General features: G+C 44.4%; 1 protein-coding gene across 1 annotated transcript; it reads left to right on the top strand.

Moving 5' to 3' along the window:
• The first annotated feature begins 12,958 nt into the window (after positions 1 to 12,958).
• On the top strand, positions 12,959 to 52,141 carry LOC144146718 (beta-1,4-N-acetylgalactosaminyltransferase bre-4-like). Its single transcript, XM_077678645.1, has 7 exons — positions 12,959 to 12,984; positions 15,595 to 15,815; positions 27,690 to 27,922; positions 35,133 to 35,317; positions 46,029 to 46,157; positions 48,889 to 48,984; positions 51,901 to 52,141. The coding sequence occupies exons 1-7, from the start codon at positions 12,959 to 12,961 to the stop codon at positions 52,070 to 52,072; spliced, it is 1,062 nt and encodes a 353-aa protein (XP_077534771.1). The 3' UTR covers positions 52,073 to 52,141.
• The last annotated feature ends 19,948 nt before the right edge of the window (positions 52,142 to 72,089 follow it).

Below are 72,089 nucleotides of genomic sequence, written 5' to 3'. Positions count from 1 at the left end.
CCCGCGGCCGACTTCACCGACGAGTACGTGTAACTAATGGTTGAAAGAGACGATGCTCCTTTAGTAAAAGCAGGAGAAAATAGGGAAGCATGGAGACGGAAGCAAGTAACTGTCGTAGGTGCATGCACAGAAAATGGCGGTTTCAGGCGAGAGCCGGTCAGGGATCGTTGGAAGAACAGGCAAAAAAGTGGCTCGGAGGAGCTTCCCAAAAAAAACCTTTTCGGCGATCGAAAACCTCCTACTTTATTCGAACGCAAGGACGTGGGCCACATGGTCATAGGCTGTCGCAGGCCCATTACAGCTCTTTTGTGCACCTATGACTCCTCTTTATCGGTTGATCTAAACGGTAAACGCAAAACCATGCCGCCTCTTAAGAGACAGAGGGGCAACGAATGTCCTGGCGCAGCTGGCCTATGTCGCTTCAACCAGCTACACGGGCAAGTGCGGATGGACCAAACCGGTCTTCGAGGATGGATCCCTGCAGACCGAGAACACCATTCATGAAATAGTCGTCATTATTTTTTTGTGTGGGTTTGTGTCCCCGTTGTAAAATAGTCATCCCGCTCCGTTCGGAGAAGGGGGGAGGGAAACGGTGGTGCCGGACAAACTGTTATCGCAATACCCCTACTTGTTTTTTTTAATCGGGCCATCCGTCTTTGTGAAGGGAACGGTTCAGGCATTAACGAGCGAAAGCACGGGCGTTAGCACCCGAACTATACCTGCAAGAACTGAGTTACGCAGAAAGCCACACAGCCACGCCAGCGCCCACCGCCTTACGGAATCGTTACCTACCCGACGGATATATCTACGTGTTTGAGGTAAAGCTTATCGCGGAAGTAGGTATCCTAGAGTCGGAAGATGCGCTGCTGTTTTTTCGCTGTCGTAATCACCAGTGAATGTGCGCGGCAAAGTGCCGAGAAGTAGGCTCACTCAGCGGCAAAAGAGCGACGTCAGATTAACGAATATTTGGGACAGCGCGAGAGAAGGGGATGCGAGAGGGAGTGTTAGTTTTCCTGTTAATCATGGTGTCTTGTACCGCCATTACCGGAAAGCAAAAGGACGCATGTTTCAGGAAATTGTGGTACCAGTGCAGTATAGACCGGATATTCTCAATATGTATCATGGAGTTGTTTATTCAGGGTATTGGGATTCCGAAAGACAAAGGACAGGCTTCTAACAGAGTTTTACTGGCCAGGGTGTTTCAAAGACGTTACAAACTACGTGACAGCATGTAACACCTGTCGGAGGGTGGGAAAGCAGCACGAGAAGGTAGAGGCACCGCTAAAGCTTTCTCTGCTTATTTCAGAACGCTTTTGTAGCCTTGGAGCCGACGTGGTGGGAGCACTCACAGTGACAAAGTTACGTTACCGTTACGTGTCCACCAACAAAATTTCTGGAGACGATTCTCATGAAGGCACAAATCTCAGTTTACGTATTAAACGAACTCTTGTTCATCTTTTCGAGAGTGGGCTTTTCTAAGGAGATTCCATGCGATCAGGGTTTAGTGTTCACTACGGGCTTCCCGGAGAACGGCGGCATAAAAATAATTCAGAGCTCAGTTTATCATCCAGAGTCCCTATCGTCAATATTGTCATTCGGTGATGAAGCGAATTTTCAGAGCACTCATCTTTCAGAAGAATTGTCAGCGAGAGGTCTCTGTCCCGGCAATACTGCTTGTCTTGCGTTCTGTAAATCACGAAGCGACGGGTTTCAGTGACGTGAAGCTGGTTTACGGAAGCACTATCAGGTGTGCACTACGTTTGTTGCGAGAAACCTGGGAATCGAAGCGTACTTATACCCAGCAGTGCACTACATCCTTGAGTTTCTGAAAAGGCTGCGCGTTGCTCGCGCCATTGACGAGGCAAAGGGGAGAGAGGCGCAGAGCAGCGCCAATATCTACTCTGACCGAAATGCAAAAATGCCTAGTGTACCATGATGGTCATGGAATGATGATCTGCCGCCCTTCGCTCACGAACAGCAGGAAGTTCATTGCAAATGGGGTTTTCAGGTTGTGAAGAAGCTTTTGAAGAGATATTATGCTCTGGAACGATAAGGAAGGCGTCGGGCTGAAGTAATTTATCATCACAATCTAATGAAGCGTTATGTTGGAGAGGTGAAGAACGTGAACTTGGTTCTGAATAGTACAATAGAGGTTACGCCTGAGATTTCAGGCCCGATTTACACGAGTAGGTGCAATGTGGAGGATGTTGTTATGAAAGCAGCGGGGCCTACGGAAGGTTTAACTAAGACGGCAACAGCCGATTTGCATAACAAGCTGTCAGAAAACATCGCCGTGTTCTAAGAAAGGCCCCGCCGTACAGCCCTTATCACTCATGACCTAGTGCTACCTCTGAAACCACTGTGATGATAAAAACCACTGTCATGTAGGTTAGCCACGCGGCAGCAACAGATGCTAACAAGGGAAGTAGATCTAATGCTGCATATAACGGTAACTAAACCCAGGGAAAGCACCTGCACGCTCACAATGATTGTAGAAGCACCCGGTACAGATCCATGACCTTGTGCGAATAACTCTAAACTAAACTCCACAAGGAATAACCAGAGCTATCCAATACCGAATGTCGAAGAGCTAGTTAAAAAAGTCAGTGTTGCTTAACACGTCTCGACGTTGGTTTTGGTGAGAGGCTACTGGCAGGTTCCAATGATGAAACGAGGTAATCAGTATGCCGCCTTTCTGTGAGCGACGGGCACATTCAGGCCCATAGATTGGAGTTTCGGCCTTTATATTGTCCCGTTTTGTTTCTAAAGCTTGATGACAACAAAGTTTCGCTTGGGGCTGAGAGGTACGCTGTCTCCTAAGTAGATGACATTGACTTCACCTGGTGGTAAGATCATATGTCCCCCGTTAGTGATGTCTTAAACGTTTCAAGGACGCCGGAGTGAAGGTGAAGCTGGCTAAGTGCTAGCTTGCTCGCTCAGAAGTACGTTATCAAGGTGAAGTGGCAGGCAGGGTCAAAGGTGGCCGAAGGAGTTGAATGTTCAGTCAGTTCCCATGACCTGAAACTAAACTGCGATCCGTTTCTTTTGGAAACTCATGGTGTATAACCAGCGCAGTACTCGCAGTATTTTTCCATAGAACTCACAAGTGGCCGCTCCGTTAACGGAAACATTGCGCAAGAAAACTCAGAAAAGGTAGTTTGGATTCCAGAAATAAGAAATGCCTTTCAGGGCCTCAAAGCGGCTCTTGTTAATTAGATGGTACTTCGTGCACCCAACTAAAATGGTCAGTGTATTGTGCAGAGCGGTGCAAGCAGCAGAGAATTTGGGGTAATACTGTGCCATAAAAATAAAGCGGAACGAGCCCCTTGTGCTGTACGAACACAGCAAACTCACGGCTTAGGAAGTGGCATTATTATTTATTTTTTATATGATACCTACATCGCCACGAGGGCATTTTTGTAGGGGGACATGCAACATGTACAGAACGGAGTATAGAAATACGACTATACATCCATACAGTTTTTCAAAAGCACTCATTTATATTGATTAAAAAAAACGAACACACACTGAACATAAACGGGAGAAAAAAAGATCATTATTTTGTAGGCTAACCAATTCCTCTGACAACATATTCCAGTCCCTTATAATTCTAGGGAAAAAAGAATTTGCAAGAATATTTGTTCTGTGGAATACTCTAGCACTTTTTGTGGATTATCATGACGAAGTGATATGCAGTTTGGCTCGAAGAGATACTCTTTTTTGTCGATACCTGTACGATTGTAGTAAAAGCAGTGGAGAAATTCTAACCTTAACTTTTTACGTCTCGACTGCAGTGGTTGCAAGTTCAGGGTAGCCGTAATCGCCGAGATGCTAACAAAAGCGTCGTACTTGTTGGTAACAAAACGGGCTGCCTGGTTTTGCAGCTTTTCTAATCTTTCTATAAGGTACTCTTCATGTGGGTCCCACACTACACACGCATATTCAAGTGTAGATCGGACATGCAAAAAATACAGTGTTTCTTTCATTTCTCTGGATGCATCCTTAAGGTTTCTACGGATAAAATATAACATTATACTGGCCTTTGTAATTATGTTCTCTACATGTTTAATCCACTTGAGTGACTGAGTTAAGTATATACCTAAGTATTTGTATTCTGTAACGCTGGTGATTATTGTATCTGTTATTTTATAACTTGCTTGGGTTATAGCTGATTGTTGTGTAAACCGGAGGTAATTACATTTCTTGATATTTAGGTTCATGCCCCATCCATCACACCACCGAGATACCGTTTCTAGGTCTTTTTCGAGCGCGTATGTGTCGCTTAGTGAATTTATCTGCCTATAAATAACACAGTCGTCAGCAAATAATTTAATTTCGGACGTTTTCTGTTACATCAATTATATAAATTAAGAACAATATTGGTCCTAGTACGCTACTTTGTGGTACGCCAGAACTCACCGCAATACAGCTGGATTTATGACTACTAAAACCACACATTGCTCGCGGCCGTGCAGGTAGTAACGTATCAAAGAATGAATATTTTAGGTAATATCCAGGGATGCAAGCTTATTGTCCAGAAGGTTATGAGGAACGGTATCAAAAGCCTTCCTAAAATCTAGAAACATTGCATCTACTGGCGTATTATTATCGAGGGCCTGTGATATGTAATGCTAAAATTCTAATAGTTGAGTATCGCATGAAACTCCACTGCGAAAGGCATGCTGAGAAGGTGTCAGGTAGTAGATGTAGTTGAGGTATTGAAATATTGAACTATATATAATATGTTCTAAGAGTTTACTGCAAATTGAAGTAAAAAAATCGGTCAATAATTTTTCACATGTTTTCTATCCCCGGACTTAAAAACAGGCGTTACATTTCCACAAATTTCCAGTCCTTGGGAACAATGCCTGACTGAAGTGACATTTTTAAAATATTAGTTAATGCCTTGCAATAACGTCATGGCAGTCCTTCAGTACACATGGCGATAGCCCATCTGGGCCACATGCCTTACAATTGTCCAGTTCGCGTAAGAGGCGATCTATACTATAAACACCTATAATGATGTCATCCATAGAGTGGGTTACATCACTAACACATGACGGCAAAGGAGCAGTTGACGTTTTTTGTGAAAAAACATACTGGAAAAATGCATTGACTGCTTCCGCCATTTCAGCATTACCTTGCACAGTGATACCGTCCACTGATAATAACTGAATAGAAATGTCATCTTTCCTGGTTTTTTTACGTATTTCCAAAACTGTTTCGGGTTTTGCTTAAGATCAATGTTCAACCGGCCATAAAATTGTCTTTTCGCATTTTTTATTGCAATATTAACCTTATTGTTAGAGTCTTTCAAAGCCTGTTCATTAAATTCGCTGCTATTACAGCAGAAACGTCTATAGGCTCACCGGGCTTTCCTTATTACCTCGCGAATTTCCGCGCTGAACCAAGGTTTTTGTTGTTTTTTTGCCGCTAGGTACTTCGATGGTATAAACGTTTCGGTTAGATGTTTTACTTTATCGCGAAAGATACACCAAAGTTCTTCCAACCCTAGGGATTCAGACAGCCGAATAAAAAAAATTGGCGCCAATCCACTTTGTGGATGTGGTTGGAAAGCAAAGCTGTAAGCGGCACCCACAACGTTTACCCATGCGACATCACTTAAAATCACTCATGTCGCTCTACAATTCGTGAAACCAGATAGAAGTGAAATGCACTTAACCACACCCTCTATTACTTCAAAGCGATATTTTTGCTCAGGGCAAATTAATGCATGTTGCATGAATGGTGGTTGGTTGAGTGGTATTGGTGTAGTACATGAGTGGAAACTTTTTTTGTAAAGTTATAGCTCAAACGCGGTGTCCGACGATCTCACTTCTCCGTTTTTGCCGTCGCGGACGGAGGCGGCGAGCTCGGCGGCAGAGACGGAGCAGCAGCGGGAGGAGGAGCAAGAGGTTGCAAAAGAAGGAAATACTTCTATTGAGATTTCTGAACGGCCCAATTTCGGCCCAGGGGAGTGGTTCCTTCCTGAGTGTAGCCCATATTCACTCCGCGCCGCCTGTGTTCTGTCCACCGGCTGAACCTGGGTAGGCAGAGAGGGTCAGGACAGCAGAATCTCCCATTGCTTTTGTTCGGTAGTTTATGGAAAGAGAGGAGGGGGCTTTGGGCTAAAGTCGCACACCCCGATTATGTGGCAGAGTGTTCCTACTATGAGCAAAATGTATATTCAGCATCGTAGTGATTCGGGTGCATTAAGTGAATACGCGTCTGGTGTGGGAAGGAGCCGGATTGTATGAGCCATATGGTAGTTTGTTGTTGCATGGAGGGGTCAAGGTAAGGCGAAGGTAGGGTCTGCCTCAGAAGGCCATAAGCTGGGTTATGTCTCTTAACGAGACATGCGGGGGACTGTCCTCGTAGAGCCCCGTGCCCTCCATGAAAGCTGAAAGCGTGAGCGGGTGTCCAGATGAGCTCAATGGAACCATTGGGGCAGTGGGTGACACGCATTCAAGGTAGGGACACCACACCCGACAAGTAATTCCGGTAGGCTTGTTGGGAATAGGTGACTTTACGAACCCCTGGTTAAGAGCCAAGGCAATGGCTGTTTCTTTTGCTGCCATCATGTCTTCGGTCTTGAGTGAGGCACACGCAAGAAAGTTGGTTCAGGGGGTAGCCACGATGATGGCGTACTGCTGCCCTCAATGTTGGGAGGCGTCTGTGTAGATGACTGCATGATCCCCACCGAGGGTGGTGTTGAGCGCTTGAGCCCGTGCTTGCCGGCGACCCTCGTCTTCTGAGGGGTTCATACTTCTAAGCAAACGGAGTATATTTATTTCTTGTTTCCAAAAGCCCAGGAGTACATCAAGTGGAGTGACCGTCCGTGCTGCCCCGCCAATCTGGTGAAAGATGCGGCGACCCACCGCAGTTCCGCTCGTTCAGAGCTTCTGGATATAAAGATGACCCTCTATCAGCTCATCCACCGTGGTGTAGAGCCCCGTGCTAACAGCCTCTCGGTGGACGCACTCATGGGAAGACCAGTGAACAGCCTTGCTAATCATTATATAAAGCATCTTTATGTCCTCCTTGCCGAGAGAAAGGCAGGGAGTTGACGTAAGTAATTCTCTAGAGGACGAAAGCTTGAACTAATCGAAAGGTATCAGATTCCTTGAGGCCTTGCTTTTTGGAGGGAACTCGCCTCATCATCTGTATAATTTATTGATGCTGTGTTTGAGGCACTGCATGGATACCTAACCCTTGGTGTTGGCCTGAAGATGTAGGCCCACGAATTTGATGCTGGGGCTTCGGGTGATGACCTGGCCATCAATGATCATTTGAATGTGTTCCTTGATGTATCGTCTGGCGCGAGGGCAGATGACAAGAGCAGATATTTTTCACGCGAACACTGGAAGCCACAGGCCCATTGGCGTACAAGAAGTGAGATGCCATGGGTTGGTGTGAGCTTGCCTTAATCTCTATTGCGTGGCATTTAGCAAGAATGCGGGGGTCAAACCCGTAGATGTGCTTGGTCAGTGCATTATTTGTCTTCTCCGTCTCCCCGTGGGCTCGTAGCTAAATCGGTAAGACTACGGGCTCTTGCTTTGTTACTCGGTTAGTTCCAGGTTCGAATCTTGGCGGTGCAGTAAATACTTTTATTTGTTTGCAGGAGTTTTCTGGTGACACAACGGTCGCGAAGAAACCCTTCGGGGGTAGAGGTAGAAAGCTTCGCTTTAAAATTTCGAGGTAGGATTCTAATTCTGCAGAAAAAGCCTCATAGTTTCCTTTATGAATCATGAAAACTTGGCGAGGATGTTGCATTTGATTCGAAGCATTAAGTAGCGACAATTCTGCTACAACTGCTTTGTGGTAGCTTATGCCAGGAAAAACAGATATTTTAGATATAATATTTGTGTAGTTACACAACATCAAATACAAGATTGTGTTATTCCTGGTAGGTTTTAAACGTACTGGTTGAAGCCAAACGTAGACACCAATTCTTTAAACTTACGATAAAGCTGAGAAGCATTATTTGTCGGAAAAAGAATGTGCCTGGTTCAGTGGGCCACAAAAAATTAGCCTGCTACCTCTACGGGAATTCTTTCTTTGTCACTGACCACTGACCAAGTATATCAAGTGCACAGCAAACGCCAATGGGAACACCTTAAGCCTTGCCTTTCAGCTTTCATTTCGATATAACTTGTAACTTTTTGTTTGACGTCTTTAGTTATGTTTGGAGAGAGGCCTATGGGTATGTTTTTGAGTACTTCAGTCGAAGTTCCTGCCCATATTTCCCAGAATACGTGTGGTTGCTGTTCGCAGACAAAACACGTAACGACACTATAGCACATTCATTATCGGCCTGGTTGCCGGAAACTCATTGCCTGTGCTTGCTGGTCCCACTGTGTTGGTTTTTGGGATTTCAATTGTGTAGGACTGGTGCTTCCAGTGTAATCCCTCCAGTCGAGCAGCTAAAACTTTACGACGTCCGAGATCTTCCTCTCAACAGAGGAACTGTTACGGCTTACGACATTCTGAGCGAAGACATCTTGTCGGCAATCCTTGAGTGAGAGCAAAAGTGGAGCACCATGAGTGCGTTCATTAAAAAAATTCCCCCGCATTTCCCCGAGGGGGAAAATGTGAAAGTGCGAATGCACGGTTGTCGGCCCGCTTGCGCTCGGCCCCCGCAGCCCACCGCCTCGCCGCCTTCTCTTCCATCTCTTCCATCGGGTTTGTAGTATCAGGTGTACACCACGCAGTTATCAAGCCGCTATAACGCCGCTGAGTCGCCAACGCACGCCGCTGATGACGTAGTTTGAATGCGTTAAAGATATAAGGCGCGTCACTAACACTGATATCACCGTCGCGTCCGTGGCTTGGTCGGTAGAGCGTCGCGCTGCGGCCGCAAAGTCTTCGGATCGAAACCTGGCGCCGGATGCTGTTTCTTTTTTAAATATAGAGGAGCACTGCGGACGCCGCCGCCGCCGCCGGCGGTGGATGGTTTGGGGTCGCTTATAAAGTGCATTCGCACTTAAAACGTCAAGAAGCCAGCAACCTCAGCCTCCCCCGGCACCTGCGAATTCCCGGGTCTGCGTTCGCCGCGGTCAACATGCGTCTGAGGGGACGGCGACACCTCGCACATGGCGGAGAATCAACGAGAAGCAATTAGCTCTCCATGGGGGCAAGGAAGTCGGCATTCCAGCGCGCCTTAAGGACCGGCGTAGTTACGCCACTGGAAGGTCGCGCGAAAAAGGGCCACCCGAGTGAGTATAGTCACCCCGCTAACAAGAGAGTGTCAAGGCGCAAGTGTTAATGCCTTGCCACCGCACCCAAGCAATGCGGTGACTGGCAAGGGTCTTATGTGTGTTTGTGTGCGTGCGCATGCGTGCGTATGTTTGCGCGCGTGCGTGTGTGTGTGTGTGCGTGCGTGGGCGCGTGCGTCAGTGTGTCCCTGTGTGCATCCCGAATCCATGTGTGCATTTGCCATCAGGATTCGTAATGAATCGGCCTGGAAAGGCAAGATGCAACAGCTTTTGCACGCGATAGGCGCATAAACCCATTGTTTTGTGTGTTTATTTGGTTGTCGCTTCAACATTAACCCGATTTTCTCATGTACTTGTGAATATTGCTATCTGTCCCTTTTTGTAGGTGTTGTTCACTGCGTTGTCAACACAGCCATTTTTTTTCTTTCCAATCGTGTGCACATGTAAGTGTTCCCCGCCGCTGCTAACCCCGTACCGTTCGCGTCTTGTGTGAGGCGCAGTGGTTAGGGTGCCGTTATCACGGCGTAAAAGCCTCAAGTTCAATGACCGGGGCGTCCCTAACCAAATTTCTTTCTTGAGGTGCCCACTCAAAAAACATGTTCATGGGCTCCTTGCTTCCTCGCCCCTTTCCATCACACTTCTTTTCCTAGTATTTCCCCCCGCTCCTCATCGCAGACGATAGTTTCCTGGAAAAATTTCACGCAGGAGCTAACAGCTTCAACAGCTATGCTGTAAAAATGTGAGCAAACGTGAAATCAGAAAAAAAACGCCTTTACAACTATGAATGTATGAAGTATATGGCGTTGATTTGCTGAAGTCCAAATAAATCTATATTGAATCTTCTGGTTACTTGTTACCGGCGGCATCAATGTTTGCCAAACTATAGATAGCGTACTGAGGCCCACCGCCGGTTCCGCTACGACACTTGTATCCACTTCAAAACCTGAATGACTGCCGGAATAGCACTCACGCTCACCGTCAGCCAGACGCCCGAAACCCGTTCCGTCATTCAGAGCTGCAGATACCACATGGGTCGGACTTATTTTTGGTATGTGTCTTTTATCTCCATTACTTTGTTTACTCAAACTTTCCTGAGTAATAAAACTTCACTCGAATATTCTTTCCCCTTTTTTGGAAATGTCTTTGCCACCACGCCGGATTTTCAACCTTCCCATTTAGTTGCTACTTTCGCATTAAAAGAGCAACAAATGTCCCCCTGTGAAGTTTCTACCTCGCCACAAACTTTAAGGAGAGGGCCACTGCGTAAAGAAAAGTCTGGCCCTGCTTGCACTGCCTTGCCTAGCGTTTGGGCTTTTGGCATTTCCTGAAAATGTTGAAGACACCACAGGATTCCCCTTAATAATGAATAAATGAAAGAATCGCGGCAAACGAACTGGTTATCAAAATTCTGTGAAAAATAAGTCAAGAGTACAAACTGCAGAGGCCTGACGTAACAATCTAGGTATTTTTTAGGCTGAGCTCGCTATGCAACGGTGGTTATAACTAGTGAATATTGCCAGGTAATTATGGGGTGCTCAAAGTGGAGCAAATTCCATTTCCTTACTCTCTTGTGTGTAAAATTTACACTTCCTTGAAGTTGTCGCCGGCTTCAAATAAAACGTTTTTACCACTACACCACTTTTACTTAAAACTAGCAAAGAAAAGATACAGTTTTGAGGTGTAAAAGAAAACCCCAGAGAAGTTTATTATAAGTTCCTAAGCGTCAAGCGTTTCCACAATACCTTCGTAGGTTCTCCCTTTTATAAGGACTGACAGAACAGTTGTCAACATGACGACAAGAAACCAGAGTATTAAAGTTGGTTTGTTTGCTTCAGTGCAACTGTAATATTACCGAATTGGTTAGCTCTGTACGGCCACAGAAATAAATTGATTTTGCGCTTTTTATTGTTTATGCGAAGTGTCCTTAAAGGTTCTGACTGGCGGTAGAAAAATGTGCGGTTACAAATATTTTAACGCCTGGTTTTCGATTCCCTCGCAATCTAAAATATCGTACTCAACGCATAATCGAATACTTTATTCAGCAATCCCACTTGAAGGACTGACAGGGCATCAGAAATTGTTTCCTTATCTTCAGTGCCTATTCAATGCTCACGGCCGTATGAGAGACTACCCCAGTAGTTTCAAATCATGAACCGTCAGATTACTTTTTTCAAAATAAAGTTTTCGTACTTAACGACACTATCCAGTCCTCGGTATTTTTGAACTTCGTCTACAGGTTCATCTCCATTCATCTACACTTGAGGTTCATCATTTTCAATTCTCGCCATTACATGTCCAGCTCAATTACAATTTTATCTGTTTATATGATGAACGATATCTTCCTACTCAGCCTGCTGCATAGCCGAACACGTCTGTTTTACAGCTCTGTACGTTTATCTTGCATTCTTTTTTTTCTGGCTTGTTGAGGCAAGGGAACTATATTTTCAAGTTTCTCAATATTTCCGATAGTTTTTGAGCCGTCAGTGTCGTGTTATAGTTAGCGTCACCGTTAGCCTAAGGAGCATTACTAGAGCGCTTTCCAATTCGTGCTTACCTTATAATATTTCCATGCCTGATGCTTATGGGGGGGATTGCAACTAACAATTCCTAGGTGTTCAACAATTCAACCACTTCTACTGTATTTTATTGTAGAAACCGAAAAGAGCGATTTCTGAGGGAATATTTTTGATACCTTGTTAAATTCCACATAGATACGACCAGTATTTCGTTATGCAGTACCTGGATCAGCTAATTCTGGTTTTGCTCGAATCACTTAAAGTGAACAGATTGCAGAATCTAACCCAAGTATTCTGTATTTGTTATAGCCAAATCCTTCAAATAAAACTTAAAATAGCATTGTGGGCATGGCGCTAGTATTTTCGCTGATATGGTGCCCCCTTGTTTGGCGTCTTTCAGAATCAGGAACTTGCGCATGCTCATGAAGCACTGCCATGCTCATTCATTTCTTCTATATGTGGACAGGTTCTCTACTAGGATTCTGTACGTGTTCTCTACCCTCTATTCTGAATGTCTTTATTACTACAGACACAGTCTATTGGCATTTTTTCAGTTGAAAGACACCACGCTAAAACGTTCCTCAATTCTCTACAATTTTCTCGATGGCCCACCTGGCGGCAAAGCTTAAATACAGTATTAGCACCCTTCTTAAATTCAGCCTGTGTTTAATCACGTATGTCTTCTGTAGGTATTATAATGGGTAAACAATTTACAGGATGTTGACTGAGACCTATGAACCACCTGTGCTATCGAAGTCATGCTGTGGGAGGTTGCATTCCTGAGGAGGAGCAAAGTTAATGGGCTGAAACGTCCCCCGTAACTAGCTTTTTATGCTTCGGTGCCAAAGGCCAGGTCGGGAAGGGTTAACTGTTCCCGCGGTGAAGGCGCTACCTATTCTGTGGTTAGAAAGTTCCAGATTTTCGCACTTTATATAAAAAGAGCGTAATCAGTTTGCAGCTCACCGAGGCTTTTCGTGCTTTATAGGCACTGATCTCTACATGTAAATATCTTCAGAAATTGAACTGCGCTCAAAACTCAAAGTTTACGACCAAGTGCCGCATACTCGAGGCTAAAATGCTAGGAAGGCATGCGATATTTTGAAATTTTTTTTGACGTATTTGATGTTTGTATTTTGTAGTAGTTCATTACAGTCTACAGGAATATTTCAATAAATTTGTTTCGGCACAACAACGGTGTGTCATTTCTGACTACATGATACCCCAAGAATGGGCCTCGTGACAGACCGGGAGATGTGAGGCCGAGCTCTCAGAGCAGACATGGCTCTTTGCGGTTCTGCAGTTATAAATTATCTGCCCGTGTATAGATATTTTTAGACCGATGGGCCTGTTAGGCTTCGCTTCAAACGTGTCCTAGGAATTGGTAAACAGCATGCTTTCTTACCCTAACCTTTCGCTTGTAATTGCTGTCAAAACCAAACCCTTATCCATATCCGTACTCGTCAACTGCAACTGCGGGAATTCCTCATTGATGAAAAAGCCGAACATGGACCAGCTATTTCAACTTCCTATCTAGGACCAGTATGTTTTGGGTTTCTCTTGCACTTCTGACGAGTGTTTTTATTCAAAGGCTAAAGTGACCACACAAGTGGGGTATCGTACTTCTACTAAACGTTTGCCAGAAGTTACGCACGGCTGAAGGAAATTTCAGCCTAGCAGAAATTTTAAGTTCGACATATGTGCTCTGGAGATACCACCCTTTGCCTAATACAACCCTACATTGAATATAGCGTATTCACCCTTTTATACGATTATGGGTAATGTTTGCTCACCTATTCGCTGCAACATTCACTTTGCTCAACTTTCAAGTATTAATTTGCTTTTCCAATCGAAGACACTATGTTTGTTTGTTTGTTTGTTTGTTTGTCTTTATTCGCATCTTGCACAACGTACATGACGCTGGGAGCGAGCAGTAAAAGCTGTCAAAAATCGACAGCTTGACAGAGCTGCAAGCCCCCTGTAACGCGTAATGTCCGAGGCAAGGTTGTTTGTGGACTGCAGAGATTGGTATAAAGAGGTGTAAAACAAAGTTGTTAAAAGAACGTTTTGCTCTACACCAAACACAGTTTAGACTTTTCTACTAACAGTGATTTTCTGTTCCACTTTTTTTCCCCTTGACTGAACTTTTCAGATAAACAAAAAATTATTTCTCCTAAATGATTGCCGCCCCTGATGTGTAAAGAAACAAATAAAAAACAGCATCATGTCACGTGAAAGAACGGGCTCCGTACACCCAGAATTCCACAGCGTGTTCAAACTCCCCGTATCTACGGCTCTTAAAATTTTTAAGATTTGCGGTGCTTTCGCTCTAGCATGGATGTTCACTTGTATCGTAGTATATATTTTATACGAAGACAAAAAGTCGGCGGTAAGTTATGTCTTCAGTTTTGTGCGGTAAAATTCTTTAATGCACAAATATTTTCTATAGCAGGAATGATTACGTGTCTTCAATTAGGGTACAGCAGCTTCAAAAGAATGCCTGCTTTTTATGGGTATATTATACCTGATAAATATGTCAGGAGAAATTCCAGCTTTTACAGGCCGTTAAAGGCGAGGAAGCAGACGCGGTTTATAAGACCACTGGGTAATTATGGCTTTTAAGCGGGTAGCGTAGTTCGACTGATGATGGTGAATCAAGCGTCGCTTGCCGTGCAGTGGCTGCTGCCCTATTTACTTCTTCGTCATCGTCTTTACCACAAGGTCACATTTTGTAACAGAAAAAAATTAAAAAACTAAGACGAAATTGTGTCTGCAGATTTGGGCTCCGTCCAGTACAGCAAAGCGCAAGCGTCGAATCATGTTCACCTCTATTTCCTTTCATAGTGCCCTACCCAAGCACGTTGTTACGCTGGAGAATAATGATCGTCAACCAACTAGATGTTAGGCTTTCTGTACGCACCGCATGTGCAAATAAACTCCTAAATGTTGTTTGTGCAACACTGCCTTAAGGACCGCAGCAGTACCGCTAATACGTGTTGAATCGGCAAAGGGGAACGGACATGCTTCAAGCACAGCCCACACGGAGAAAAGTTGCAGAGAAATAACTGCCGACCGGGTGGTGACGACAGGCAGCCAGGCCATAGGCAATCAAGCCCTGCAAGATACATGGAGAAATACGTTCGTCCCTGCATGCTAGAGTAACCAAGAATATTTGACGTCAAGGAAGGCTTATGGCACCAGGCGGGGACCAGAGGCATCAGACAACCACCTTAGGGAGACTGGCGCCAAAATGTGCTTCTTGTGGCCGTGCCTCAACCAAAAGCGCTAGCCAATGTTTTCAGCTTTGTTACGTTCCTGGTGGGTTCAGCCACGACAGCGTGACACAGAATTTTAAATAATGTTTTTATTTTGAGTATATCTTGCATTCCCCGAAGAGAACTTCAAAACCATGACAGCGTCATTTTCTTAGATTTTGTTTGTTCGTTTGTTTGGTAGCACCATCTACAGAGCGCGACTGACTTTATTATGTTGTGTGTAGTCGGTTTGCGATTTCGCTTCTTTTCGACTCCGCTTTTCTTCCCAGACGTTTGTCTCGGAAAAATCGCTCGGACGGCAACTTTTAAATCTACAAAACACTTTAATCCTGTTCAGTTGTTTGTGGATTGCATCACATATTCCAAAGGTGAAGATTGTGGTAAGCTACAGACATATGGAACCGTGCCTTCAGCGGCAGTAGCCAAAGTAGTCGCCTCTGAGCACTTCGTCATGGGAATAACTTTAAAAGTCATGCTGCTAACTTTCCGCGCCTGAAAGAATTACTGCAGCACAAATACGTTAATAACAAAAGTCCCAAAAGCTCCAGTGTAGTAGACCGAGAATGCTACTCAATAAAAGTTTTGCTTTAGATATCAACCTACAACTGACTTTTTTGTTGTCCTTTTGCAGGTAATTTCCATCAAGGCCTTGTTACCCAATGGAAATTTTTCGCAAAAGCGAATCCCAAAGCTATCATTACGACCTCTTGCTGATGTAACTCGACGGAACATTAGTCTTAACACGCCGCGTGCGAGTCCACAATGGAGCACGTCAGCGCCATTGTTATGCCCAGTGATTCCACCAAATTCGGGTGAGAACAGGTGCAACATGCATTGAAAATTTTGAACGCATGCAGTGTCACTGTTTTAGTCATAAGTTTTGACGTTCGAAATGCCTGACGTAGTAATTCTGGAAGTCCATGGCTGTAAAGCCATAGCCCGTGAACCTTTTGGAGCAGGGCACCGTACTACCGCAGTGGAAGAGTGTGATGTCAACAGCTGGGTCTGCACGCTCACACATGCACATGTCCGCTTGTCTGTGTATGCTTGTGAGTGTGCGCACGCGCGTGTGCGTGCCCACGTGGGTCTACGTGACCAACGCTGCATGGTATGCGAATGTTATTCCCGCCATCCCTTTGGCGCAAATGGCGTAAAGTTGCTCACTTACATTTCACACACCCGCAACCAGTCTCATACTTTATTGTTTCTTCCTCATATTTGGATGAAAATGTAACATATATTTTACGGTTATAATTTTCACTGCAGTATACCTGCTGCACAAACCGTTGCATAAAATTTAGGTATTCATGCGCGGCGTATGTGGCCTCCTCCTGTATGGTAGGACGAAAGAAGCATATTTTCATTCAGAACTAAAGTCTTCGTACGTTTCTGAAGAAAAAGTTTGGTAGACTATAGGGATGACTACGCTGTACTTACTCGTTCACCCGGAAAGAGAGCAGATGCGATAGTTTACCGCCTTTAAACCGACTAAATACACCTAAAGCCTGTCCCATTCCCGTGATTAGATGCAGAGCATCTGATTCACTCGCGTTGTCCCTCCGGCGTCGTCGTCGTTGTAGTCGGCGTTGTCCACCCCTCCCCAATTCTCCTCGCCACGCCAGCAGCACTCTCCGCCGCTTACCCCCTCTCCTCTCCGATAGCGAACACTCTCTCGCGAGGGGCATTTGATTGGATTGGATTGCCTTGGCTTGGCTTGGCTTGGCTTGGTATAAATTGGATTGGATTGTATTTACATTGGATTGGATTAAAGTGGATTGTGTTGGATTGTGTTGCGTCATAGCCGCGGCAGACGCGCTGGGGCCGGCACATCTGCAGTACTCTCTCTTCCGCGGTTTCTTCTCCTTCGGGCGCGCTGCGCATATAACCGGTGTGCCGTTCCCCGGCGAAGCAACATCCACGCTTGGCTCAAACACCTAGAGTCCACGCCGCTTTACAAGTACGCCAACGTCGTCATCGACTGAGACCAGCTTACGCAGTCCCCTCAATGTTATGTGCGTTATAAAACGCGGTCCCTTCGCCGCTCCGCCTATGCGTCGCATCTACACAGAGGTTCCCGCCAGGGGAGGTGGGAGTTTTTTTGTCTGAATCTAACGTCATCTCCCGGATTTTATTCTAATTCACATATTCAGTTGTTTTCTCCACTAGTCACCTCTTTGCTTATTATACTATCGATCACGAATCAACCAGTGTACTAGCTCAGTTTATCTCATCCGACACTAGTCCATCATAATTGTCCGAACGTCTTCTTCTTGAACACAAACACATCGTACTAATCATTTCAAGCCGTCTATAAATATTTGTGAACAAATGATGTAAGGACTACTATATTTTTAGCACGCTGGGAAGGTTTGATTTTCTTCTCGCCATATTTGGGTTTTGTCGTGTTGTGTCAATAACCACGTCAAGTTCCAATCCCAACAGAATAAAATGAAATCGTAATATGGGGTAAACACCAGTTACGCTTTGTAGCCAGCTCCCAGATTTTGCCCTAAATTTCGGCGATACAACTGAGTAACGAAGGGCCATTATACTCCCTTAGATAGGTATCGCCGTCAGTGATGGAGCAACAATTTAGCGCACCGTTAAACGCGGATATCTTTTGTCTGGTCTTTTTGCGGTGATGATTTCCAACAGCTCAAAATAATTAAAGCGATTGTGGGCATTAGTAATTCTACGAGAACCATCCAGCTGGGGGGTATCTGGGTAGGTCCCGTCAACAGCTGCGGCGGTGAAGTTATTGCTGCGTTGGTGACAATCCCCAACTCGTGAGGATACTTGTCAGAGGCCATACCGCTAGCAAGCTCCCATGCAGCATTTACAGGAAGAAAGAAGCCGCCTTCCGAGGCATCGCATTTCGGAGGGAAGACGCATGGAAAGTCATGGAAAGAACGGAAAGAAAGATGCTGTTCAACGCGTGGCACTTAAAATTGATTGTAATAGAGGTGTCTTTTAAAACCATAAATTGCATCTTCTACGAGGTTGCCAAAGTTAGAAAGCAACCCCGCTGGTCTGGCGGCCCTAATATGCGACGGGGACAACGTGGGTTCGACAACTCTAACACATATACAGTGAACGAAAACCCATCGCCGCATAATCCCGTCGGGTAGTGTTTACATGGTCTTCTCACAGCGTGTGTGCTCACCAAGAATCAACAAACAAGGGGCATCTAACGGTACTGGAAACAGAAGTGCTGTTTCCTGGCCCAGATGGTTCACACTAACGTTCAGGAAAAAACAACACAATCATGGTCTTTTCTGCTTTATAAAGGTGATGATAACCACCGAAGCATTTTGGATTACATTTGAAGCAATGGTTATAAGCCAATTTTGTTTTGGTTGAACGTTTACTTGCTCATTACTGACGAATACACTCGGATTTATAACAGTTTTCTGGTGAGTACTCGGAAAACCGTGTATTCTGGGTTTGGAACACCAAAAAAAAACCGTGCAAGCCTATACATTCGTGCCGTACTCGGAAAATTCTATCCTCTGAGTTAAGAAGCATCAATAAAAGAAACTTTCTCTTCGACGCGTTTTGGGGCACGTCCTCCCTTCATACCAAGTCTCGACCTCCTTTCTTAAGGAAACGGAACAACCGCTGTGTTATATAATTAAGCTCTCGCCAACAAAATGATGCGCTGACACATATAAACGAATTAGGCAACGTTCGCTTTTAAACGCGTTCCAACATAAAATGCCCCAAGATCTAAAAAAAAGGTACGAAACCGGGGATGGTTTTGTTCATGGACAGGAATAATTTGTAGTACAGCATCAGCTTCATTTGAGAAATTAGACCCAAACGACGTGGTAACAGCGTCTACCGACATGCTAGACTAGCAACTAGCTTGTAAATAAATAACCCTACAGCTGCATAAAAAAGAATATTTGGACTACAAAGTTAAACGAAATAAATTTATTAAGCTCCCTTAATTACGACGGTAGCACAGACGTTGCAGATGTAGATTAAAACCACTACTTGAGATGTTAGCTCAAGTATTTCAATGTGTTTCAAAGAAGAAGTAAACGATTTTTTATTATAATGCAGTTTTAGTTCAAAAGAAATAGATCTATGTGTTTCATGGAACGCGTGAATTTAAAGTAAATCCCCTCACGGGACACCTTGAGTAATGTTGGTGACGGTATTGGTGACACCACGGACCCCGAACCCTATACTCAAGCTGTAATCTACCCCGGCAAGGAGTTTTAAGGTGAAGGGCAGAAACCACTAACGGTGGCTGTCGGAGCCTTGGTCAAGCTACGGAGGATGGGCTCCCTGTCTGTTTACCAGGCAGAGAGTTCCCGGACATCTCTCGGCATCAAGGTAAACCGAGCGAAGGAAGTACCCCCGTCCCCTCCTTTTCTAAATGTCGCATAGTCTTTATTTATCCCCCCAATCCAATGTTCACCCCCCAAAAAGGGGCCGCACCGACTTACTAGTTAAAGTTAAATCGGAACATTTCTAGAAGTCTCTTGTTATTCATTCTGTAGAAACGTTTAACGTTGCAAAAAAGTCTGTCATTCTGTTGACGACTAGGTTCAGTCTGTTGTTGGCTCCGACTATGATGCTAAGAAACTCACATCAGGTGATGAACTGGTCGAAGTAAAAAGAAAAACTTCAGTGAGAACCTACTGAAACAGACCATGGTGCCCGAATGGACTGCCACTGTGACACCACACTGAACCCTAAACATCTCGCAAGGAGTCATATCAGGGAAAGATCTAGAGTCTGAGGAAGAGGAGGACCTTCTTAAGACGCTCCCACCCCGAGGCGTAAGTGCAGTAAAAGTAATCGTAATCCGGAGAGAAAATCACGAAAGTCCGACAAAGCACTAACACTAACGTTTGATCGCACAACTTCACCAAAAAAGGTCAAAGTGTGTTTTCTTAGCTGCAATGTACGACCGTATGTACCAAATCTTAGGAGTGTCAACGATACGGCTGTGAAACCCTATCATGCAGAGGAACGTCGACATGTGCCCAATGTGCCGAGACTGATAATTCCTGCAGCGGACCGCCATTGCAGTGGACCGCACGTTCTCATTCGCGTGCGTGTACAAAAATCATGTACGATAAAGAAAATTATCCACATAAAAGTTAGAAAACGCCACCTGTGTAGAAGCTCTCAAAAAGCACAAGCAGCTCTCGGCCGCATATAACGCCGTCGCTGCCCACCAGTGCCTGGGGCGGTGTTTGGCTAGCACAGCAGCCCACTGCAGCCTTGTTGCTGTTATGTTGCCGTCCTATTTAGTCCCCAAGTGAGCAGCCACCTGCTACCTCTACAACATCTGTAGATGCTGTATTAATCCCATCCCCTGTCAGAGTGCCTTTGGCAGCCCAGAGTCGCGAGGTATCGCTGCGTTTTCGACTCTACTGAAAGTGACGACTGCGTTTGCCGCTGGGAGCGCTGCTGCTTCCCCCGTGTCCAGTTCTCCGGGCGCAAGGGCACCGGAGGGTACGGAGGAGATGGACACAGGGGGGCCAGCAGCAGCGCCCATCCAAGCTCCACCGCCTGCCCGCATGCGACGGGGGCGGGTGAAACCAATGGTACCGGAAAGGGTGCCAAGTCCAGGGGGCACGGTCCGCCAGACACCCCCTGGACAAGCGATGAGGAAATGGAAGTCGGACCGTTCCTGATTGCATCGCAGACCGAGGAACGGGCTGCGGCGTCCAAACCAAAAGAAAAGCCCAAAGAACCCGCTCCAAGAATACAAGCCCCAAAAGATAAAACATAAACACACACACACACACACACACACACACAGACACACACACACACACACACACACACACACACACACACACACACACACACACACACACACACACACACACACACACACACACACACGTGTTCCAGCTGCCTTTAAATGCACATAATGGGGAGAGAAAATATTATATAACGTAACTGCACAGGCCTCCTTAAAAATCTTGATGAAGCCTTCCAATTATTGCATTCCAATCAGCCAAGTGGGATGTGTGTACCAGAAACACATTTAAACTCCAAAAATGCAGATCTCTTGAACAGTTACTCGGTATTTAAGAAGGAGAGGGGTGGTGGTGCTGCGTATTCGGGTGTTGTGGCCATCATTGTTCGAAAATCATTGGCATGTCAACTTGTCCAATTAAAGAACTTAATTGACGCTATGGCCATTAAAACCATACGTTGCAGCAGGCTAATAACAGCGTGATGCATTTACATCCCTACTAATTTCCAGCTTTCAAGCTCCGATTTCGAGGGCCTTCTAGTTTAGCTAGCAGAACCTTTCTTATAGGCGCCCTCAATGCGATTATTCATTCATACAGGCAACCTCAATGACACAATTCTGGGTCTCTCTTCGCACGGATGCACAAGGTCACCTAATAAAAAAATTCTAACATCTTCAGTATAATGCCAATTTAACAAACACAAGCCTACATACAAGCCTACATACCATAGCACACAACACTTATTCAATCCTTGACTTGCCTATTGGCTCTGCGGCCCTCTTTCCATCGCTTGAGTGGGATTTTGGCACAAATTGATATGGCAGTGAACACTTCCCTACCCTACTAACATACATAAATGAAGGCCTCAACAGTTCACCTTCCCATTTCAAGTTTCTCGAAGCAACAGCAAACTTGAGCATATTCACAAAGACATCTACACCATACATAACACACTAACCTTTAGAGAAGGCAATTCTGCTGGTCACAACGCACCAAGTCCATTCCCTAGGCCTCCTTTACCCCCGTGGATTGACGGCTACAGGCGTGCGCGGTAGGGCAGAACACGGCGTGGAGTATCCTCCATAACCTATTTCTTCATAGAGGGAAAAGGCATTAGGTAAGCGTGTACGCCGTGAAGCAGAAAGGCAGAGATGGCGTCTTTACCCACAACGTATGGACACGAATACGTAAACTCAAACGACAGCACACACATAGCCTGCTCCTAGGTAGCACGACAGGAGGCACACTGGAAGACCAGGCTAACACACTCGCACAACACTTCGAACACGTGTCTAGTTCTGCACGCTACACAAACACTTTAATGCAACACAAAATATTTGCAGAAAAAAGCCCGTACCTGAGAAGTACAAGTAAAGGCCTGCATACAACTCTGAAATTGCACTTCATGAGCTGAATATTCCTCTTTCCACTTGTAAGCCTTCAGCTCCACGTGCAAACATTACATACACTGTTTATAAACACCCTCACGTAGACACTCTTGAGACACTCCTACACCTATACAACCAAATATGGCTATTGGGGCACCTTCCAAGGCTTTGGAGGGGGGCCATAGGTGTGGGTTTTCTAAAAAAAGGGTAGGACCCTTCTCCTCCCGCAAGCTATAGACCCATTGCCCTGACCAGCTATCTGTGCAAGCTTTTCGAGAAGATAATCACCCGAGGGTCACGTAGTTTTTGGAGTACAATGGTCTTCTTGAGAGCTGCCAGGCGGGCTTCCGCGCAGGGCGATCAACAAATAATAAACTTGTTGCATTAGAATCGTACATTGAAGAAGCCTTTGTACACAAACAGTACTGCATGACCGTATTTTTGATATCGAAAAAGCGTGTGACACGGCATGGCGTTACGGCATTCTTACAGACCTAAAGTCGTAAGGTGTAACAGAGAAGATGTTGAACACTCTTGATAGGTAGTTGTCCAAGCGAACATTTTATGTCAGATTCGGGTAGGCAGTGTCAAGTGTTCACCTTCAAGAAAATGGTGTGCCTCAAGGCGGAGTTTTCAGCGGCACGCTGTTAACGTCAAGATGAATTTCCTTCAGAAAGCATTTCCTCCATCGATCTCCTGTTTAGTCTATGTGGATTATGTAAAGATATATTTTAAATCGTGTAACATATCAATATGTAAACGTCAAGTCCAGCTTGTGGTAAAGAAAGTTTCGCGCTGTGCAGTAGGGAATGGTTTCAAACTTAATCCCGTGAAACGTACGTGAGTCGTACTCTCAAGGAGACGCGGAGTAAGGCCCGATCCTGAAATAAATCTCAACGGTGACCCTATTCCTCCTAAAAGGCAACAAGAGTTTTTGGTACGGCGATGGATGACGAACTCACGTTCATCTCTCACATTAAGCGGCTAAAAAATGCTGATTCTGAACGTCCTATCTAACCAATCATACAGTGCGGATACAAAACTTCTGCTGCGCCTTTATGCCGCTTTGGTAGGGTATCGTTTGGATCTTGGAAGTGTTGTCGACGGGCCGGCTACAAAACAGCGCTAAAAATGTTGGACCCTGTGCTGCACATGGGGCTTTGCCTCTAAAGACGCCTTCCCGTAGAAGCCCTGTCGAAAGCCTGTATGTGGAATGCGACAAATGGTGCGTAGAGTGCCAGCCAGCTTATGTTGATCTTTTATAGCTTGTAAAGTCTCATTATTCGATAACCATCCCTTTAAACCTGTTTTTATTGATACATCCACATGTCAGTTCTTTTTTAAATTGCCCATTCATTCGTGTTCCCTTCTCACAAATAGTGAGAGAGAGTAGGCGGCTTCACTTTGTCTCCTTGTTGAACCCTTTCAAATCTTCTTGCATTAATTTTATAGCACCTTGGCACCTTGGCACTATCTCGGGTGACTAGTCTTTCATCGAAGTCGGCAAAAATAGGCCACCGAAAAATGCGATTCTGCACCACATTTAGTCGCTGCAGCAGAAGTACCAGTGTACAAAATTTTAGAGCGATGCCCCTGAACTGCCTCCGCCGTGTCAGGTGCTGCGCACGGACCAAATTTTAATATTTCTGAGAACATAAATGTAACTTGTGGCATCTTCACAGCAGAAGCTTATGGAATCTTTCTTGCGGTGAATCACATTGTCAAATGTGATACTCAAAAATCTGTCATTTACGCTGATTTACTAAGCGTAGTGCGGGCGGCGTTATCATCCTGACAAAAGTCCAGGCCATTCATAATCAATTTCGTTTTAAGGACGATTATGCCAGCATAAGGCTCAAACTTTCGGGTGACTGTTTGTTGGGTCCCAGGCCACTCAGGGATCGCGGAAAACGAGGTGGCTCGTGAAATGGCCGCTGCTGTACTCACAGAGTTCACAAAACTAAAGTACCCTACGCAGACTTCAAACGACACATAAAACTAGAACTACGTAAACACGGCAAAAACATTGGACTGAACAGACAGACTGCACATTGTAAAACCGCACTTGGGACGATACACAAATGATTCACACAAAAGGAACCCAGAAGTTGCCGTAGCAAGGTTACAGATAAGCCACACACATGTAACAAACGTCCACCTGCTGACTGGATTACCAAAACCCATGTGCAGCGAGTGTGGAGAGGGCCTATTCGTAATCCACACACTCATTCAATACAGGGCACTTGGCATAACATGACGCAAACACTTCCGACAATTATACACACAACATATTCCGCAACACCCACCTGCTTTCTATGACATCAGCCGATGTTTTCAATTAAACGTGTTTTTGAGTTTCTTACCGAAGTAAAATTTTGACACCTCATTTTTTTCATGATTCTTGACAGCCAGGCCCTTTGACATAAGTCAATTCTTTACATTGTGTTTTTCTTTGTTTATTTTTACTGAAATGCTTTACTTTTACTTTCATGCAACTCTCATCAAATTACTTTTGTTTGGCGCACTTTCCCTCAGTTGGCTTGCGCCATTAAAATCCAAACATCATCATCTAGTAGAAATAATCGTGGCAAAGTTTCGAGAGCTGCGAAATAAATGTGAGCAGGCTCCGTAATAGCGAAACCGTAGCACCGGAGGAGGGTGGGCAACTTTCACACGTGCAATAGGCGCCGCCTTGAGAGGCAAAGATACCGATAGGAAGAACACCATGCTCGTGGCTATAGCTAGCAAGCGGAAGGAGTTTGAGAGGGTGCCGTCCAAGCATCTGGTCAAGTGATGACAGTCGGGGGTACAAAGTGAACGAGAAAGTTTTACAGCAAAGCCGACAAAGTTAAAATTTTTCTTTTACCTGCTTTGCAAAAAAATCTAAGCTTATCTTTTATTTAATATATTAACAGTATGGCTTCACTAAAACTGTACACTAAATAATAACCCCTTATTGTCCATTAGGAAAATGTACGCAAAAAGCATTTTAATATTATTTCACTTAACTTGTGCCAGGCGTGTGAGGATAATTATTATGTGCCGTAAATATAAAAAAAAATATGCCGCCATCACCATACAAGCATTCAACAATATTTGTTTAAAAACATAATTGGAAATATTTAAAACACATGAAGTAAAGCTGATGTTATAGGCATTCAAAAGTTTTATACCCGAACATCGCACCAACTGAGAGTCCGAGAACTTAACGAATGTTAACAGGAGCAATAAATTAAAAATAATAATTTCGAACTTAATAAAGGACGGGTGGTGTGGTTAATAACCTTTTAAATGCTTAGATTTCTTAATGTTCTTCTGTTCTTCCTTTCTACACGCCCAGCTATATTATATTATGAATAATTACACCTAAATGGTGTGGCTGCTGGACAAAACACCCGCTTTTGCGTGTCTTAAATTGAGTTAGGGAGCCGTTTCACCAAATTTCCTTTACTGCGGTGTGTCGCGTCGCATAATGTTGTCACGCAATGGTGTACATAAAACGTTCATTTTATTACCGAATTGAGGCTGTTTCTTTTAAATGATTGTTTTCGTAGTCTGTAATCTAACGCAGCCTTCGGGACTGTGAATTGTCCTTACAAAAGTTCGCGCGCTGCAGCCACTTCGAAGTGAAACTAAAGGATAAATTTTTTCCTGTACTTGGTTAGTCAACAGAGTATCCATTGGTTTCGAGATTTTTATAATGCTAACCTTGCTTACTGAATGGTGAATTTCCCGCTTTATGTGCCGCCATTTTGTAACATTTTGTGACCTACAACCCAGGATATATTGCAGAAAGAGTAGATGTTGAGATGATTCTACAAACAAATGTCAAAAAATTAAAAAAAAACGTATCTTCTAAAAACATTGCGCTGTCAACCTATTCGCGTCTGCGTCTTTATAAAAATACCAAATCGTTTGTGTAGGAACAAATTCATTTTACTCAGGGTAGCTGCTACTTGTTCTCTGTGAGGTAAAATTGAACCCGAACCATGTGACCTACTCGCCTTTTCCACGATGAGTAGGCCTACTCACCTTTGCCACGATGAGTAGGCCTACTCCCCTTTACCACGATGAGTAGGCCTACTCCCCTTTACCATGATAAGTAGGCCTACTCACCTTTACCATGAAGAGTAGGCCTACTCACCTCCGGGCTCTTACCACGGGCCCCGAAGTGCTCCTGACACGATGCGATGACCGTCGAGTGCGCGATCTCAGCTGGCGCCAATGCACGCAGCGCACTACCACACCGCATAAATGCACCGATAACGAGTAGCACTGTGACTCATTCCCGCCCCTGCGGGGGGTGGCTGTCCGCGTGCCAAAGTAAGCTCCGCTTGAAGGATGAAAAATGCTCGACAATTGTGTATTTGGGTCGGATTACTTTTATTATGGGGCGAAACTAATTTAGCTCGTGTAAATACACTTGGGAACACACAAGTTTTAAAGAAAAAATTCAAAATTGTGGGTAAGAGCGGTTGATTGGTGAACGGGTCATTAACTCTTATGAGAAATCCAAGAGCAGCGAGTAAGTTTTTAGCCATATTTAAAACTTGATCAAAGCCCTTGCAAACCTTCAGAACATCTATTTAAAACGGCTTCCTTGTGTATGGTTTACGTATAGAGTTTACTGCACACAACACAGTAACTGTATTTAAAGAGGGCGGTGTCCACATTGCTTACAAAACTCAAGTGGACTTCGAGTGAGCAGGCTACGTAAGGCAACGTAAAGATTAATTTCTGCGTTATTTTCAGTGGAGAGCTGGAAAAACGAGAACAAGTGTCGTAAAAAATAAAAAAATATTGTGATATTTGGATAACAGGTAGAAAAAAGACAGGTAGCTATCACATAAAAAAATTATTTTTTACTTCAATCAATGCTTTACTTTAGATTGCGCTTTCCATCATCATAGGGTCTCTAGGGTACTTTTGGCGCAATGCCTTCATGCAGAAGCTTCACGAGTGACTATATTTTCTTCGCAGTGGTTGGGATGGAAACTACGACATCGGTGCCAAATGTATTCATCCGCGTCTATCCCCATTACAAACCTGACATGGCCCCTATTTTCAGATATACTCCCATTTGTGCCGCAGAGGCTTTTCGATGTCATATTACACTTTTCTCCTCTGCACAACCGTAATAAAGTTTGAGGTTTCTGTTCTGCCTGAATTTTCTTCTTGGTGTAAGTTAGCACTCTTTCTTAATTTATTTTCTCGAGAGTCTCGTATTGAGCAGTGAGAATCAGGAATTTTATATCTGGCAATATAATTAAGATTTGGCCCGGCAGGCCAGGGTTTGATGCAGTTTTTTATGCATTTTAGGTCCTTCGCTTATAAATATTGATTGTTTTAGATGCATTCCTGAATCGTACAGGCTGATTTTTGCATTTTGCTTCTCGACTTTAAAACACAACCTAATTGGTATATTCCCGCAATGCCTTAGTGTATTGTGTTATAAGGTGCGCGTTAGTCCACACAGGAATTGCGACAAGGCAACAGCATACATTTTTGTAGTAATCAGCAAAATATACTTCGCTGGTAATGCTTGACAAAAACTTTGTTTTCCTCATTGCAGTTGGATATATTGAACCAGTCCTGAATGTCGGGTCGCTAACGGATGTCATACACAAGTTTCCTCACGTATCCGAGGGTGGCCGATTCAAGCCAAACAACTGCACCTCAAGGCATCGAGTGGCCATTCTCATTCCGTATCGTAATCGCTCGGATCATCTAAATGTGCTCCTTTATCACCTTCATCGTTTCCTTGCCCAACAACAGCTTGACTATGGGGTTTTTGTCATAGAACAAGTTAGTGAAACTTATTATGTGGTCACCAGCACAGCTGTTACTTCTTTTTCTGCATCTTTGCCGTACCAAATAGTCACTTCTTGTTTGCGAAGTCCGAGTTTTCTATTATTACAAGTTGGGCGATGCTACTCCTACTGCAGTTTATGTATATAATCATAATCCCCCCGTCACAGGTGCTCTCAACCGGCAGGAGCCAAATTTCGCTTGTAATGAATTCAGAAATGCATTTGCATTGAGAAAGAATCAGTCACTCTCTTTCTAATGCCTGTTTTGGCCCATTAGAGAAGCGGCTAACCCAAATAATTGTTGCAGTTTACGTTTGTTTTATTACCTACGGTACATGTGTTGTACAAATGAGATAATAACATAGCAACGTGAATGGGTCATCTCGATTTTCCTTGTAGCTGGGTTGAAAATTTTGATGTTATTCTACGTCAATTTTTTGCGTATTGCGGTGAGTTTTACCAGTTCAAAAGGACCCTGCAAAACATTTCTCAACTTTTTTTGTAATCCTAATTGCTTTTAGAACGTACTCACTTAACGCACCCAGTACGTAGATTAGGGGGTCCAAAAATACCTTAGCCAAAACTTACAGCTCTATAGACGTCAGATAACTTGTAAACTCCCTCAAAAAAGTTTTTCTCTTTCTCGTTGTTGCTGTTCTTCGACTGCTCGAATTACATCACTAAGGCCATGTAGCGGCTGTCGGCCAATTTTTTTAAATGCAGAGCATTTCTTTAACTCACAATGTCACCCGGCATTGTCGGCGTTGGCGTGCCTCGGCGTCCGCAACAGCCGTTCCTGGTGCGCCTCTCCCCCTCTTCCGCATCACGCTACCCTCCTCGCTCTCAAAAACAGGTCCACACCCCTCCCCCTACACTATATCAAAAATAATACTTACCGGCGCCTGGTTTCGAACCCACGACCCTGAGGGCGGAACGCAAGGTAGATGGTGCTCTACCCACTGCGCCACAAAGCCGACCCAGAATGGAAGGCTACGAACGCCCCTTATATCCTTGACTCATTCAAACTACGTCAAGAAGCTGCTGATACAATGCATTCACTACCTGTTGGCGGAACGCGAGGTACATGGTGCTCTTCCCACTGCGCCACAAAACCGACACAGAATGAAAGGCTACGAATGCGTCTTATATCCTTGACTCATTCAAACTACGTCAAGAAGCTGCTGATACAACGCATTCACTACCACCAACTCCCCAAACACTCAACGTTAACGCATTACACCCACCCCCTATGCGACGCATTTACTCGAGTTCCCCTCGCGGGGAGATGGGCCCTTTTTTTCAGTTGTAGCAATGAAGGCTTTCCGATAGCAACTTTTAAAAAAGGCACAAAAGTATAGCAGAAATGGAAGGCGTATGTGGTGCGACGAGCACTTCACTCAGTGCCGATCTGTGCTGGCGATAACTATAGCTTTCGCAGTGGTTCCATACGCGAAGGAAGAGTGCCAGGGCTTATGGAAAGTGTGTCAGGGTCTCTTTAACCTCCTTTAAAACCGAGGGTAATTCCTGGGGTATTGTTTCACGTTTTCCGTGGTTCTTTCCCAAGCATTACTCTCACCTGAAGAAATTTATAACAAAAACTCAGTACGTTACTTCCATTTAGTGAATTTAAAATTGTAATTGCAGATTTATTTTAGCTACAAAATATGGAAATTTACGCGGTAATAATTAACGAAAATGTTCATATCTTTTTCCCATAACCGAAACAGGAGATGCCCAGTGATTTAGTTATTTTCAAGAATAATTAAAAGTGAAATATTTTTTAGGGTTCATAATTCTCTGTTCGTTGTTAATGTAATCTGAAAACACGTAAGCATATTTGAGTCAAAAGACTTAAGGGATACGCACATATTATTTCCGGAATTCTCAAAAACGAAGTTCTTGAGAATTTAAGTTTCTGAGTAATATCTTTTTCTAAAGAATCACCAGCTCCCAAAAGAAACCTTGTCACATATAGCCTTCTTCCTATGACACCCTATGACTTTCTTGTGTAGAGGTCTGATATTTAAAAAGTTTTTTCATTGTTCGTCAAGCGGATTGTCTGGCATTCGTTAACCTCAAAACACACCGAATTAAAAAAGCTGCCCAATCGCAATTGCCTCCACAAACATTACATTATCCTGAAATTTATCATCATTTTCATTCGTCTTGTGTTCAGGACGGCCATGTTGGCGCAGGATAATAAAAAAAATAATTTTAAAACCCCCATGCGCTGGCAGGAATGGAGAGTATTTGGAAAGCCAAATTTCCGCGCTCTCAAGCATCATTTTGCGCTGACCAATGATGAACCCATAATAAACATGGCAACTGAGCACAAAAATCCATATCAATAACCGCGTTAAGAAGCGCCAAAAATATTACGTGATACAAACATTGCATACTTGCCATTCGACGTATAATTGAACATGCAGCCATTTAGAAATACCTTTGAGCGCTCACTCAGGTTTGGTCTTAAATTGCGTGAAATGTTTGATCGCGTACAAATTTCGGGGGCTACAGGTGAAAATATTTTGTTGCAGAGTTAAAATAGCCATCTACTCATGTACGCACAAACCAGCATTGTTACGGCGACACTGGCTCGTGCGCGTACAACTTTAACAATCGGCGCAATATGTCAAAAAATAGACTACAGGAAATACGCACACGTCGCAGAAACTTTTGTTAGAAAACACCAAGACATTTCAACTCTGGCTTGTTGTGTTTGTTTACTTCGTACATAAATCAAAACATGACTGCTCTAAAAGTGTGATGATTATTGGCACGCAATAGAGCCGGGCTATGTTCCAAACTACAAAAGTCATGCACTAACTTATAGGCACGATTACAAATGGAGGGAGTCAAATTGCTTTCTTTCGCGGTACGTGGGCTTCTGCATTTAAAGGGTTACCACGCGGTACCTATTGCTACGTTTTTATTCAACGTTCTGGCTATTCAAAACAGTATTTGTTAAAACTTATACGTAACACACTCTGGTAGCTTACTTTCTTAACTACAATCCCGCAGTACGCATGCCTAAATATTGTGAGAACGATGACAGTAGCAGCTTCACACTTGCCTACAACGTCGCAGATGGACCCTGTAAATTGTAAGTGGCGGAGGGGCTACATAACACAGCACGTATACAAAGTTGTATTTAAAACAAGTAAAGTCGTGTGCCTCATTCATATCTGATTGGTATCTGCGGAAAATATTGTTTGATGCTGTGCTCGCTAGTTCACATAGGAAATAAAGGAGTTCATCACTGCAGCGCTCAGTCTTAAAGGTGCACTGACACCAATGTTTCGTGTTATTTTTGCTCGTATTCGTTCCTACCAGCCACTAATCATGGAATGGCACATTTGACGTCGACCGCAGAGGAAATATTTATTTGCATCATCGTTTAACCCCGTCAGGCTTGGTTCCCACAAATCTAACACTGATGCGGCCAACTCGACAGGAGGGTGTTGGTGGTGTTGGTGATTTATCAAAAAAGAAGTGAAGAGAAAATAGCTGGGGATTTTGTTGAACTCAGTCGGGGAGTTCACTCTCATACAGCCCAGCCCAGGGAAGGAAAGGAGGGGTTTCAAAGGGCTATCGTGAAGTCACGGTTCTCGCACAAATTCCGGTGTGGACGCGTGCGCGAGCACTCGCCCGCCCTCCTGAACCGGGAGTGGTTTCCACTATCTCTACGCGCCCGGGCACCGTCACGTAAGTCCTGAAGCCATGGCGTGTTACACACGCCAAAGCAGCATGCACAAACGGCAGCCAGGGTGCTGACCATGTCACGAGAGCCCTGACGTCGGGGGTTCGGGGTCAGGACGGCCAGGAGGAGCAGCTGGGGTCAGGCTGATGCCGGTTGCGAAAGAGTACCCGGTCTGAGCTTCCTTGTGCACGCAAAGAAAAAATTTATTTAAAATATATTGTACTTAAAGGTGACTGAAATGTGTTATACTAAATGGGTCGGTTATAGGGGAGTTCGATAAAGGCTTCCACAGTTCTGGATGACGCCGTGGGACATTTTTATTATGTAGCCATTTAAGGTGCACTGCCAGAACATGTTCAAGGCTTCAACATGGCCAGTAAACACGCAGCTGGGCCACAGAGTCTTCCAGTGCGGGTACAAATGTATGTCGAGGTAGGCCAGTCATTGCACAAAAAACTCTTCGATATAGGATGTCGAGATATTTCCGGTCCGTTTCAGCGAGGTCGTACACCCGAACTCTATATTATATCGCACCTATTGACACGGCTCTTTTTAGCGTAGCCAGTGCTATTTCAACATGTGCCGTGAAATGTATTAGAGCTTTGATTAACTAAATGTAGCATATCGGCTTCAGCCCAACTTGAACCTATTGATTTCTTGTTTGCAATTGCTCCTGCTGCCCACTGGTAATACAAGAAGCTTAAGACGGTTTTGAACGGAATAGCAATGTCCAATATGTATATTTGTAGTTGGAATAGCGCCAGAAAGCTCTTGTTAACCTAAAAGCAGAAACTCAGTTTAATCTGGCGCAAATATAGCCTTAAACAGGGAAAAGTGTCGGTAAGGCAGTAGATAGCTGCTTGAAGTCCTGTTAACATATTTTCGACCGAAGGCCTCTGCTTTGATCCGAAATTGATATATAGACAGCGTAGACTGCAAAATGTGCCCACCTATAGCGATGCTGCTACTCAAGTTGTAAAAAATTATAGCACGTCGGTCGAGGATACCCCTGGGTAACGCCCCTATTCACGAATTAGATTCGGTGAGTTCATCCCGGTACCTATGCTATGAGGTGAACCTGTCGTCAGCTTAGGAAGCTTCCAATCCAGTTTTAAGCACTCTGGTTACCCTGAGCTACTTATCTAGTATTGATGGATGATTAACGCTATTGAACGCCTTCCGCCTGTCAACCTCAATAAGTAATCGGGTAGCGTTGCGCTACCTTTACGGTTGATAATACATATTAGGCCATTTTGCGATCTTATATCTACCCCTCACAGGACTAAAACCCCGCGAGGGGTGGAACCCTGGTTCCATATATTCCAAATGCAGTTTCATTGTGTTGCTAGTGTTGCGCTCAGTAAACGTCCATGGTTTGGGCCTCAATGATGGGACTTTGCTGGACTTAGAAAAGATAACCATGTTTTTTACATGCAGCAAAAGCCAGAGTCCTGCCAGAAAGGGGGGAATCCTCATAAGTACATTTATTGTTCCTACATACACGTGGTTAGGGGCTGTGTCTTGCCGTATGGCTGATTTCGTGGCATGGTAAGCACACCATCTGTTTTAACTTATATGGCGATATTTTCAGTGTCCCCATGTAATCTTTCACAACATCTGGGACTTCTCTACTTGACATGTTGGGGCGGGGTGTTTTTGTTTGGCCGTTTTTTGTGCCCAGAGCTCTTCAGCCCATTTGCATCAGACCGAGATTATAATTTCTTCATTCTCTTCATCGTTTTTCACGTTGTGCGTCCTTTCAAAATCTTAGTTAAGTGGGAGGTATCCTGAACTTAATTCGAAAGCGTAGCAGTCTGGGCTTTATGCCAGAAAGTTAAGATAGTCGCCAACAAAAAGGCGATGCGCATGTTCCTGGTCGTGCACGAGATCTATATGCCGTTTCTAAATGTATTCTAGTGGTGTGTCCCGCGGCTTCCGCACTCGGAGCTAGCTTTGGTATCACATTTGCTAGTCAGTTCTTGGGTGTAGGTTGTGTAGAAGATTTTTTCAGTGGCCTTAACGAGTGAATTGTCTGCGGGCGACTTGCCTGAACGATCCTATTTACATTCGCCTTCCAGTTGATCCCCTTCCTTCCCCATGTGTTCATGTGCCTCGGGTTGGCTCTTGCTAAAAAAACGTATCTGTTGCGCTTCTGTGAGCTGCTTTTTAAACACGAACGTAATAAATTATATTTCATTTTGATTTTGTGAGATTATTGATATTTCTAATTGTTATAAAAGATTGATATATGACTCCAATAAAACAAATCTACATTTTCGCGTGGAGTATGAAAATTAATACAGGTGTTGTAAAATGTTATAGAAACGTTTGCGAGACGAACGGTGTACCAAGAATTTGTAATTGTTCTTGTAAACAACTAAAATTACTCAGCCAGGCTGGGCACGTATTAGGGCCATCTACAGTGAAGAAGAACGTCACTATCTAAGCCCAGCTTTTCACTGTTTTGCTTCGTGTACCGCCAGATTTCATCGCAATTATTAAACCTGACCGTTACATCTACTGGTAACACATTTCTTTTGGGGGAAAGAATCTTTTGCAACGAATACATAGCTTGAGACGGGTGTCGAAAGACAGAGCTATAAACAAGTAGACTGATTAGGCTCCGGCTCTAAATGGCTTTAGGGAATTACACGTGCGAAAAAATTACCCCAGCATAATTGCACACTGCTACTTTTTAAGGTGTATTTACACTTACCCTCTAAATGAGCAGGAAAGTTTGCATGTCTTAAAATAATGACATGCGGGAACCCTCGCCTTTCTGGGTATGTTTTGCGCTTTCGCAATACGTACCCCACTGTGGCGCTTATTCTGCTGTGGTTGTGCTTAAAACTTCAACGTAAGTTAGAGATTACTGACCCTTCAATGTGCTGAGTAAAAGTGAAATTTCACATCACGATCAAGACTTGTTCAGGAAATGCTTCAGATATTTAAAATACAGCTGAGAGGTTCAGTACACAGAGTCAAGGGGGCATACTTTTCATTTTGCTGTCCACTATTTTAAAGAAGGGTAATTACCAAGCCAGAAGAGTCATAGCTTCAGCAGTGTCGCTTCTATAATTTTACTCTGAAGAGGTAAAAGTACATCACACAGTAGGGTCGTTCAAAACATCAAAGAAGCCGTAACAGTTCTGTTTGCCACAAAGCCGTGGGGTTTACGATTATCTTGTAGATCTTGAATGTTTTGTTTGCGAGCACGATATGTGAGATAAAAAGTTTTAAAATGTATAAAATAATGTTACTTGTCTCTGCGCTCTTAATATAGTTCTTATTGCGTCCCTGTGCTGCGACCCAACGCGATGAATAACTGGTTTCACGTTGCCTACAAGAAAAACATTGCTGCCAAGTTTTCTGAGAACTTAAATATTTAATAACTGGGTGTGTCAACATTTTGAAGAAATTTTAAATGTTCGGTAAAGTTACTACTGTTGCCGCTCAACAATTATATCGATGTCCTTGTGAAACGTTTTATGTTTGACTTTTTCAGATTGACAATGAGGAATTTAACAGAGCTAAACTTTTAAACGTGGGGTTTATTCAGTCATTGGCGCTCTATGACTACCAGTGCTTCATATTTCACGATGTAGATCTATTGCCTATTGACGACCGCAACGTTTACTCCTGTCCAGAACATCCACGGCATTTGAGTAGAAATATTACAGGATATAAAGGGTGAGTTTTCTGCAATAACCTTCCAGCACCGCTCTGCTTTCCTTTCGCAATATAGGCAGTCTGCTGCCCCGCTGTTAAAAAGTTGGAGACTACATATTGAAGTAGAACTTTCTATTCATCGAGTAGCTGACTTTAGTTCCACCGCGTTGACATTGCGTGGCAACATTATAAATAAATTGATCAGGGCACTCCTGACTGTTGGTTCGAACGAACCCACAGAGTACTTTCTAAGCATAAATAAGTATCACGCATTTGATCAGAGGACAGTTTGATATATGAAGTGGCCTGCGACATTGTCCAAATGACCAGTAAAAAATGTGTGAACTTATTCTTCTAAATTTTTTTAATCGCTTCCTACTTACTAGAGCATGTCGGATGTGTCGGTATTCGTGTTTACACCTCATGATTCGACTAGCAGCAACGGGACTGGTGCTTGAGACAGTCGTAAAGGACAGGGTCGAATATTTATGTGGGTGAGACGCGGCAATAAGAATGGGGTTAGAGGGGTACCAAAATTGCCATAAACCAATTCATCCTAACCCCCAAAGTTTGGCAAAAGTAGAAAAAACTGACATGTCCAAGTGCAGTTCACAAATAAACGGCTAAAAAATAAATGTTTCACATGCAATGGCACACTGGATGCGGAGCCAAATGTACTCGATGCGGCGGCTGTTGTTGGCAGCTCATCACGCAACGGCACGTCGCACATTCGATGCCATTGATTTTATTTCACGGCCGACGACAAGGCAGTACACATGCTGGCGCTGCAGCCTGCTCGGGAACACCACGTCGCTTCGTCGATGCCGGCAATTCACTGCGCGGCCGTCGAGGAGCAGGTAGATGTTGCTAGCTCCGTAATCTGGATGGGTTTCCGGGCGTCCTCCGCGACGCCTCCCAGACCGCGGCAATCACGTCTTGTGGGTAGGCCTCATAACCATGTTCCCCCGATTCCTCCTCTACGTGGGTTGGTTGGTTGGAGCCTTAACAACAATGGCACGTACCAAGTCTTCGGACTGGCCAACTCTGATTGTGGTTTCATTGTTGAAGAAGCTTATGAATTCTAGTAATAATAGTAAATACAGTGATGCTAACAATGATGCTAATGATGCTAACAGTGATACAGTGATGATCTAGGATAATAGTAAATACAGTGATGCTAACAATTTGAGAACCAAAAAAATTCAATACTGCTGTAATAACAGGTATTTTATAAATGATTAAAAATTGGTTCATGCTATTGAGTAACAAGGCACGGAACCTGATTGGGCAATAAAAGAGTGAAGAGGGCCACCAACATCCCCTTTGCACCAACCAAGCCCGATCACCCCAAATTTCCATAAATTAGGCACGTAGGCCAGTCACGATCTCCTCTTCTACTTCTTCCCCCGTGCCTGCTCTCCTTGGCTATTCCCAGTTTCCCTTCAGGCTGAGCATTGCTAGCACATATAGAGGCGATTGTCCAACTTCGTATTATTCTACTTCTTAACACTAGCATGTCTATACTTATTACACATAACCGTTGTCACAATGTCACCTCATCACAATCTCACCTCATCACACCGGCATAGGTAAACAAGGAGAGAACTAGCGAATCTGCAAAGCCCGGTTTCTCAGGAATGCAATCTCTAAATGTATTGTAGATATAACTGAAAAACTGTACTTCAATTGGCCGCTGAAGTGACGGTATCCTTACTCTGCGTTTCATTTATATGTAAGTACATAATAAATCTAAAAAAATATGCGTAGATTGCTTGCTCTCGTCACTCCGGCGATTATTTGTTACAAATAATTTATTACTTGTAATTAATTAGAAATTGCCGTCTTTTGTCAACATATAGGATTTAAGAGACAAGTGTGTTTAAAATAACCACTTTAGATTGTAACCATTAACTGAAGCTTGCGTTCTTTACATTAAAGGATAAAGGTATTTATCTATTTTACTTTATTATTTTCTGCAATCAGTTGCGATACCACAAATGAAGCAAGCTTTAACTTTCTTCTCGCATATTCCACCGGCTAGCGGGGCAATCCCAACGCTTCTCCGGCGATATAGTACCTGGCAATATCCCTTCACTCTTTATAAAAAGAGTCCTGTAGGTCGAGTGGGGAAGTTGGCCCGTAACATTTGTTGGAAGTGTAGCCACTTGCTATCCCGACTTGGTGCTGGTTAGAACACGAGGCGCCTCATGCGCTTCTAGACAGCGGCGCGGCTGTTGGCCGCTCTGGCCTTCGAGAGCATCACCTACAGCCTGGTTCGCTCGCGTCGGCTGCGATCGCGCCACCGCCTCGACGCGCTCGGGCGCGGGAAGCTGAAGGAATTGAGCGGGGCGGACGCCGGAACAAGGGCATGGGCTGCGGCGCTTGACGGAGCCAGTCGGCCGCCACGAGAGGAGACTGGCTACAGACATCAATAAGTACGGTGGCGGGGCGACCTAGCTCTTCTCCTCCAGCCTACACAAAGCGCCGTCGACCAGTTGTGCCGGAGTCGAATGGCTCCAGCCGCTTAAGCAATGCGGTACCAGTCGACGACGTAGACGACTAGAGCACGAGGGTGGAGTGACATGGTGTTTTACTGAAACCATCTCGAAAGAACCTGTACGACGCTAGCCTGCTCAAAAAACCACGTCACCATACGCACTTCATATCAGTAGGAGTCATAGCAGCCATTAGCCGAAAGTCCTTGGTGCACTTATGTTGCATACACGCACCCAACAGGAAAGGCAACAGGCTGGTTAATAAGAAGAAACGTCCCGACAGCGCAGGACCTGACACCCTAGAAGAAAAATGAAGAAGTAGTTATTTACCAAAAAGAACCAAAGTGTTCGGGCTCAAGACGTATTGGCGACCGGTTCACAAGAAACGCAGGGTGAAATAGGCTGCCAAGGGACTCGTAAAGAGGCCCTGAAAGGCGCTTTTACAACTTTAAATGAACTAGCGCAATCATTAGGTTGAGTGGTGAACGCGTTGACCACCCGCAGATGACGCGTCGTTTGTGCAAAGCATAAATTTTTACGTGCAGTGGAAAGCTAACAATTTCTATGTGAAGTTTTTTGTCGCGTTCCCACCCTTTCCTGCGTGTTTTTGGGCTCCGCCATATTCGCGCGTGAACGACATCTATACCCCTACGCGTGTCAACCAGCAGAAATCGGCCAATTGGACGGCTTTTTCTCGCAATTCCGGCGAAGAAAAGCGTCGTATTTTCAGTGTCGGCAACTCGTGGGGGAGCCTTTGATTAATTAGCGCTTGCTACAGCGCGCTTAACACAATCGTGTTAGTCGACACTTATCTGTTCTACTTTATTACCACGCTTCTCGTTAAAACGCGGCGGCTAGGCCTACACTACGACAAGATGACGGGGACTTCCGAGTTCGTAGAGCGCTAATTGTCATATGACGCCGACGGCGACACGAACACGTCCGCCGAATAAAAATCCGCGTAGTGAGACTGGCTCGCTTATCGAAGCGCCGACAATACCGATCCGCCGAATGGTGGTCGGGAAGCGAGCGAGAAGCGAAAACTATATGCGCCCCGACAACATTTGTGCTCGAATGAATGTGACTGTTCCGTTAGTTCCTAGAGTACAATAAACATAGTAGGGTCCATGGACTTCATCTCCCACTAGCGCTAAAGTAATCCGTGCTTCGGCTGATGACGGTTCGGCCGTTCGCTTTGGCAACCATTCGTTTCCCGGAAATGCACAGTGCATATTTGTGCGCGACCAGCAAAGCTTGTAGAAAACACCAGCTCAGTTAAGAGCAGAAGAGGATTTAAGAAAGGTTTATTGGGTAATAAGGAATTGTTATCTACCAGAAGTTTTTAGCGGAAAGCGTAAAATAAAAGTCCGGTGAGCACTATTCCCGCAGGGCAAAATCGCAGTGGCAACTGAAACATTGCTTTCTGGAGAACGGCTTTGAAGCACAGTATATAGGTTCTGTGGGCGTATTTGCTTTGTTGAATAGCTACCCCACTCGTCGTTCATTTACTGATGAGCGGGAGTCAGCAGTTGCGAAGAAAGTAGTTGAAATTGAACATAAAGGTATTAGGTACAGTCACGAAGCTGAAATTGCTAGTCCTTTAAATGACCATTACATCACACTTTTTGCGGCGTCAAGTCCATTGGCTTGGAGCACGAATTGAGTTCCCTCATTTATTTACGGCCTAAGCTGAGAGACGATGAGTACGCACTGGTTTCCGCGCCTATTACACTTGAACAAGTTAAGGCTGCCATATTTGACCATAAGACTGACAACACCCCTGGGCCAGATCGTTTGAGGGAAGAATTTTATCAAACGTTCTCTGCTATTCTTGCTCCCGTTCTTTTAGACATAGTCATGGCAGCATAGAACTATGATGTTTTGCCGCCAACCTTTTTATTTAGGTCAGAAAGTTTTATTTCTGAAAACACAAGATGAACTAAAAGGTGAATCTGTAGACGGATATCGGCCCATAATCTCTCTGCTATGTTGATTATATAATTTTTGCAAATGTTTTATCTAGGCCCCTTCCACTTGTCATCAATACTTTAGTTGGTCTTCATCGAACTTGCGGTATTCGAGGTAGGAGCTTTCAAATAAATATACATAGTACTCGTTCAATGTAGGAGTGTGTGTCTCATTCGGCAGAGCAGGTGGCCCTTATCCAAATCGACCTTTCAAAGCATTTTATCAGGATTCTCGTGAGGCTTTATTCGCAATATTGGTAGCGGTAAATTCAGAACATATACTGTCAAAAGGCATTGAGCTTTGTTGGAAACAGTGCACCATACAAATGGTCGTCAACCCTGTTTTGTCTAACTAAGTTGCGATTAAGTCGTCTGTTACACAGGGCTGCACTCTTTCACCCTCATTGCTTGCCTTACACGTGGAACCTCTGTGCGTTAGTATTCAGCAGAGCCAAAGGGTGCGGGGTTTTTGCTCATTATCCTGTGAGGTTAAGGTCCTTGCTTACGCGGAAGAGATTGCGGATTTTCGTTTGTATAAGACAATCGTTCAAAAAGTCCTTAATTTGACCAGGTAGATTTGTGATGGTTCTGGAGCAGCTGTGAATATGGCAAAACAAAGATAAGGACGCACTTTCATACCTAGGTTTGGTTTTGCACGAAATACGAAATACCGGGCCTCATTGGCCATTGGCGCGCCAAAAAGTCAAGCGAGCGTCGCAGCCATGGATGAGGCGAGAACTTTCTTTCTTTGCGCGTGCGCAGGTTTGTAATGTGTTCCTTGTCGCAAAGATTGTTTATGTGCTGCAAGCACTTTACTGTGCGGGTTCTAATGTACGAACTCTAGACAAAATTTTTGCGGCTTTCGGTTGGGGGTACGAATGCGGACCTATGCCTAGGTACCATTTGTTTGTTCCATTGGTGTCTGAAGGGGCTGGGCTGACGCATTTGTTTCTACACCGGCTTGTGTGTCGGTTTTTCTTCTATCAAGTGACGCATCATCAACTTCTGCTAAACGTTATTGAACAACAAAAAAGTTTTCATTTACCATTTTTGCTTGTCTACTCGGGTGAAATTAGCAGGAAGCCGTCATGTGGCTTTTGAAAGAAGGTCGACACCTTTCACTTTGTTACTGGGAGGGTTTTCCTGCATTATCTGTCTACCCTTTCCAGGAAGGCTTTGACGAACACTTTATTAGAGTTTCTGTTCCCAGTGCCCGCTAATCGCCAGCATTACAGTGGTTACCTTAATGACAGTGTTTTAAGCTTGTCACACGTATCTCTCCAGCCAAAGGCAAAAAACGTCTTTATTTAAACTGTTGATTTCACACCCCCAGTTAAAACATGGTTGCGCGAAAAAGAAATGTAACTTCCTTTGTGTGACGATTACCGCTAATGTAATCAGCCTGAAACCATTGATCATGCTGAGTAGCTGTGCGGTACTTTACAATTTCCTGTTTCAGTTAATCTCTGCCATTTCTAGCTTTCCCCTGTATTTTACCAATGGTATAAGGCGTACAGTGTAGCTTGTTAAAGCAGTTTGTTTATTCAGGGCACACATTCAATACCTACGATGAACTTCACAGAAGACACGAGATAATTTTAATAACTTTTGCTTGAAAATCAATTGAAGCAAGTCGGTCGCCGCCTCTCAGCTTCCAGTTATCTCGCCTAACATCATGTTCTCACGCAAAACGAAGCGCTTCTTTTTTAGGAAACCTGAGACAAGGGCGAAGGTGTATATGTTACGTATGTATCCAAAAGCTCGATACTTCCTGCGGTGGACGTGTTCATCTCGCGTCTGCGTCCAACTCGCGCTGTTTCTAATTTTTCACTTTTTCAGAAGGTTACTCAATTACGTTCTCACCCTCGTTAATCATGCATATTCGCACGCGTTTATCCTGCTATTGATAAGAACCCTACGGCAAGAATTAACGGTATTGCATTCCCAACATCGGTAACCACGCCCACTCGCATGCAAGGCTGCTATTGATAAGAAAACTACGGGCAAGAGGTTGGTAGGGGTGCTCACAACCTCGCTAACCACGTACGTTTCCACGCGAGTAGCTCCTGAGGTTGAGAAAAAAACCAAGCACAGGAAGAGCGTGAGAGAGTATGGAATTAAGGGATTGTACAAAGCTAAGCGAAATGGCATGGATAAGTGCACCTTCTCCATTAAACTCAAATAAAAGCCGGGCGAGTCTCACGTAATGCCGACTGAGCGTAAACGAAATATTAGACGAGCAAGTGCCCTGGATTTGAATTAGTGCGGAAGAAGAACTTGCGGCACACATAATATACAAACTAGTGATTTTCGCAGTAAAATCATTACTTGGACCAGCGAAACTACGAGTGTAAACATATTTGCGTATCTGCGTGATCAAAAAGGGTGTATTGTTGCATCCGCAAAACAGTGTGCCCGGCTGCAGGCACACTCTATAGCAGAAGAGTGAGGACAGTAGCAGTCATCGCAAAGAAAATCTTTGTTGAAGGACTCACCCTAAAACCGCATCAGAGAACGAAGCAAAGGTTTGAGATGTAGCGCTGGTGGTTTGGGGCACGAAAGCCACAACACTGGTAACTCACTGTCAAGAAACATGCTGGAGCTACAGTTCGCGATGAGTCGCACCAGCAAGCGCCTTGCCCCTAAAATCATCCCATCCCCTCAGATCAGCCTCTGCTCGTCGCGAGAGCGGTTTATGCTAAGTGGGCTTATGAATTCCTGTGAAAAAGAAATCACTCCTACAAGAGCACCAGAAATTCACAAGAAAAAATAATTTATTATCTCCGATCACGGAAATGACCTCTTCTGTAGAGAATTAACAAAACTGGTAGTACGTGATGAGATTCAATTCCGGGTCTCGGCAATGGCATCCCAAGCTGATACCACGATAATTATTTTTTATGCCGTACTTCGACACCACAAAAAGCGGCAGAACACAACGCAGGACGTTACACACAGCGGTACCATCGGGATGTTTTCGTCGGTATTCTTATTATGACATACCCCAGTGTAGTCATTCCAACATTTGCTCTTTTATTCTGAGCCATTGAACCAAAAGAAAAATTAACATACCCGCAAATAACAAACAAATTACATACACGCAAAAAATAACGTCCTCGCCGGCAGAACAGCAGCAGAGTTAGTGAGACAGGCTATAGGCGCCCTCCAAGTACCGTTCAGCACACGAGCATTAGGAGGTCATATAGGATGCGTTTAACACTATCGGTTCAGACATGCCTAATACTGTACGGGTCAAAGAAAAATGCTAATGGGGAGTTTGCTTTTGATTGCGACAATAATGCTCCCTATCCAGCCGTGTAATAACACAGGTTCTATTCTGTGCGGCTGATTATATACCGAAAAGTCAGCGCCACACCTTACCTACAGCAAGTTATCTTGATGATTGTATTGTGTTTTTGGCGCAAGGCTAGCTAGAGCAAAGAGCGCCAAACAAAAGTGGTTACCACAAAAAGTAGGTGTTAAAGCGTGTACACCAGACGAATGGTTAAATCGATAAAAGAAAACGGTGATGGCTGCTGTATAGGGCCACTTTTGATTACGCTTGATAGGAAATGAGGTTTAAAAACAACATATGATAAATACTTCAAACCGCGTTTCACTGAAACCATGGTATCGTCACCCAAAAACAACGATGGGTACAGTAGAATCTGTTCTCTGTAGAGTTCTCTTAAGTGTTTGTGTCATGTTGTGCTGAGTGCCTTGCAAGTAATTTGGATGAGCACTACGGATCCGCCCTCCCCACACCTGCTACACACGGGTCATGGAGACCCAGTGAGCGGGTGTGGGTGCGTCGCATGTGTGTGGCCTATCCGTTACCTGGCAAAGATGACTTCCGTGTGCCTTTTGCGTGTGCCCGGGGTGTATGGTCTCAAGTGTGGTTTTATTAAGTATAAGTTGTCTGTCTCTGTATTCCTGTCTGTTTGCCATGTACTATGAAGGCGCTTTCTCATATTTGGCTTGATGTCAGCGTGGGGTACTGTTGGTATTTACAGAATATTTGTAAGTACCGCAACAGCGGCCGTCTTATCCGCGGTCTCACTACCGGCTATCCCAGAGTGGCCAGGCAGCCAACACAAAGTCAGTAAAGCTTCGAGGAATATGCAGGGATAATGGTTTTTAGGATTAAATTGAAGACATAGTTGTTGGATGAATTTGGGGATTACAATACTTGCCCCACAATCAATGAGTCAACGAGCGACTTATCTGGTAGCCACGTTTGAGCTATTTGTGTGCCCGTATAAGAACCCACTATTGATACTTCGCCCTCTTCCCTTCTGAGCTACCCTTCTTTTTACCCTCCTAAGAACAACCTTCCCGGTCCTCCAGAGTACCAGGTTCGGTACCACGCCTCAGGCCACATGTGGCTACATGCACCTTAAACAGCTTTATGCGCAAAATAGTACTCATAAATTGCAATAAAAGTCACGCAGAAATAATTTCACTAACAAAAAACATTTCCCTAAATTTGTCAAAATGGTTTCTTGTATGCTTTTTGTTGAAACCACAAACCTTAGAAGCGTTTGACCCACGAGCACGTGGTGTGCAGTTCCTAAAAAAGAATGAACAGTGTCCCGCAAATAAAACGGCTCGCCATATCTCTCAGAAATAAATCCCACCGAAAGAAATCTCTCAGAAATAACTCCCACCGAAATAAACACTTCTAAGTGTTTCGTTCTTCCACGGCGTAATACGCAAAGCGCCGAATGGAGTCTGCAAATACTCAGTGCATTTTCTAAACAGTAATCCGTGAGCAATACGTAACTTGCATAAAAGAACAATGAATTTAAACAAAAAATTCATTACACACACTGGCCTTGGTGAGGTATTGAGAGGCTCCCCGATATCCACTTATCCCTCTTCCTGTTTAATTTTTCCTGTTTGGCTGCATCCAGTGTGGTTCCTTATCCTTATTGTTCTGAAAGGGCGTTCTAGGGATCCTAACGGAACTGGGTTAACTCGGAAAGTGGCAGGGCACAATGAGATTAGCGGTGCTGTTTTATTGGTTGTTATAATAGAATTTTTGTTAGACATTTTGTTTAGCGGGCCCTTCAAACTCAACTCATCACCACCCTTTTTATAGCGAGCTCCCCGCCGAATGTGAACGAAAACCAACTACGCTGAAAAGCTCGTAAAAATCGAAATACCCTTTCCCGTTTCAATTCCAATGTATACTTAAAGTTTTTATGCTGTCAATGTTGACAAAAAAAGTTTTAGTTTTTTATGATGCTGCTCGCACACAAACCAAGAACATCAATAGAAAAATCATACGATGTGCGATCAGATCTGTACAATACTTAAAAATTTTCCCAAACCAACATGCGTACTCGACGGTTGTGTTACCCCGTTGGAAATAATCGTTGTTCTTTGTGAAATACTATGTCTATTGTGTTTGATAAAATTGTCCTTTTATTTGAGAGATCGTAACTGAAGGTTGAGTCACAAAGACAAATAAAGCTCTCGCGTTCCGGAAGTTCTTTACAACGTTATTAGTTCGTAAAATACTCCGGGGCCACATTTTAGTGGACCGTTCGAGTCTGTATGGGCCGCCCTTCAGCCTATTCCTTTTTTTTTGCCTGACATGAAGAAGTTCTGCTTAAAAATATCGGGCAACAAATATTCCCGAGGCAAGATGCTTCTGGCTATGGCCAAAAAGTTAGCATACACAGAAGACGTTGTGGTAATGTGGTAAGGCAACGAAAGGATAGCATCGCCATTGTGAATGTTAAGGCGTATGATTTAGTGGTGTTTAGTATGGTGGTTTGGCGTTGAGTATACAGTAGTAGTATAGATGTATGGTGAACTGGTCCGAGTTCCTATTCACGGCCGCCTCCTGTGCTATTTGCGCTCGCTACCAGTGGTCGTATTCTTGATAATGTTCCTAGGTTAATGGCGCAAACGTTTGCAGTGCTTTTCCAACCACTATCAGGGGTACGTATATTTGCGTAGTCTTGGTAACTAGTTTGTTGATAATCTGTAAATCACGGCCTTCAGCTTTCAAGCAGCGTCACCTAATTTCAGGAGTATTCAAATTACCCATGGCAATAAAGTTCTAGCAGGATATCATTGAGGGCCTGCATACAATATACCACATTCCTGTTGTCCTGTATGGAATCCAGAAGGAAGCAAAAATATTACCGTAGAAAGCGTAAACGAGTTGAATTAGTTATATCATGTCACCGCTAGCACCTTTCATAATGTCTTGCAAAATTCTTATATCACCAGTAGTAAAGCGTATTTCTTCTCTTTCAGGGATGCTTATGCAGTGATGTTTGGTTTTGGTGGTGTAAGCGCCCTGGGCAAACACCATATGCACCTAGTCAATGGCTATTCCAATCTCTACTGGGGATGGGGAGCCGAGGACGATGACATGCTTTGCAGGTTTGAATTTATTTTGAATTTTACCATCCATCTGGAAAGTAGCCTTTGCACTAAATTACTGTTTTATAACCCATTCCCTTTTGTGGAAACGCAATTATTTACCATAAACATTACCTACCATATAATCATAAATGTCCATCTTTCCAGAAACGTTAGCTGTAATAAAAGTTCTCGCAGATTTTACAGCGTACTTTCGCAGTCTTCGTCTGAGGTAAATGCTAACGCAAGAAAAAACAGGGTACCAAAAGGGACAATTAGTTCACATATATATATGTGTGTGTGTGTGTGTGTGTGTGTGCGTGTGCGTGCGTGCGTGCGTGCGTGCGTGTGTGCGCGTGCGTGCGTGCGTGCGTGCGTGCGTGCGTGTGTGTGTGTGTGTGTGTGTGTGTGTGTGTGTGTGCGCGTGCGTGCGTGTGCGCGGTGAATAAAGCAGATTTAAAGACACAGCAAATACGGTCTCGCGGAAGCCGCTCCCAAACCCATTCCTCAAATTACCTTTGATGAGCTACATAGGAAATAACAGGGGCAGATATCAGTTAAGATGCCAGCGAGTGCACCTCGAGGGCCCGCATGCAATCGATTCTAGATTCAGGCAGGCGGTTGCTTCTGGCACTTGCGTCGCCATTTCTGGTAGGCCGTGATAGGTGAAGAAGCCGTTGAAAGCGGACAGCTGGCACCTATGGGAAATATCTCGATAAGGCTAGTTACGCTCTAGTTGGGGCACGTTTGGCAAACAAGGATTTTTAAATGTTGGGATCGACGGGAGTTCTATTCATCGAACAGAGGTGCCAAATTGGACGTCCTATCCTATAGAGTTGGTGAAAAATGCGCGGAGTTTCTGTACCGAAATCGTCACTTCAGAAATGAGCACTTTTATACAAAAGTTTAATTGTTCCAGAAAAGGGCATATGTACATTTCAAATCATGGTACTCGCTCATAGCGGTTTCTACCACGTGGATTGTCGCAGTCAATGGTACTTCAGTTGCTACTTCTGGCAGACGCTGTTCGATGTATGACAACGTCCTTGATGCCGCTGTTGTACGTAAGCAGTAAAAGCGTCCACTTGGCCTACCACTGCAGGCAGAGTGCATTCTATTTGCTGATTTGAAATACTTGTTTTCAGAGCAAGGCCATTATTAGTGTCATCAAATATCATTTCTGCATTACGCATTGTCCGTTAAGCTGACCCAACGTCAGTACCCCACTCATGACAAGGCAACAAAGGAGTGGTAATCCCTATAAGGCAGACTGCCAAGTATACTTGAGTGGCAATCGCAAATGTCCCGCCCTAAGACTTTTCCAATCGGTTTAGTTCATTATTATATTACATGCTTATTAATATCAATTACCACCCAGCAATTGTTCTTTTACCTTTTCTCCTGTTCCCTGTGCTTGAGAGCCTAAAAAATATCACTACTACATTAAAATGGGGCGCTTTTTTAGCCAAAAGAGAGCGTGTTTGGAGGACGCCATTTCACTATTTACGTTCCTGTATCTTGTATTGACTGTTTTGTGCAAAGTAAACCCGCGAATCGCACTTAAACACATGATTGCCATTACATTTGTTGCCCTACCTTTTCTTTTTTGTACAAACGACTGCAATTATTTAATATAATTTTTCTTGTGCATTAGTGCCCGGACGCTATTTTCAACCTGAGCAGGGGTCCTAGTAAGGCATCACCCTCAGCTTTGTTTTGTATAAGAAAGACATAAAGAAAATAACAAATAGATATAGCTAGCCAATCGCTTAATTTGGCCACAAAGGCAAAAACATATCCCACCGTAAAAAGCGTAGCGCGGAAGATTGTTGGTTTAAAAAAATATACTAGCAACCATTCAGGGCCCGGAATCTACAAGCAACCGCAGATGATCTAATAAATGCAATATTAAGAAGCTCCGCAAGGTGGGAGGAGAAACTGCTACTTTTTATTATTTCAGTCCCTGGTGCTGTTATAAAGCAGTGTACTATCGAATTTTATTAAAATACTCTTCCAGAAAATGACACTTCAGCAAGTGTAAATTGAATTTATTTAATCACTGCAATAAAATTACGGCAACATTTTTTCAAACACCCGCATGTGTACACTAATTTGAACCATAATTCACACGTTGAGAATTGTGCCAGTCTATAGGAATTTTAAATTTGACGAAATCGGAGTTCTCGGAACTAGACATAGAAAATCAATATAGCCACGAGTACGCAGGTTCAATCAATAAACATCACCCTGTCAGGCATTGCGTTTGCAAGTAATAAATAACGCGAGAAATAAGTAAAATACCTAAACAGATTGGTTGCAGTTAAACACAGGCCAACCTGATCTGTAACTTCATAAAACTCATGTTGAGCTTCTACAAAAGCGATGTTTGGAATTCATTGAAGCATTAAAGTTATTGTATTTTAGAAGGCAATACAGTTTTCAACTAAATACAGCAAGCAGGTATCCCGAATGGTGTATTCTAAGCCCTGTTTAGGTTGCAGCAAAGTAACCTACCGCATTTCTGGCTGATATGATTTAAACATTCTTTCGAGTGATTAACGGTGTTTACTGGCAACGAACATTTCTTGGCATAGGTAAGCTAAGGATATCAAACCATTGATTTTTACTCTACGAACAGACTAAAACAGCCCGACTTGCATTTTTTACTACGAAGTGTCTTTGATTTTTTGCTAATACGCGGACGATATGCCTCTGCGCATATTTTTCAAATGTTGTCTTTTCTTTTTTTCAGGTTGAAACACGCCAATTTGAGCGTGATTAATCTACCTGCTAATGTGTCGAGGTATGTGACACTCCAACATAACAAGGCACCGAGACATGACAGAAGGTAATTTTTTTTTAAATCACTGAAACTCCTTAGGCGCAGGGAGCTAGGCTCCATATGGAAAAGACACTTGCTCTGTGCTTACGAAGTTATTCACTTAAAATTGGGTAATGTTTTGCATTTGAGCAGTGACGGTGAATGCATGAATACAAAATCCGCTCGTTCACGCTTAGTAAGAGCACTTCTGCTGCCAGGTGGGCGTTATTAAATTCATTATTGTATCTCAGGTGCGTTTCAGATCTCTATGGCTTGAGGCAATTTTACGTCGGCATATTCCTATTAGCAATAATAAAAATTCAACGTAGTAAACGTAAAAATCAAAGATAGTGTGATATTGCGTACTTTTCTTGCCACAGAAGTTCGGAAGCGCTGTTTACCTTCCACTGCATCATTTGCGATATACCTGGTAAACTAAAGAACCCAAATTTTACGCTCTCCACTTACAAAACAGACAATGGTATATTTCGATCGTGGAAGCGCTCAGAAGTTTAGTTGACCGCAATATCCAAATGGGCTTGTGCGGATTTGTCTTCACCTGAAGAAATTTCCCTTGGGAGGAGACGATCAAGCTGCCCAAGTTCACTACCACTAGGCTTCATCCTCTGACCACCGAAGGCACCACCAGTTTCATAATTATAGAGATTCGGCTAAAATAAGCACACTATATACACGATATTTTCACACTTCAAAACTTTCTAGTACATTTGGTTAGTTTGAAACAACCATCCTATGGCCTGTTTAAAATTTTTGGTCCCGCAAAAGTCATGCAGCAAATTGAGAGGGAACTGTGTTTCGCAATTGGACCGCTTATGTTTCAATACTAACGTTAACTCTTAACACGACTGTTTATGAATCAAGACACGCATGCACGATGAATAAAGTGCCATTCTCACCATCGTAAGCATGTTGGAATGTACTTCCGGACGAAATCCTCTACCAACGTTTGTTACTGGACTAATTCGGTGTATTTATCCATTATAATAATTAATGAGAAATTCCGCAGGTTTAGACGTTCTAATGTAATTCCTGTGTATCTCTATGCTTGTTTCGTAATTGGACCACCCTTTCGTGCCTGCTATACGTAAATTCCGCTGCCGTACCTCGTGGACTTGGTCAGCAAATAACACGTGACTAACTAAATTTTATTACCTACGACACCATACCAGATAGATGTATTCTCCTACTACCTCACTTCGTCATACCAGAGCGCCTGGTAAATAAATTTATTAGGGAAAAGAAAAAAGGTCGTACCTTTAGTGCGGAACGTTGGGCCAGTTGGTCATGCGTACTGAAAGCGTATTAGCACTGAAAGGTATTAGCGCTGAAAGAGAGCACCGTTTTCCCGGTTTCTTGCAGTGTTAAGGCCTTCGAATGGTCCTGCCACGCATCTTCAAAGTGGATACACCTTAAACAACGCGTGTTCAGTTGCGTTGGCGAACATATTATGTGAGAGGAAGGTAGTTTTCTATCTTGTTCTTTGAGTGCAACGGGCTGCATCAACACCGGCCTTTATTCATAGTATCCCGTTTGAAATGTCACAGAAAGGCTCCAGCCGCGCAAGAAAAAAATGCCGCGGTCGCAATGATGCAGAAAAACTCAAGCCGCGCAAACAAATGCCGCGTTCGAAATGATGCCGAAAGGCTCCTGGCGCGCCAAAAAAATTACGCGTTTGAAATGATGCAAAACAGCGGCAACATACAAAAGGAAAGCAAGCACAGAAAGAACGTAACTCCCGCTGGCGAAGTTTTATGCAGGCGGTGCGCGAGCACTGCGAAGGTGGGAAAGTCGAAACGCATTGGGTGGCAGAAGTAAGCGGGTAACGGCGCTGCAGGCCATTATGGCGAATCACAGCTCTGCTCTACCGACAGCTTTCACACATACTGGAACGGCTTTAAGTTTTCTGGTTACTCCCATCAGTAATATAATAAAAATATTTTTATTATTCATGTAATGCACCAAAAATATGTAATTATGAAAGTGAATTTATATCAGTGAGGAATGCTACAAGGCTTCCAGTTTGGCACTGTTTATTATGTAAGTTGTTTCAAGGGTGCACTAACTTACAGAATTGCCTTTGCGACTTTTTGCCGCAAGGCATATCCTTGCTGAGAAATTGCTTTTATTTGATTTCTTAGAAGGTATGTCATACTAAATAATATACATGACAGCAGAGCCGTTTGGACCGACACAAATTCGTCCGGCTTAGACAGAAGACCCCGAGCGCACGTGAGCGGACGCGACCACCCGGCGTCGACAAGGCTTGCGCACCGGTTTAGGCTACAATAGGACCTCCCGCCTTTTCGTAGTCTTCCGGTAGCGAGTGGCGCGCCACGGGTCCGACCCGCCGTAGAGGATGGCGGCGGATATAAAAAGCCCTCTACAATCCACACGTGGAGATGTCGGGCACGCTGACCAAGAAATAGACGTCTAAGAGGGGAGGCTGCACTGTAAGAATATTTGCCCTACGCGGTTCTGCCGTCCGAGACGACGACCTAAGGGATGACAACGAATGCTACTGATAAAAAAAAAACTCAACATGTTTACTGGTCTCTGCTTTACAGTGCCGTCCAAAACGACTTTGCACTGCTGGGTTCTTGCTTCTCCCTGTCTACTGGGATTCCCTCTCAGTGTGTGCATAAGCTATGCGGACAACCATCTCAGCTTTTTCTCAAGCATTGCGCCAAGAGTGCAAGATGCGCCAATTTGTTTTTGTTGTGCTGAAAGAAAAATCCATTCGCGCGAGAGATTTCGGTTCCACGCCGATGTAGAAAAGTTGCTGCAAAATACGCGGTCTTACGGCTTAATACGTGATTATTTTTTCTCTTGTCGACAACAGGGATACAACCAGTAAATTTATTTAGCAGCAAGTTTGACGCTCTAAAGGTGAAATAGTTTTTAAAATGTTTTGTACATTTCCAGGCTCAAGCTTCTTGCCGATTGTTGGAGGCGGTATAAGGCGGATGGTTTGAACTCCTTGACGTACAGAACTCTGTCGGTCATTGGTAAAAAACTCTGCACTTGGATTCGAGTCGACTTGAGGAATCCCGAGAGCCTTCGGAACAGTAGCGCAAGACCTCAAGTTCGGACGTAATATAGGAAGAAACGGCTACATAATAGAGACATCGACTCTCACAGAACAAAATTTATTAAACGGTACAAATAGCTGCGACGTGAACAAAGAAGTGTTTTACATACTTCAGATGCACAACGTTAACAATAAAGTGTGTTTAAGCATCAATGTTTTTTGTTCTTTCTGAAGCATATAGGGCTGTTTTTTTGCAACATTCAATCACACCCTGGTATGTCAGTTGAGCTTTTCGATGTGATCTGAAAATCCAGCAATGAGCCCTACATCTTGAAACATTCAATGCCTGAGGTACATTTGGGTTCCTGAGTTTAGTGGAGAAGAACACTGAAAAATGTTATGGTGAATATTTTCACTTGCACCTTTTTACAGGGAAGCTCAAGGAAGCTGAAGAAGCTCGGAAAGACTGGTGAAACAGAGAAGCGCCGGCCCCACATAGCTTTTCTTGGTTCGGCTAAGTTTATGCGTGGTTATGCATCGAGACACGGCCAAATTTGCTGCGTGGTTATGCTTTGAAACTCGCTCGTGTTTCCTCGGTGCTGTCGCCGTTAGCGCTCCAAAGAGCACTGAACACTCGATAATAAAGGATCTACAATGTACGGGAGCTCGCAACTCCGGATCTTCTGCTGCTTACTGACTTTGTCGCCGCTTCACTGCCCCGATATTCATAATGGGACCAAAAGAATTGCATCCGTTCTCGAGTAGTGGCGCGGCAGGTATCGGACTACGCTTCCTCTGCTTCGGGAGTCACGCTCTCATTCTGTTGCCCTATCTCTCCCTCCGTGGGAGACCCGGATGTTGCACATAACATGTATTTCTGAACTTGCCGCTAAAAGTTCTCCATCACTGGTAGGCTGGGTTAGTTTTTGCGCCGGTAATGACCGCGTTACGACATGCTAGAACCAGCGGCAACTGGATACGCGAACTGGGTGCATGTAGTGCGGGCTTTCCTGTGATTGCCAATGAGGCACGAACTCCCGTGAACTTGTGAGGAAGAGAGCACGCGAGGAATCACACAACGCACGCTGGGTACAGTGCTCTCGACAGTCGAGCGCTGCCGGCGCACGCGATGACGCCTTCACTCGGCGAGGTTTACCTGCGCACGTTTGCAGGCCCAACGCCAGCTGAAAAATCATTGCTGTTAATATAGCACAGGATCTGTGTTGTTGTTATAGGCGCCCAATACCGCCGCAAACGAGAAGGTCTTAATTCAAAAAAAATTCATAGGAAACCCTGAGATTAAACCTGTTGGAAATCTTGTTTCTTGACAATTTTTTCAACAGCATTCACCTGATAATTGTTCGCTAAGACGGCTTTCTCATTACATGAAGTTTCTTTACTTCTATTCTGGTAAGCCACAGAAAATAGTGGACAAGCTAAGCCTACCAGAGTTGACCGACTAAAGCGCATAAACAACAAAATGACTGACAAACCCACCGAGACGGCGAGGACAACTTCGTACCCTCCTTTATTAGCATTTATTGAGGTTACAACAGCGTTTCTGGACATCCACTTTCACCGGGCAGGATCGCGACGAATTTTCATGAGATTAATTTAGCCACTGTGAATACACAGAATTGAAGTTCAACACTATACCATCTGTATCACAACTGAATTGGGACATTCAACCCTCAAACAGGGGACAATACTTCGAGAGGCCAAACGAGGTTTCGTTTTGCTGTTGTGTGATGTAACCAAAGCGTACGCAGTCGGGTCTTATAGATATTGCAGAAGAAAATACGGTGAACTGAATGCCCGACCCCAATGCCCGACCACAATCGATTCCTTGTGCATCCCGAAGGAATGTAGACTCTCTGGCGTTATAATTCAAGATTTGTGCGCAGTGCCGCTGGAGCCTTCTCTTTGGTTGCGCAGAAGCACGCTGCTTCAACTGGGATTTTAAGTGCGGAGTTCTCTAGGTGCCCGCCGTGTCGTCGTATCTTGTTTGGGGCGACGGTATCTAGCTACCGCTAGAACGCGTCTCCACGCACTCAGAGGCTTCGAAAAGACCACCGCTTTTTCTGGCCCAGATCGAAGTTGACTCCTTCGCGTTAAGAAGCCGATGTCAGTTTCATTGCGCCACGCAAGTGCACGTTACTAACATCTGAACAGTGCGGGGAGATCTTAGCGCTGCAACGTGTCCGCAAAGGCTGGCGTTGCTCGGCCGCAAATAAGTACATAAAAACATTAAATAAAAAAATAGGAATTAACGTAGCAATTCCTCCAAATTATCAACTTTATTTCAGGATATGTTATAGGCCAAAGGTTCTGCGAAGCCCATTCTTTACTGCTTTTGGTATGAACGCCAGGGTTATACTGAAACTAGCCAAGAGAGGGTCCTAAAGCCCCTTTGCGCAATCGGCGCACTTATCATCATTCACGTTGAGTGGAACTCCCTTATATCTTTGTAGTAAATCGATTATGCGCACCGTGTGACGAAAAAGGACAATTTTTTAAGGGCGCCCACGATGCACAGCTCGCGGTAACGCGCGGTAAAATACTCATTTTTTACGTGATTTAGGTTCGAAGGTCACAACACCTATTTCGTTGTACCACCTGGCATGAAATATGTTACGAGAAATCAAAGCGGAGGGAAATTTTTTTCACCCCGCTTTGTGTCCTCCTGAAAGAAACATGACATCCGCAAATGCGCGCTTTTTGTCCTCCTAAAAGAAACATGACATCCGCAAATGCGCACTTCAGTTAATCTTGGAAACTAACCTTGCTGGGGTGGCGCATCTTCACTCAAACGCAGGCAATAAAACATGTCTCAGTCTATTTGATATTTTGTAAAATTGTTGACCGTCTTTGGTGACACCGCTGAACGTGAGAAGACCCTATAAATACGCAAATTAGAAAACGCCCAGTTGCAACTTTACATATTGCACGAACACGAATCTCGTCACACTTCAGTCGATATTTGTAAAACTGCGGTATGAAAAAGGTTATGTAACTGGTTTTCTGGCAATTTATTGCGCTATTTATGGGGCCTTGTTTTTAATGTTGAAGAAAAGTACAGCGCCTTTTCTTTTCAATTTTCAAACTTAGACATTTTAGAAGTTGCAGTAATGACAAACGTATTGGGAATGTTTTTATTTGTTCCAAACTCCTCTGTTACAATACCTGAAGCGACCGTAAAGCGCATATTGTGTAAAACTAAACTCTGTTTTCATGTATTTTCTGTTCGCAGTATCACAACCAAACAAACCAACGTAGGATGTTCTACTAAAATTAAACTCCTTTTGTTCTATATTTCAACAGTGTTGATATGCAGGAACGCATGTTTGTTTTTAACAACCACTGTGAATGTTTGTGATAATACGTAATAATTCGCGTTGTGTTCATTGTTCCGTGTACAAATGATTGGTCCACCGAGACGTCCGTCCGCACTGTTAAAGTATGGGACCTCTTTCAGTAATCCTTACCAATTGTTATACTGTATAATTTGTAAACTTTTTAATGAACCTCAAACAAAATCCCATTTACCGCCAGCAAGTCAAAACATTGTGGCACGTAATGCATGCCATGTACAGACGGCCACAAAATTGAACGGACCTAGCGAGTGGCACACAAGAACTATAGGCAAGCCATCTTCCGGCCCGCGCCTGCGAGGTACAGTCAATGACAATTGAAATACAAACCGCGGAACGCACGGCCGAAGATACCGGTGCCGCCACCTGGCATAGGCCGGGGTAAAGAGACGGACATGCGCAGTAGAGAAGTCTGGAGCGAGAGTGCGCGTCGCACTGCGATATGGTGCCCTCTCCCAGATCCCACGCTTGCCTTGGTCCCACGCCGCAAGAACGCTGAAACAATTTTGTTCCCGATCGGCGCAAGATAACTGCGCGCACTCCGTACTCGGCGCACACGAGCGCCTGCTCCCCGTCAGGGGCAGCGTCACATTGGCGACATATCCTTGCACATGTGGTGCAGTAACTCGAGAAAATATAGGTGGGCCCCTGGGTCTCGCTGAAAACAATGTTCAGTGCTACCCGCTCGGGTTCAGAAAGCAGGGTGGTGGCTGCGGAAAATAAAAAATCTAGCCGTTAACATAGCTGCGCAATGGCAACTGGCCTACATAATGGTTGGAGCTGCCTAACCTCTTAATTTTGGGGAATATTAAAATTCTTCCAGTAAATATTCCAGCCCGCAGAATGCTTGCAATTCTATATATCATTGGCGACGCATTCTGGTAGTATATTTATTGTTTTCCAGAAGCACCGAATACGTGAAGGGATTCAGTCATGACAGCGTCAGACAAAGGCGTGTTCTTGGCAGCCAGGTAATTGTTCAGTTCCCGAGCCACTGCACCACAAATGCAAAATATTGCAGTTCCATCAGAAGTTAGGCAGCGTGCTTTTTTTCTCCATTTCTGTGCACTAATTTTCTTCAAGAAAATGTAATTACTCAACTGTATGACTTCCGAAAGCCTGCACGTGCTTCAAGCGCAAGCACAGTCCGGAGCTCCAAGCAATTACGTTCCGCATTGCTGTCAGCATGACCAACACCTTCAGCTGCGGAGGCGGTAGTACCTTCAGTGCTTGCAGCGCTCTTGCGGCATGGGGACAAGGCAAGCGTGGGAGCTGGGAGAGGGCACCATTACGCAGTGGGACGTGCACTCTTGCTCCCGACACGTGTATTGCGCATGTCCGTCTCTTTTCCCCGGCCTCTGCAAGGTGACGGCAGCGGTATCTTCGGCCGTGCGTTCCACGGTTCGCATTTCAATTGTCCATGAGGGTAACGGAGTGCGCGTGCGTTTCTTTCACCTGTCAGTGCACAAAGAATTATAAAATTTCAGCCGGAGTGCTTCGTTTCTCTGGAAATAGCACACGGCGGCCTGTAACGCGGCAGAGCAGGCGAGCGTCACAAATGTGTATTACATCGGGCTATCGCGCATGTGCACCCGATAACCGTTCTAACTTTTTTGCCCTACTCTCCCTTCCCCTCGCTACCCAGGCAGCTATATATGCGACTGAATAAACGCGCGCTTGGTCATTTTTTGCTCAGCTATTGGTCGTTTCACCCGCCACTACGAACACGATACAAACTCCTGGCAGCCTGCGAATCTGTATACGCAAGTGTGGTTCAATGATGTGTTTGACAGCATTTGCCGGGTACACCACAGCCCCAACTGTGTAATGGCCTGTGTGCTCAAAAACGCAGAATTGGAGAAGATAACACGTGCGATGGTTATAATAATGCAAATAAATATACCTTATTTGTTCGAAAAAAGCTAAACTTAGAATCCTCCGAAACTCACACTTTTTATTGCTACCGCGCGAGGCCTTACGCGTGAGGCTTTACGCGTGAGGCTTTATCGTGAGGGTTTATCCTGAGTCACGCGTGAGGCTTTATCGTCCAGCGGCTCCAGCGTGAATGTGCTGTAAAACCAACAGTTTGATAGTAATCGGTCTGCTGACGTATATAATAACTTGAAGCTGAACTGGAATCACTACGCGGCTTGGAAACATGCCACCGACTTCAGCTGCTACAAAGAGTTGGACTGCTCGCTCCCCGCACAGCACAAGGCTACGCCGGGTGTGTTACTTGGGAAAAGCTAGCGGCTAGCGTCCAAATCTATAAAGCGGACACACCGTGAATTATTAGCCCAGGACCCGCCTGCGCACCAAGCTATCTCAACAGCTGGCAGTGGGACGGAAGGCGTCAAGCCGATAGCTATCCCGCACCGCTCTTTTCGTGTTACACTCTAAGAAAAATGCGAGTCGGTACTGATTATTTCAGCGAGTCATCCACTTGCCGCAGAATTGACCTCCTTTGCATTCCGAAGGAGAGGGTCACCAGACTCTATCAAAGAGAGTCTTGAGGTCCTCAGACGAAGAGTCGCGACCAACAGTCAAGGGATAGTATGCCAAACTTCATGTGATGTAGTCACAGTGGCTCCAAATGAGTGAAACAAAGTCCAGTTGACAGCTCTGTGACCCCAGTAATGAGTTCATTTCACTCTTTTTCAAAAAGCATCCTGACACTTCATGAGACTTGAATTCGAGTAAACGTTTGCAGGACGGCATAGGACTAGTCATTGCGACTCCACATCGAAAAAAAGGTGGCCTTGTTGACTATTCGTTGCCCCTGTAACGGGCTTGCCAGACACCCTTGAAAAGACAGTTTCATTAGTAGAAAAGTTACATTAGACGATTAGACGAAGAGAGTCAAAAAGGTGAATGGGTAACTTCATAAGACTTAATCGCTATGATTCTGTAAGGTAAGCTGCGCGTGCACACAAGAACCATAAATGTTTGCAACAAAAATGTTTTCCTAAAGTACGCGTCTAAAACAATACAAATTTAAATTCCTTCAGCCAAGAATACTGACTCAAATACTAAATAAAATGTCAAATTAAACTCCAGATCATGACAGAGAGTCTTCGAAGCTATATAAAACCAAATATAAAAAAGAGTTTTTAACACTGCTGGTGCAGAATATAGAAGATCACAACTCAAATCAATAAAAAATTGTCCTCCATTGGCCGTTCAAATAGACGACTTTTACACATTTGATACATCAAAAATACAAGTCAAATGAAATTCAAATGTGCCGCCCACTAACAGCCGAGAGGGCTGCCAACGGAGCAGGTGATAGTTGGGTGGAAATGCATCATTTTTAATGCTGCAAACACGTGGTAAATAAACAGGAAATTTCACTCTAACGCTTGTTGCAAGACCATACTTTATAAACGTGTGCAGTAGACAACAAATACAATGTTTATACATGCTGAATGTGTTTATACTGTAGAAAGGAGTATCTCATGATAAAGAAATTAAAATTGTGTGCTTTAGCATACCAAAGCCAAATTTTGATTTAGAAGTGTGCCATAGAGGAGCGACCCTAATCAATTCCATCTCCTGGTTAAAAAAAAACTATACGTCAGGTCTACAACAAGCCAATATTCTTTTCCTTTGCATTAAAATCTGTCATAAAGGTGGGTAGCATGGCAAGGTGTGAACCAGTAATCATCAAACAAATTAAAAAAGCTTCTTACGTAAACAGCTCACCCAGGAAGGGTACATGGGCAAGAATGCTGGCCTAGGGGATATGTACGAAGAATGGGATTCGTGATAAAGAAAGTTTATCACACCACACTTCGCTTCGCGTTGCTTCTTTATATATTCGGGAGTTATAAGAGCTTGTACTAGTTGTGAACACGCGAACAATAACGCCATCTTTATCACTTAATGCCCCAGGTATTTGGAGACGACAAAAATTATTCGCGGGGAGCAATATATCCAACAACATGGTGGGTCAAAAAGCGCGTGCTTCCTTGCAGCGTATTCACTCATTACAATTCAATTGTGCGCTGTTTCATGCAGTTACTTCTTTATGCACGTGTTTCGATCCCATCAAATATTGATGGGCCTCTCTTTTGCTAACATAAAGAAACCGGATTTTCTCCTTTGTCGCGTTTAGAATGTTTCGTAATGCCCGGTATGATGCACTGCCTTTGAAATCGTATAATTACCGTCATATTAATATTGATCGATGCCCCAGTACTCGTGTTTGAACGTTTGAAAAAATTTGTGCACCATCTTGCAGTATTTGTATGTTCTGTTAAATGTGAGATTATTGTATATGTGCACATCCTTCATGGCCTTTTAGTTGAAACTTCTGGGTTGTGTGCTTAGAACAGCTTTATTATAAACTATAAATCCTCCACATAAGAAATATCGTGAGTAATATTTAATAAGGGGAGAATATGGACCATCCCTGAACGTTGTACGTGTTAGCACGCAGACAATTAACGCTTTGGCAGTGGAGTTATATCTGAATATGCAGAGCAGCTTTGTGCAGCCTTTCGAAAGAAAGTTGAAACAAGTGAAAAGACATGCAGGAACGGTACAAAATTCCAATTTGAATGAGCCAAAACTAAACCCAGCGAAAATCGTTCAGCGCATGAGCTTAAGAGAGTATCATGGAGGTCTCATAATTTCAAGCCTGCTAGTTAAGCAAAAGGCATTTACAATTGTGAAGTTCTTCATATTTATCCTGGGTACTTGAAAAATGGTGTTAACGGCTCGTACTAAACCCGAAACGTGCGGAGTTGGAAAATAAAGCCGTCACCATCACAAATCTTGCTAAAATGTTCTCAACAATATAACTTGGTATAGGAGTATTTGTGTAATTTTAAGTAGATCTGAGCTGTCATCGTCGTAAACAAAAGAAATTGAACCGCATTTTTTAGTTGTCTACATTTCTGGAAATGAGAAACGAAGAGGTAACATACCAAAATTATTTTTGAGTGTAGTAGGGCGTCTTGTAACTTCCGCTAGTGGAAGTATGATGTCTTTTGAATACTCGAGACTATCCAACTAGCCTCTCTCTGTAGGTTTTAAATCACGGGTAGTGCGCTTCCCTCATTGTAAGATAAATATGTATAACACGTTAAAACACAAGGCTGAAAGAGAGGGCAATATTGTGGTTTAGACAGTGGAGCATTATCAAGTTTTGAGCATGCGCAGTTTGTAAGACTAGATATTGATAGTGCAGAATTGCGGAATTGTAATTTGACAGCCGCACTAACCATTCCGAGTTGATGCGGCCTCAAGCGCTTCATAGAATTGGAAGTTTATCGTAGTTCTATTGAGGTTTTCTATAGCACGTGCAAAATTTGTTCTGACAATTTATTCTCAGCTTATTTTGCAGCCCAAGAGGGTAATAACTAGGGCTCAAATATTGTGAAAAGTTCAGAAGGTAAAAAAAATTCTCCAAGTCCAAACCTTCCCACAACTCAAAATGATACTAACATAGTGATGTGCCAGCTAGAAAAAAAGGTCACTGCTACCATTTTTGTGGAGTATACCTTTGATTTCGAGCCACGAATAGAGAGTAAGTGCAAAATATTAGATACTAAAGTCTCTATATTTATCAATTCGCATAAGGCCACCTTTTTACTCAAAATAAATTTATTTTCGTTTGAATCCCACCTTACGCAATATAGGATTCAAGTTCTTCTTTCATAGTACTTGGGCAGTTCAGACAAAAATGTACACTCAAGATAATTCTGTTGAAGCCACACTTAGAAACTTCATTTAAAATTGTTTAAATAAACTTGGAAATGTGTACCATCCAAAAAAGGCAGCTCTGAAAATCCGAGCCTAATTCTAGCCTATCTTTGTAAATCATTTGCATTGGAAAGTGAATAGCACAACTCCAGGTAAGCGGTATTCAATATATTGTCACAAAGTTTAAAAGGAAAAAATGTGGCCACTAAAGAAGCAAATTCAAAAGAAATAACTCAGAAAGTTTTACTTGGAGCTTTAAAAAGCATGCACCAACTGTTTGTATGCGGCGGTGATATTTTGTACTGTGGAATGCGAAGAAATGACAAGTTATGTTCCCACAGTGAAATGTCGGATAGTGAAACAGCATACCTCTAAGCGGCTTGATTCTGAACACACACGGTACACCAGAAGGAACTTGTATAGCGAAGGCATCGCTCTCCATCTATGACCAGCTCTTTTGAAAGCATTAAACACTTATAGCCACCGCATCACGTTCACCAAGCACCACTCCATAATAGTCTCAGCTAACCTCATTGTCTCGTGAAATCATGTGCTAAGGCGTGGTGTTATGTGTAATACTGTTATTTCTGTTGCCAGTACGGTCCATGTATTCTTAAAGAGCACGTCTTGTCGAGACATTCCCACAACCGGACCGGCGGCATACTTAGTATAGAAGTGCGAAAAGAAAAGTTTGACCCTATTAAACAACATGGCCTTTCTAGACACAGAGCATTACTTACGTCACCATCGACAGAGACACGGGAAGACCGCAGATTTCTGAATATTAAATTTGAAGGACCCTAATAGCCATTTACCATGCCTTTGGCACTAGGTACCGCTCAGTACTATTCCTGCTATGTGTAGTTTCACGTGCCCCATAAAGGCAAGTACAAGCTTTGGCCAACCACGGCGTCTTGCGGGTAGTTGAATGCGTTGAAACCACGAACGGTGCAGGTCAGTTCTTTTCTGCTCCTGCAGCGAACGGGTTGCGTGAGTCTTTACCAAACTGGTGGCTGTGGTACCTTCCTGTGCATGAAAGTTATTTAGAGTCGACTGAATACCCCTTTTCTGCTGTATATTATGAGTTGTATCTTTTCATAATTCCATCAAATTAAGGGACCCCGAAAAGAGACCGTGTAAGCTTCGAGCACGGAAGTCATCGTTCCGCAGCGCCGCTTGCCCCCACCCCCCCTTTTCCCGGCGCGCATCCAAAGAGACGCCGCCAATTAAGCCACCTGTACGCAAGATGCGCGCATGAACAAGCAGAGCGGAGAACGGACGAACCCCTCTGGTGTGGACAGGGTGGGTCCGAGTGCAGACGTCGCCGCACTGCCTGCACTCCCCGCGACGACGATTGGAAAGAGACCTCGTCCTTTCATCCCCGTCCGGACTTCGTCTAGAGCGCTTCCGCGGTCCTCTGCATCCGCCAGCCAAATTGCCAACGGTCCCCTTTGGAGGATAACGATTTCCCCAATTGGCGTCGTGGGGAATGCAGGCAGTGCGGCGGCGTCTTTGCTCGGACCCCACAGCAACCGCACCAGAGAGGTTTGTTCGTGCTCCGCTCTGCTTGTTCCCTCGTGCACCTTGTGTGCAGGTGGTTAATTGGCGGTGGCCCATGCCCTGATCCGCACTGGGGAAATTGGGCAGTGTCTGCGGTACTATGACCTTCGCGCTCGAAGCTTATGCCTTTTCGCAAGATACATTTAATCCCCCTACATTAAAAAGATTAGCGGAAAAAAAAAGTTGCAGCCGTGCGGTTGACCATTGAGAGATACACAAAACTTTGCTAGCAGCAAGTCAGGCTGATGCGCGCACTCCGCGGTAAAACGAGTCCATAAAACAGAAGCACATGCACACAAAACAAGCCCTGGACAACGGTAAAGGGTGAGCTAATCTTGTAGTGCAACGCAAGCGTTCGCTCAAGAAATTTTCAGCACCGCTCCGGCCGCCACACGCCAATACGCCAACCTGCAAAAGAAGGGGCAAAAAGTCAGCGCCAGTAATGCGCATCGGGATGCAATCTTTCATGCAACTGCGTACACATGCACTCACGCCCAAAGGGTGATGATGATAATGATGCGTAGTGGCTTCCCTTTTGCAACGGGGTGGCGTTGCACAGCGGCCGTAGTCGCAACGCCACTGTGTAAACACCTCGCCAAAAATACAAAAGAAATAAGTAAAAAATGTCAAAATAAAGAGAAAATACTTTTAGGAACTTTTTGTGATAGTCTAATTTTTTGTTCGCCTGTTGTCCTAGGTTGTTTTCTGCTCTTTTCCTACCAACAATCTAAACTTCTTTTACTAACCTCTACTGCTGTCCAATTCTCTTTTCCGCTAACCTTAAAGCCAAGGGCTTCCGGAAGCTTGGATGGCTCCTTCACTGAGGGCTGGACAGGTACTTTTGCACTCCGTTACAATATGCCGCAAGGTTTCTGGCTCATTTCCGCAGCCTGTGCATAGTTCTTCCTGTACCGGCTCGCGGATAAGCATTTTTGTCCGCAAGAAACCCGCCCGGGTTTCAAAAAGCAATGCACTGCCTTTGGTGTTATCGAATAATTTTTCCCTTGTGATCTCCTGCTTCCCGATCCTGTAGATATCTGAGGACTTCTTCGAATCCATCCTCTTTTTTCAGGTCGTTGTCTCTGCTTCTTTCACTTTATTTTTTATCGCCTTGATCGGTTCCCCAGCACTTCCAGATTCCTTATACTTTTTCCTGAGCCTCCTGGATATTTTCCTCCACTGTGTTGCCACGCTTTTCATGTAAAGATACCGTAACACTTTGGCCGCCCAGCTGTGATCACCCATATTTCTAAGTCGCTCTTCAAAACATATTTTGCTCTGTGCTTCTCTCACTTCGAAGGATGTCTATTTTATGTCTCCATGAACTGCCTCATTTGTTGTTTTACTGTGTGCTCCTAATGCCAATCGACCTACGGTGCTCTGATTTACGTCTAGCCCTGATTGAATCTCTGATTTGATACACACTGCTGCGTTTGAAAAGGTGAGTGCTGGTACCATTAGTCCCTTTCAGATTCCTCTGACTACTTCATATCTGCTATATCCCCACAGTGCTCTGTGCTTCTTGATGGAGGCGTTTCTTCTGCCTTTCATTCTTAAATGCTCCTCATGAGTTTTTAGATACGCCTGACCTTCGTTTAACCATATGCCCAGATATTTTTATTCCGTTACCCACGGTATTGCTGCTTTTTGAACGAATACCGATTCTTTACGGGCATTTTTCATTAAAAAGTCGAACTCCCGACTTTCCTGAGCTTAACTGTAGCCCCAGTTCAGTGGCTTCTTCCACGCAGATATCTGTGAGCTGTTGCAGACACTATTTGCTATCTGCTAGTAGTACAATGTCATCTGCATATATCAGTCCCGAGATATGTTGTTCCACTTCCTGCTCTTTGCGGCTATAACAAAAATTGAAACCTATTTTACTGCCTTCAAGCTTTCGGTCTAGTCGAGCCATGTACAACATGAACAGCAATGGCGACATAGGACAACCCTGCTTTAAACCCCTATTTGTGACTACCGGTTCCATGCACTTTTGGTCCTACCAGATAATTTGCACCTCGCTCTCATTGTAAATTCTCTGTAACAGCTGTATAAAGTCCTGGCCTTATCCCTCCCGCCCAAGTATGCTCCATAGAAGGTCTCTATCTACGTTGTCGTAGGCTCCCTTTATATGGAGAAATGCTATCCATAGTGGTCACTCCTGAGCCATTGACACCTCTATGTATTGAGTTAGGACAAATAAATTGTCCTCTAAGCGTCTACCTCGTCTGACAGCATTTTATAGTTCTCCCAGTATGCTGTTCCCCTCTATCCACGCCTGTATTTCTGCTTTTATGGCTTGCATTGCCAGCCTGTATGCCACTGAGGTAACTGTAATAGGCCTGTACGAATTGGCATCAGCCCTGTCTCCTTTACCTTTATATATAATCTTTATGCTGCTCTTATGCCAATTATGCGGTACTTGCCTAGTCTTTATCACTTTTTAGATTGCTCGAATCAGTTTTGCCTTGCTTTTTGGACCCAGTAGGTTGACCAGCCATATAGGAATTTCTTCCGTCTCTGTTGCCGTATTTGCTGGAACATTTTCTTCGGCTTTTTTTTCGTTTAGATTCTCCAACTTTATCTCTCTATCTGTACGCACCTCAGTTGTCCCACTCCCTAAATGCAGTAGCCCTCTCTCCGTTCTTCTGAACTTCTCTTGTATCATTCAGCGTATGTGAATTACCGCTTCTTCCCCTTTTAGTACCTGGCCTTCACCAGTTATGACATGACTTTGTACTTCTTCGGCCTTTTTCCTTTGTTTCTTTATAGGATTCCAAATATTTCTCGGCGGGCCTTGATCCTTTGCTCGTATATTCGACACCCATCGCTCACTTTCTCGTTCAAGTTTTTAATCCTCAAGTTTTTGTACTTCCAGCTTCTTAAGGCGGTACCGATTCCACTTTAAAGTGGAATCGGTACCGCCTTCCCACTCGCTTTGCCTCCCTCTGCTCTCTCGATGCTTGCTGCCTTTGTCTTATAGGTTCCTTGATTTTCGTGTTCACCAGCTGCTATGTTTTCTTTTTCCTTTCCAGCAGTTGAGTTCTTTCGCGTTCCTTTTCTTTTCTTGAAGGAAACCAGTCAGTTCGCTGTATTCCAAATCATTTGTAGGTTGTCTCTCGATTCCCGTCTCCAGGCTTTTGGCAATATTGGCCATATGCTTATCGTTTAATTTCAAGTCGTGTACCACCGTCTTCTGCTTTTGACCTACCATTTTTCCAAAAGCCAAGTTATTCGTTTATGGTCACTTCCTAAGCTGAGGGCACCTATTTCATCTATTTCCATTAGAGTGAACCCTTCATACACTCCTGAAAGGAGGCTGTAGTCTATACTGAACTGCTTTTTCCCTCGTTCCCAAGATTTTTGTGTATTACATTTATTCTCTTTGTTTACTATGATGAGATTATGTTCTTCACGCCTATCTAGTACGAGTTTGCCGTTGCGGTCTGTGCATCCGTTCAGGTCCTCAATGAGGGCATTCATATATCCCACTAGAATCACTTCTCCCAATTGTCTTAACTGATCGAGGTCCCGCGTAATATAGCCTACCAGTTTTTCATTATTTTCTCTAACCTCCCTGTCATTTCCTGACCACAGATAGGCGGCTCCCAACAGCGTTAATCTTCCCGCTTTCGTGCCCTTAACCAACATATGTTCTTCGCAGTTTTCGTTTACTCTGTGCCAATTGCCTCCCTGTTGAATAAGTGTGCCGACCCCTCCCCCTTTTCTAGTACCTACGTTTCTGTTACACTCTTGCTATATACATTTGTGCATTGCTGGGGGCGCTTTTAAATCTCGAAGAAAATGTCTGTAAATGTATATACTTCAGTTTTTTTTTTTTTCTAGTTGACCGTGAACCTCTAACCATTTTTCCTGTGATCTTCCACCGTGCATGTTTATGTAGTTATTCTTCGTCACCCCGCTCTTTTTCTTTTGGTTAATTTTTTTCCGGTGTTTGGGATAAGAGACTGTCACCGGCAGAACGTCGCTTGCCTCCTCGCTCGCCTGCATTGCTACCTCAAGCGCCCTTTCTAAGCTTTGCTGGGCCCTGTGTGCTCACTTTGGTACTTCCCTTTGTGCTGTACATTCGACCTGAAATGCAATCGCTTGTCCCTTCCGCATTTTCATTGTGCCTGTTATTTATTCCAGCTTCCGGGATGCGTTTGGCCCCCCTAAAAAAGCTACCGGCCGCGCAGCTAGTCGCCTCCCCACCGGCTCTGCTACGCCCTCAGTGAAATGCACTCCGTCCCTAACAAACGCCAGTCCCCGGCCCGCACAGTGGACTTCCCGTTCAGCAGGTACACGCATGCCCCCTGGTGTTGTCCTCGTGGCTACACTGCTGCCCAGGCCCTATGCCGCCTGAGCCGGCCCTGCCACCCAGCATTCGTTCGCCAAACGAGAAAGTGCATCAGATTTTCCATGCGCGATGCCCTGGTGGTGGTTGATGTTTACGTTGTAGAGCTGGAGTGCTAGAGCCCTGCGGGTTATTTTTTTCCCTCGGGTACGATGCTCGTCAGGTAGAAGGACAAGGGTTATGATCGGTGGAGACCTTCACTTGGGCACCAAAAACCCACGACTTAAACTTCTTTACGTCCCAAATGACTGCAAAATGCTTGCCGTTCAATGGTAGCCCACCGCGTCTGGGTTGGCGTCCGCCGATTGCTCGCGAAGGCAATAGGAACCTCAGAGCCGTCAACTATTATCGCCAAACAGGCGCCTCCTGCAATCGCGGAAGTATCAGTGGAAAGCGCATAAAATTTTGCTAGATTCGAGGTAGCACCTTTGGTGACATACTCCATGCGCGTATACGTTACTGAACGTGGCCAGCGCGCAATGCAAACCTTGCCGTTTGTTGTTCTTTTTCCCCTTTCCTCGTCGACGGTATTTATGTCGAGCCCAGCAAGAAGAAGGGGTCGCTTGCTTTCCAACTCGCTGCAGGTCATGGGTAGAGTCCCGCCTGCGCTGGCTAGACCCCGGCAAGGTTCTAAGCCCCACCTAGCTCAGGCTAGTCTTGCTCCCTTGTATATGCACTGTAAACATTCCTGTACATAAACTGTACACAGTTTGGATATCGGAGTCTTCCTCGTCCCTCACGGCGACACGGAACAGTGCGGCGTATTCCTGGATAAGGGTATATAATGGAACATACTGAGGGCATGCGGATAAAAGGTCGTTGTTGTAGTCGTAGCAAACCCCTCTACTTTCGAGCATTTGTTTTCAGCCATATCCCTATACCAAAAATAGCGATCACAAAAATATTCTCGAGAACAGCGCATATTTTATGAATACACCATTGGTACAACTAAACAAATATTTCGAACAAGGAGACATTCCCATAGAAGTGTAAATACCATTAAGACACAATCTAATGGCAGAAGAACGTCTGTTTGAATCCTAATTAGAACATTGGCCAAACCTGCTGTCTTTTCTACTTACTTTTTAGAGCTTTCCGCATTTCAGGCGCATTACTGAATGTCACATGTGCTTGAGAAGTTTACCCCTGTAGAAGTATTGCAACCTGGATTATATATGTTTCGTTCGAATAAGAGTTCCAATGTGGTCATTGATGTATCTCGGCTGAATAACAAGCGACCGTGTTTAACTTCGGAAACAATTCGGGAGATTTTTTTCTACTGGTTTTATTAGTTTTGCTATTTTTCTGTTACGAAAGAGGCTTTTGCGCTCTGGTGCTCGCTGCTGTCCCTTTTTTTGGGTAGAAACAGTTACTATTGCTTTGATATCTGTCCTGTTGATGCATGCGTATTACTTTTTATTCCCACTTCAGCAATTATGCCGGTATTCTCGCTGGCCCATGTGGCCGCCTTGCACTGTGTGGGTCGGGGACCCGTTAGGCTGAGCAAGCACCTTTTTTCCTTTGTCCTACTTACTAAAACTGGGCAAGATAAATATCTATAAATCTTGGCCACCACCGACCCCACGTGCAGGACGGTGCTATGTGATTCAAGAATGGCGGTGAGAAACTACGCCAGCGGGAGAATGTGGAGGGAGGCCACGCGAGTACTAGGCGTGGTCGATCACGACGGCGATCGAAGGTACGTGGTGATCAAGTGGCTCCCGGCACACATTGGGAGCGATCTGTGGGACCGGGGCTACACCAACCACAACGAGACAGCAAACGTGGTTCTGCCAACCGCGCCGCCGTGGCAGAACCCTACAACGAGATTGTTAAGTGATGCAGACTGAGTAGAGAAAAGGTACCGCCACACCACCCGGGCCTGACTCGACAGGAAGCCGTGATATACCGGCAACTTCAGACGGGGTCGCTCCTGTCCAAGGTGCTGATGAGGCGCGTGTGTCCGAGTGTGTATGAAAGTTACTTGTGCCGAGTGTGCCAGAAGGAGAGAGCAACTTCAGCCTATATCCTGTGAAACTGGATCAAGAACCCGCACGAAGCGTCGACACAGACTATGATCTCGGCGTACCTCGAAGCCGCAGCTAGAAGCTACGACCACAAAGAACAGACCAAGGCCGTCAATCAGATCTTGGCGGCCCTCCGGAAGCAACAACTCAGTGAAACCGACGGAAGGTTACCGCCCCAGAGAAGGGTCATTCTAAGCCGGTGGAAGGGAGTATCGGGGACGGAGTCGAAGTAGCGGGAAAAGATGCCGAGAATACGTCAAAGCCGCATCGCGGAAAGAGCCTCTGTGCAATGGGGGTCGAACCAAGCTGCAGGCACTCTAATAAATTTGTGATCTCTCTCTCTCTCCTTAAATCCTGTTATGTTGAAATAGCTGCCTAGGTGCACTGAAATCTTATTAATTTGCAAGAAGACGTTTCAAAAGTGTAACTTTAGTAGAAAACCGCGATATTGACTTTCGAGGCCTCTGTAAAAAAACGGTGATCATTGAAGCGAATACCAATCATCACTGAGAGGAGAAAATACCCAAGGTTTTTAGATGCGACTGCATCTCATTCACTGGCCTTGTCCATGCAGCATCGTCGGCGTTGTTGTCGTGCGCCCCTCCCCGATTCTCCTCGCCGCGCGAGCTGCGCTCTCTGTCGCTCATCCCCACTCTCGCGAGGGGCATTGGATTGGATTCGAATGGATTGGCTTGGCTTGGATTGGATTGGATTTGGATTGGATTAAAGTGGATTGTGTTGGATTGTGTTGCGTCATAGCCGCGGCAGACACACTGGCGCCGGCGTATGTGCAGTACTCTCTCTTCCGCGGTTTCCTCTCCTTCGGGCGCGCTGCGCATATAACCGGTGTGCCGTTCTCCGGCGAAGCAACATCCACGCTTGGCTCAAGAACCTAGAGTCCACGCCGCTTAAAAGTACGCCAACGTCGTCATCGACTGGGACCGGCTTACGCAGTCCCCTCAACGTTAGGCGCGCTATAAAACGAGGTTCCTTCGCTGCTCCGCCTATGCGTCGCATCTACACAGGGGTTCCCGCGAGATGAGATGGTAGTTTTTAATTACAACGTCAATTACAAATATTGTGGCATTGTCAACTTACTGTGTATTATGTCACTGTTTCCTATGCGTTTTGAAAATCATCGTGAGCAGAGTGAACATAATTTGAGCCCTCAAATGTGATTTTCACAAAGCTAATTGATAGCTACGGGACCTTCCACCTCAGACCCTTTGCATACTGGGCGGGAACATTCGTCGAATTTTATTAGGTTACAAATACTTTAAGGTAATTGCGTATGTTTATTTTACGTACACTTAGGAGTATGCGGAAACACAGAGCAAAATTTGGAACCTGTTCATAGGAACGCTGAATTGTTTTGTACGCACGTGCATCATGAGTCTCCCTAACGACTTCTTTATCTTAATTAATTTCATAGCTTGTTTTACCGTACCGGCACGTTATTACCTCGGCCTATACTGCTTATGCACTACACTGGTTCAGACCTGTTTACGAAACCTTTTCAAAATAAACGTCTAGTTTTTTTTACAATAGTGTTTTCATCACACCTCGTAATTATTCTTAGGGAATGTCTTCGGTACAGGAAGTATTCCCGGACAAATTTACCACTAAAAATATTTTTAATAAGAGGTACTACTGTCGTTCATTGGCCCGATAGCTTTATTAGCTCATTTTTATTTTTCGTGGGTGCTAGCTGTCCGCTGTCAGCCATGCTTGTCAATCTTCCGCAGAAATAGGTATTCGTTGTCAACTGCAAGCTGTGACTGACACAGTCATAAGCGAGGGCTTGCTTAACGTGACGTAATAGCGCCGCGGTAACTGCGGTATGGAAAAGAGAACAATAATACTACCATGGAGACAAAAGAAGGGATGTGTGGTACAAACAGGCCCTGCTCGTGCGCACGAAAATTGGTTGTATGCGCCGTTGGTTGGGGTATCGCCACATTCATTTATTCAAAGCCAAAAACCTTGCCCGCTTCAGATTGGAAGTGGGATGCCGATGCCGGACACAGGTCAAGAAGGGGGACCCCAAGTTTACCCGGGATTACCCGGCCATATCTGCATTCAATGGAGGCTTTTGCGTGGTTTCCAAGGTAACCGAATTTTGAGACTGCCGAATCAGCGGCGCTTTCGCCAGAGAAAGAACACTCAGGACCGCTAAGAATCAAGTTTTGCAAACGCTGCGGCTTTCCACTACGCATCGCTCTGAGATTCACCGGCCACATGACTAAAACACTGGGAATGATAGCCATCTTTCTCCACAGCAATCCATTCTAATCCAGATTAGCCCCTTTTTAATAATTATGACTATTGTTACAAATCTATTATCAAATTGTTTTCCTCTTAATCTTCTTCAATCTCATAAATTTTCAGAATCCCTGTTTTATCCAACTGTGTTTTAAAGCAATTGATTTTGCTGATTAACCATTTGTCAATCATTATTTACTTCGGCCATAAATATTTATTTCTTACACACGACTGGGAAAGTTTCGTGGGGTTCTAGCCCAGTTTGGGTTTTCGTACTGTGTGTCAGCTCCGGGTTCATGTGAGGCCACCTTTCTATAGAATATATGATTTAGGTCTAAATACAGGACAACTCATTTTCGTAATTCACTGGGTTCTTAGCTTTGCAAGATCGGTGCCGCATCGGAAGCCAAATGTCTTCAACCTTAAACCAATGAATCGCTCCTTCCTCGGTCCTTCGTCCTGCATGCTGAAATGAATAAACAATAACTCCACAGGTATTGTCAACGCAACTAACTATTGACCTGACGACGTATTACGGACACATTAATTTCAAATATTTTGATTGCCCCACCATGATGTACACTTGAACGGCTGTTAGACTTTGCTGCCGCAATTTCTTACGACGTCGGCCGCATTTCCCGTAGGACAAATCGTTGCTAATCCGCTTTGCAGTTTTGCGCAACAAACGCGAGAGGCACATACAGTTTGGTTTCAGCGCCGCTGCAGGCGGAACTCGTCGAATGCCATTTGACAAGCCGCTTTTCTGTTAGGTTTACTGTGAATCTGCGCCACAACATCATTCC

Source organism: Haemaphysalis longicornis, unplaced genomic scaffold, assembly GCF_048455015.1.
Source record: "Haemaphysalis longicornis isolate Haplotype H1 unplaced genomic scaffold, Haemaphysalis longicornis Haplotype H1 scaffold_7, whole genome shotgun sequence".
NCBI classification, from domain to species: Eukaryota; Metazoa; Arthropoda; class Arachnida; order Ixodida; family Ixodidae; genus Haemaphysalis; species Haemaphysalis longicornis.
This window is presented reverse-complemented; position numbering and strand designations above follow the sequence as displayed.

Coding starts and splice junctions, on each gene's coding strand:
- LOC144146718 (XM_077678645.1), top strand. CDS start 12,959: ATGGGCCTCGTGACAGACCGGGAGAT. Junction 15,816..27,689: donor AGTGATTCCACCAAATTCGG/GTGAGAACAGGT, acceptor TCCTCATTGCAG/TTGGATATATTGAACCAGTC. Junction 27,923..35,132: donor GGGTTTTTGTCATAGAACAA/GTTAGTGAAACT, acceptor TGACTTTTTCAG/ATTGACAATGAGGAATTTAA.